Source organism: Melospiza georgiana, chromosome 2 (genome assembly GCF_028018845.1).
Source record: "Melospiza georgiana isolate bMelGeo1 chromosome 2, bMelGeo1.pri, whole genome shotgun sequence".
Lineage (NCBI taxonomy): Eukaryota > Metazoa > Chordata > Aves > Passeriformes > Passerellidae > Melospiza > Melospiza georgiana.
The window spans coordinates 113,525,337-113,589,858 of NC_080431.1; the positions used below are offsets into that span (position 1 = coordinate 113,525,337).

The window sequence follows — 64,522 nt, forward strand, 5'->3', positions numbered from 1 at the left end:
CACCACACCCACAACTCAGCACAGCATCATTTCCATGCCAGTGCTAAAGCAGAGAAAATGAGAAGACTCATCTTTTCTTTAGTTCTACAGGTATGAGAGCAACCACTCTTTCCCAGGCCTTTCCTGCCCTTTAACCCACCTCTATGAATCTTGCTCTCCTCTTGCATGAACAGCTTGCCCTTTTGGAAATGGATACCTGAATTTTGTTTCACAGAATGCTTATTCTCAGGTAGCTAATGGCTTGGTTCAGCACGACCTGGCAAATGCCCATTTGTAATGTTTACACCAGGTTATCCCAAATAGAGCTCTTCCCACCCAGTAAACATTATCAGGAACCTCAAAACAGGAGATTAGAGCAATTTAATTGACCACACATGAAATACAGAAATCTGGGTGTGAAAAGCAGTTCTTTGTTCCCTCTGCAGAGGAACCACTAATTTCTCTCTGAAATTAGAGAAAGAAAGATAGTCAAGCAGAAAGGGCCAACCAGTTTCCGGTGCCTGCCCACAACACCTCCTTCTCCAGGGCCTTCTCCTTCCTCTTGTCCCTCTCCATTCAGTTCTCACACCCTGCAGCAGCTGGAACTTGGCCATGCCATGTGCCCCAGGCCTGATCCACACATTTTTCCTGGCCAAGGGGAGTGCTGAGGTTCAGGGACAGAGCCCAGCTCCAGCCAAACCCAGTTAATCAATTCTTGTCTGCAGCATCCATTGTTCTGGATCATTCATTAGTGGGAGTGTGCAAATCTCACAGCATCAGACTAAAATACCCCCAGACAATCTCTGTCAATATTAAACATTCTGCAGGAGGTTTATCCTAGAGCACATCAAAGTTGTAAAATAATGTCCAACACAGAAAAACATTCATTTTTTTTTTAATCTACAGGAATTAACTAATTTAGAGTGGGGTTGAATCAATGATATTGGAGGCTGGTCAGACCCAGCCTGTGAGAGAATATTTTTGCTTTAGGGTGCTGCAGGTCGTGGATGGGTGGGACTCAGGAGTAAGGAATGCCCCCAGACCATTGCTGTGTTTATAGATTGTTGTCCAGTAGAAGCTTTGAAAGCACACGTTCCTAGAGACTGCCTGAGAGAGAAAAAAATCATCAGATCTTTCAAAAGACACAAATATTGCTGAATTTCTTGTGGCATTAGAAGCTGGGATATCTTTTAAAAGTAATGGTGCAATTTTGGGCTTCAATATTTTTTTATGTGATTTGGCTTTGAGCAAGAGCTGAGTTTGGGAGTTTGAATATGCTAGCATAACTGGACAGCAGGGGTAAAAAAAAGGAAACAAAGAGATAAACACCATGTCTGTTAATGTCTAAAATATTAATTTGAGCCTAAAGTCCAGGAGCGTTTTAAAGATTCAGTTTTGCTTTTCTGGTGCCAGCTAAGCAGCAAGGAAGATGCTGGTGCTTTTATTTTATATTAAAAACCTCATTATAAAGACCCATTCCTTATCTTTATCCAAAGAATTTTCTGGTCCTGGGCTGGAGGACATCTGTCACAGTTGAGAAGTGACCCATCAGGAAAGCAGATGCCCTGGCTTTTCCAGGCAGGCTGTCAGAGATGGCATGGGGCTGGGGGACAGCCTGCCCAGCAGGAGGGGAGTCACCCCAGACCCAGCTCAGCACAAGGGGAGGTCACCCCAGACCCAGCTCAGCTGCTTTCCCTGGAGAGGCTTCCCCACGTGGTTTAGGGGCAGAGTGCCCAGGACATCCCACAGACTGCCCTCCTATGAAGGGCAGTGCCCTCCTTGTTCACCCCTCAACAAATTGCATTCCTAAGGAGTCTGCTCAGGAGGGAGGGGTGGAGATGGTCGAATCCATCCCTCATGGATTAGAAATTAATCAGGAAACAGCCCCCACCAAATCAGCCTGATGAAAGTGGTGAGAGGAGCAGAGAGGATGAGGAAAGGGGAGATTCCAAAGGTGCCAGAGGAGTCACTGAGTCTTGGGGAAGAGCAGCTGTCAGGATGGGAAGGGGAGACTGCAGAGGAGCAGGGGCAGCACTCACCTCTGCTGGAGGGGTGAAAGTCCACTGCAAATCACAAATAGGCTACATAAACTAGAAAGTAGCTCTGGAAAATTCAGAGGGAGAGTCAGACAAGCTCTGAGGCTGGGGAAATAATCTAAAATATTGTCTTTCCACTCCGTACCTCAGAGAGTGAAATGCTCAACAAAAAAAAATTGCTCCTTTACTTTCCCAGAGTGCATTATTTTTCCTTTTCCTTTTAGTGCTTCTGAAAAGAAAGCACCTGACTTGAAAGAATAGGTGGCATCTTTTATTTCCTCAGAGGTATTCAGTGTTAACAGAGCTGGCATCTACTTTCCATGTCTATCCCTGGGCAAGCAGGGCAATCCCAGGATGGGATTGAGTACCAACCAATCTGGGGAATCACACAGTCCAGCCTGATCACAGAATTGTTTGGGTTAGAGGGGATCTTTACAGGCCACCTAGTCCAACCCTCTACAGTGAGAAGAGACATCTTTAATTAGACCAGGTTGCTCAGTTCCAGGTCCAACCTGACCTTGACTGTCTGGGCAACTGGTTCCAGTGTTTCACCACCCTCATCATAAGAAATTTCTTTCCTATAGCTAACCTGAATCTACCCTCTTTTAGTTTAGAACCATTTCCTCTAGTCCTATCACAACAAACCCTGCTGAAAAATCTGTCTCCAAATGTGGGAGTCAAGGACCAGAAGCTGGAGAGAAGGAGGCAGTGGAGTGACAGCCTGTTACTTTGTGACTTTTTGTTGTCACAGTTTAGGCCTAGAGATTTTCTTTACTTTTAATTGGCAGCTGGGGATTAGCACCAAGTCTTTTATTTGTGTTTGGAAGCAGGAGAACGAATTCAAGCCAGCTGTGTGGGACCGCAGGAATGGTTTTTTTCTTAGCCTGTGAAATGTCTGTAATCTTGAGGTCTTTTGCAAGGAGCTCCTACAGCCCCTGATGTTATTTCTTTAGGTTAAGCTTAGCCAGCTTATAGTTTTATCTGAATATCTACATGTAAGCCCCTGCTGTCTGAGCTGCAATGGTGGCTGTCGCAGGGGTATGCATCCTCTTCCTTTTCTCTGTCCAGATCAAACTGAGATTGTAAACTCCCTTGGGAAATGTCATGAGCTGGGCTAAATCTTTGTAGATACAGCCCTTTCTGGCATGGTTAAGAATATGAAGTCTGTCACATTCCTGCTCATTGCCATGTTTTCAACATGTCTCTGTTAAATGTCACAGAAGTGAAGGAGCTGAACATCATTATTTCAATTAACAACTCATGCAAAGGACCAGCAATTCTGTGCTACCAGTGAGCTCAGAAATTCCTCTTCTGTGCTCACAGAGTTCAATGAATTGAAACAGAAACAGACCTGGAACTCCACCTCTGGATCACTTTTCCCGGCATCTCTTCTCCTGTGCCTGGGCCACCACTTCTGTCCTGGATGCTGGAGCACCCAGAGAAGGTGCTGGTGGCTGTGGGACTTTCCTGCTCTGGTCTGTGAAGAGCTCAGGAGGTTTGGGAAAAGGAATTCCACGCCAGAGTAGGGCTAAACTCATGGCAGTAGCACTTCATGTGGTAATATCAGTGTAGGTGGACCTGTCCTCCATGCCAGTCCCATTTGTGTCCTGTCCTTGTCTCCATCGTGGTGCCTGGGCAGAGGAGTGGCAGGGTGGTCTCAGGTTTTGTGTTGCTGAATGGCTTCCGAGGTATTAAAGAATCTTTTTTCGCAGCCCCATGACTGAAGAAGTTGAGATTCCTCATCTCTGGTCCTCAAGGTTTTTTATTTCATCTAATACATTCTTTCTCTGACCTGCTGAGATCTGTCCAGCAGGTTGATTCGTGGCACACTGACTGCCCTTGGGGTGATGTTATTTTTTATACTAAAAACATGTGCTTTATTTACAATAATTTTTCAATACCTATCACCTATGTTAGACAGTCTGTCTCTACTCTAAACTAATACAGAAGTGTCACCATCACAGCAGAAGATGGAGGACAAGAAGGAGAAGAAGGACAGGACACGCCCAGATTCCTCCATCTTGCCTCTTGAACCCTCATTCTAAAACCCCAAAATTCTACTTTATTCACCCTGTGACAAATTACTATCACTCTACTCAAAGTCTTTGTAAATTGACTGATTTACAAGTCAATCCTCACACAAAGTTGGTAATTGTTTCCATGGGTTAAAATCAAAGGCACAGGTGTCTTTGACTGTGTGCCAAGGCCTCTGAACCCCCTTGCCAGGGTCTCGAGGCATCCAGGGCATTCAGAGGAATGTCCTGGGTTCTGACAGGGTGGCAGGCTTCTGTCCCCCAGCACTGAGCAAGGAGCAGGTAAGGGACAAGGAGATAAATGAGCACAGTGACAAATTCAGCATCCAGGGGTTCTGGCAGCCTCATCTTGCTGGGACACAACCTGCTGTCTGTCAGAAAAGCAGCACTTGATTTACACCACATTTTACACTGCCAATACTGTGCATTAACTGGATTTTGCATAACTTATTTGCAAACATTGTACAAATACTTAATATGTCACCCAGCCTGTGTTTTGGTGTGGAAAGAAAGAGAGGAAAAGCACTTATTACAGGAGAGTATTGGTACAAGCAGTATGTAGGGGTGGAAGGAGATCTGTATTTCTAATTGTTATAAAACACTTTGTCTGCAGAAGCTTGTTCCTGAGGGTGCCATAGGTTTTTACATAAATCATTATGCTTGGACAGAAATCATCAATAGACTACTGGAAATGCTGAAGGTTTGTGCCAGCTGTTTCAGGCCTCACTGTAGAGAAACAAGAGTAAAGAAAACAACCACTGAAAGCCCAGGATTTCTTTTCCTAGAGTGATGCCCAAAATTTCTGTGCTTTTCTCAAAGTTACCACAACTGTTGGATTTTCCATACAACTGAGATGCAAAACTGCCAATTCTTCTGCCTGTGGGATCTCAGCACCTCAGGATGAAGGTGCAGAGTGACCAAGACCACCCTTGGGGGGCTCGGGAGTCCTGGAATGTTGCCAGAAGTGTCTGGTGGCTGGACTTTGGTCCTACACAGGAGATGACACCTGTATGAGGATGGGAGGATTTCACTGGGATAAATGGTGAAGGGATAAGTTAATTAGAGTGTGAAACACAGGGTATAGGATTTCTGTACAGGGGGGTCTAGAGAAGTAAGATGGAGGAATTGGGGCGTGTCCTGTCTCCTTCTTCTTCTTCTTCTTGGCCTCCATCTTCTGTGGTGATGGTGGCACTTTGGGATTGGTCTTTACTAGAAGTGCACCGGTTAATAAGGGTAGCAGGTATTGGGGAAAAATTATAAATATTGTACACGTAACTTTAGGTATAAAGATAAGTGACCGTCCCGGGGGTTGCAGAGTGTGCCCATGGCTGACTTGCTGTGCAGACCTCTGTCGGGCTGAAAGAAAATCTTTTAGATAAACAATTAATAAACACCGAGACCGAAACAAGATCAGAAGTCTCTCCTCGTCCTTTGAAGCGCCGGGCTGTCCAAGGCCACTCTGGGCCTTTCCAGGTCACCTAAATAGCTGAGAAACCGACATCTGCCTCCACTAAAAATCCCACAGTTATGACACTTTGTCTTTAAAACTTTGGATTGCAGGTCCTTAAGATTTATGGAAATCGTGGATTGTGCTGGCTTTAAATCTTCTGCTGTCCAGAGCTGCAGAGAGGAAACTGCACCTGTAACTTCTCTAGCACAGCAAAAGAAATAGCACAAATACCTCTTTTCTTTCTATGGTTCTCCTTTGTTCCTAACAGTTTTAAGCCAATTTTTCTTTTCAACAGGGCCTGTCTGATGGTGCTTGGCTATCTGCCACCCCCAATCCTGGAAGCTGTGAGAATAAGACCATGTGTACCCCGTGATTTGGGGGTAACACTGCCCACATTTTTCCCTTCTGTCACCTGCCTGCACCTCTGGCCACCAGGCATAAACATCAGCAGATGGCTTCAGCCTTGCCCTCCTGGGCAGCTGGAGAGGGGCTGCTGAGCCATGGAGAGGTCACTTCCCAGGGGTTTCAAAATGTCAGATGGACTGGAGTGTTTGGGTAAGGAGAATGTCACACACACAGTCAGCTGGGCTACGAAAATGCTCTTGACATCACTCCCACAGCATGATGAGAAGGAGATAAGAGGATGCTGAGTCCCTCTGAGGCATCAGGTGTCTCTGATGATCACTCCCATTCTCCTCCTTCTCACCAAACCCAATGCTTGCAACTGCCATACCTCTTGGGGCAAAAAGTTGATGCTGGTTCTAGTGAGAGGAGCCATCCTTGCAGTATCTCAGCTTTATATCCCATCCTAATCTGATGGACTGTGGCCAGAGAGGCATGAAAATGCAAAGTAATGAGGGACAACTATGGCCTTTATTGATGTCAAAGGTTGAAACTGTAATAAAGTCTGGCTTTGTGTCAGTTTGATGGATTCACCAGCAGCATTTCACTCCCATCAGAGCTGCACATCACAGCAGTTTCACTCACACCAGAGCTGCACATCTGCTTCTGCAGCAGCTGCTGCCAGGGCACAGCATTGGCCATGAGCTGTCCCCAAATCATTCCTGTCCTTCCTACAGGATCAAACACATGTGTTTTAGGTTGGAAATGGGGGTGTGTATTCTATGGCCATCTGTCAGAGGTGGGGCACTTATCTTCTGTTCATTGGGCAGTTTTTTCTTTATCTCTTCCACCACCCACCCTCCCTCCTGAGGAAAGTGAAGGGAGACTTGCACACATCCTATTGATGATCTTTGTCTCGGATTTATTGATCCATCTTACATACTTTTATAGTAGTGTTAATTAAGCTCATACATATTGCAAAAACCAAGCTCATCATTGGTTAAAGATTACATGTCAACTCTCCTTTGTTGCTAATACCTGTGGATTTCTTGTTGAGACTAATACTTGTTTTTTATCCTGCTGCTGACTACATTCAAGGACTCCATGTTTTCACCATGTTTTTCTCATCATTTCATCAAGGATGCAGTGTTATTGTTTATCTCGTAAGGAAAAAGGCTGAGAACTTACTACTTACAGCTGCTTTTTACTGCTTAACCAGCTGTATATGATCACGGCCTTTTTCTATAAGCTATGTCTGAACAAAACTCTCCAACACCCTCCTTTTACCTGCAGGACATTTTGTGTTTGCAGGTGTTGAAGTTTACACAGTGATGAATCATGGAGTACTTTGAAAGAACTTTGAAAGAAGGAAATATCTTCTGTCCATGGCCACTGAGTGTCCCTGCTGATAAAATTCCATCATCCCATGGGGAGATGCTCCGCCCAGGGGAGGAGCCAAGCATTCCTACCTGGATCCAATCTGGGCCTGGCGCAGCACAGCAGCCTTTGCCCCCTGCATTGCCAGAGGAGCAGCTTTCTGCTGCCCTGCATGGCCAGAGGGAGCCCAGACCCATCTGCAGCAGCCCTGGAGCTGCAGAGGAAAACTCCCCCCTTGTGCAGGATCCCTGCTGCAGCAGAGCCACAGCTGGCACTGCAGGAGGGCTGAGCCCCCATGGGATGGGGCTGGGACACCGCCCTGACACACAGAGGGACAGGGCATGTTCTGTCTGTCAGTGGAGTTTTTTGTGTACTGTTGCATTTTTAATTTTCCTGGTAAAGATCTGTTATTCCTATTCCCCTATCTTTGCCTGAGAGCCCCTTAATTTCAAAATTATAATAATTTGTAGGGTGGGAGTTTACATTTTCCATTTCAAGGGAGGCTCCTGTCTTCCATAGCAAACACCTGTCTTTTCAAACAAAGACACTGTGCCATTAACTGTGTTTACCAAACTGCACAGGAAACCGTGTTGGCCTATTGTCACATCCCTTTGCCCAGGACTTTTCTCCTGGGAAGCTGAGAGGCCTCAGAGAAAAGGAAAACAATTCTTATCTCATTTGCTTCTCCTGTGTTTTGCTCATGTGGAATGTGTTTGGAGATTGTTTACCCACAAGTGATTGTTTCATTGGTTTCTGGTGTGAATTATTTTGACTCTTTGGCGAATCAGTGCCAAACTGTGTCAAGACTCTAGAAAGAGTCAAGAGTTCATTATCTTTTTAGCATTCTGTAAGTATCTTTTCTGTATTCTTTAGTATAGTTTAGTATTATACATAATAATTAGTATAATCTAGTGTCATAAAATAATAAATTAGCCTTCTGACAACATGGAGTCAGATTCATCATTCCTTCCTGCCATGAGGGTCCCCACAAATACAACACCCTATGGCACTGCATCATTTGGATTGCAGTTTTGAATAACCAATTCCATAACTAGATTTTAGTCCTGTCCATCTTATGCAATCTTCAGAAACCAGAAATGTTTGAGAAGATTATTTTTCCTTTGCTTGCCTGCTTTTGCAATAGGTGTTGCAGGCACCTACCTGCTATTCATGGAAAGAAAAAAAAAAAAGTTCAGCTAACTGCTACATTAACTGTACTAAAAAAAGTACATCAGCTGCTAAAAATTCATGAAATTCAGAAATTACTTTAAGAAAATTAAGTTATCAGTTAATGATTAACAGGTATTCCAGAATTTTGAGGTTTTCTATATTTATGCCACCATAGCTACAATCCTATTCAACTGAAAACATCCTTTTTTTTCCTATCTCTTTCACAGGTGCTTAAAGATACCTGCTGCCTTCTGGATGGAATGAATTGCTGCTAGATAGTCAGAAAACACGTTTATTAACTACCTAAATATTATGTTTTTTAATGCATTAGTTTATTTTTAATAGATTTTTTTCTTTACTGAATTAGCATTTTCATTTTAGAGGCTTTGCCAGCTTCTGTGTAAAGGACTGTGGAAGTAGTCTTAGCACCTGAACTGTGTTTATTCTAAATTCCTGATGAGCAGAGGCTGAGTTGTGCTTGAGCCTTAAGGATTCTGTGTGCTCATGTGTGTACACATGTGTATGAATTAAAAAAGGAAATTACATGCACACAATTCCTTTGTTAAAGGATCTGTGGATGAGAGGGAAATTTTAGCTGCAGTCATCACTGTCAAGAGCTCACTGCACTCACTCCTGTCTGAAAGATTTTATGCTTCAATTTTAGCAAGCTGATGGCAACCATCAAAATGCAGATCAGAATAGGAGCATGAGAGCTGGATCATCTCCTGAGCTGTCCACATGTCTCAAACTAAAATTCAGATGATCTTTTTTCATTTAGACAAACTTAGTGATGGGCTCAGGAGGAAATTCCCCAGAGGGAACAAATACAGTCAGCACATCTGTCTTGGGGGTGATAAAATGGGAAATTTTTCTCTTGGGATCTCAACAATTCCCTTTGCAAGTCTCAGCTATGCCAAAGAAGCACTGAAGTGCATAAAAACATAAGTAGTCCTGTCTCTTGTGCTCATGCATCTCATCACTCTACATTCTGCAGTGAACCTGGGGACAGCAGCCCTGTGTGCTGTGCAGGAACTCATCTGGTCCATGTCATTTCCTTCCCAATTATAGTTTTCTCCAAAACAAAGTTTTAATTTTTCTATATTTTTGTGTGTTTATATTGCCTACCACTGCCACACATTTACCTCGAAATGCAATTTAAGCAGAATGAATTCTGCCTGTGAAATGCACCCCACTCCCTGAACTGTAATAACTTAAATGTCTTCTCATTTGATGAATCAGGAGAGCTGCATTGTACTCAGAGCCACTCCCTGCTTACTTGGGCTGACAATAAGGGATGTACTTAGTTATGGGTGTCCTAGAAATAAATTAGTCATGTATTTTCATGTACAGGAGAAGAAGAAGATCCAGCTTTTTCTCCAGGCTTGGAGAGGAAGGCCCTGGAAGCCAGAACATCCCGTGGGTCAGCACCTGCTCTGTTAGAAAGGATCAACTCTGTCACATTTGCCTGCAACCTGCTTTGCTTGCCCTTGGCTACTACACTGTGGCTTTTTTTTTCCCCCAGCAGAAAGAAAACTCCATGAAAACAGACAAACAAACAAATAAACAAACAGATAATCAATATGTTTTACTCCTCAAGTATCTAAATTATGTGGTGTAACACATGAACAGATATTTTTCTTCTGTGGAAAATAAGATAAAAAGATCTAGTAGAGTCTTGATAGAAGAATATTTAATAAATGGGATTATTTCCCATCAGATTTGGCACTAAGAGATCTGGATGTGATCAGCACACCTCAGACATACAAGGACTTTGAGGGAATGGCAAACACACACTAGGAAAGAGGAGATATTAAAATTACAAGCATGTGTCACAAGCTGGTGGTTTAAATAGGCATAGAAAAAAACATAGAAAACATACAACAAAGTGTTCTGGGAGTGGTTCACACTAATACCCATGCCCTATTCCACAAATACACAGGAATTGTATACCTAATACTTTATTGTACCTTTGCTTATTCATTCTCTTTTCAGAAATCTCCTGTTGGTAGTCACCACATAAATATTTTCTTAGGAAAAAATTGTATCTAGGTGTTGTTTCTTTAAAAATGTATTTGAAAGCCACTGAAAAATGCAGAAGAGGTAAAATTCTCCTTTCAAAGAGCTCCATGATTCATCACTGTGTAAACTCCAACACCTGCAAACACAAAACCTCCTGCAGGTAAAACGTTCAGGCAGATAGGAAATCTCACATAGGAGGTTCCCACAGTTCAGAAAGTGTACTTTCACACTGGAGAGCAGTCACAGTGAATTGTTTATTGCTGTAGGTTCCTTCTGATAGCTATATGATGATCAAGGTAAAATTCAAATGTGCCAGAAGTCAAAATCCAAAGAGCACCAAATGAGATATTTGATTACTTAAGCACTGTACAATAATCTTAACACTGAGGCATTGCATCAGGCAAGGCAAGCACCCCCAATTGTTAGAGACTGCAGGAACTTGTCTCAGGTGGCTCTGTCATGTAGAAAAGTCCAGAAAGGGAAATCAGAGACCAGAAAAATATGAAGTGAGATCCACAGTCAGAGTTCTTGCTGATGTTGCTTTCACCTCATGTCTTGGCTGAGCAGTTCAGCCTGTGCTGCATCCCCCAGACTCTGCAGCAGGCAGAGGAGTCTCAAGCTTGCTCAGGAGGAGCAGAAAGCAGCTTTGGAGACACTGATTTCCTCCAGCCCCTGTCGAGTGCATGGCAGACACACAGGAAAAGGTGCTGTGAATCCCTCCTCTCAGACCAGACACATGCCTCCACTCCCAAACCCTGGGGTAGAAATCGTGTCACCCTGGGCTGGCTGCTGTCCCCTGTCCCTGCTGCTCCCGTGGCACTGGGTGCCCCGACTGGTGGGCAGAGGGAGAGCAGCCCTGGTGGACAGTGCTGATGGAGCCCTGCTTGTCCAGACTGGCATCAGGTGGCTTCAGTCCTGTCAACACAAAGTAAATGCATGCTCTCATGAGTGTTTTCGCCCTCAGTCCTCCTCTTACAGGTGAAGGTTGAGGTTTGAACTTGTCACAGACATCTTTTATGAAAAATCATTTCCTTAGGATTTTTCCTCCTGAGAAGCTGAGAGGCCTCAGGAACAAAATGTTAAAAATGGTTATCTGCTGCTGAGGAATGCAACTGGGGATCTGTGATTGGTCTCATGTTAGTTGTTTCTAATTAATGGCCAATCACAGTCAGTTGGCTTTGACAGAGAGTCTGAGACACAAGCCTTTGTAATTAATTCTTTTCCTATTCTATTCTTAGCTAGCCTTCTGATGAAACCTTTTCTTCTATTCTTTTAGTTTAGTTTTAATGTAATATATATAATAAAATAATAAATCAAGCTTTCTGAAACATGGAGTCAGATCCTCATCTCTTCCCTCATCCTAAGACCCCTGTGAACACTGTCACATGAATTCATAATGACACCAGTGGCTCTTAACACTGCTCACAAGATTGAGGACCACCTTTACAGTTCCTTCAGAAATGTCACCAAAAAAATTGCACTGATCACCCTGTCTCTTAAATGACTCATTAGGAGGAGAGAAACAGGGAATGTATTTTTCTAATGTATTTTTCTAACGTATTTCTCTAATGACTCAGGAGCACAAGGAACCTGCAAACCTGCCTGCTGCTGCTGCTTCCCACGCTCCCAGCTCTGTGCAGGAACAAGCAGCCTCATGAAGTGGTGACAGCAAGGACTTTGCCACCCTGTTTGGGCACCTGTGCTGGCAGCAGAAGGGCAGCCCTGCCCTGGAGCGTGTGCCAAAGGCAGTGCCCTAACACAGCTGCCTCCCTCTGCTGCAAATCTCCCTTCCATGTGTGCTGGGAGTTTTGGCTGCAGATGAATCACTGAGGCAAGGAGCAGCAGCTCAGGCTGGGAGCAGCTCTCCTACCCTCCCTCCTGCTGCCCGGCACTACAAATTCAACTTTGGTTGCTTTTCTCTGCTCCTATTTGGGATAACCCTTTGGGGCCCTGCAGACTCACCCTGCCTGCTCTCTGCAGGTGAATGCTGCAACCACTTTTATTAAATGAGAAATTATGTGTTGGCAGGTGTGACAAATGCCAATCACTGGTTTTTAAAATTTTAAAAGTTTAACAGTAATAAAATGGTTATAAAAATAACAATACAATTAGAGTAATAATAGTTTGGACAATTTGGATTAGGACAATATGAGACAACAGAAACAAAGAGTTATGGACGTCAGGGTACCTTTTTCTGGGCAGCAGGAGCCTGAAAAAGGACCCACGTTAACAGAGGATTAACCCTTAAAAGCAATAGCCTGTTGCATATTCATACACCTCATACATGATGCATAAATTCCATTCAAACTCAGGATTCAGTGTCTGGTCAGTGTCAGCTTCTTCCTCTGAATCCTGACGGTGTCCATGGCTGAGTGAGACAGGAAGAAGTTCATTTCTTCTGATAAGAGAGCAACAAATCTTTTTTCTCTGAAAGATTTAGGTGTCCTGTGACTGCTATCTTGGTGTGAGTCCTTTCTTTAAAAAAACTATCCTACATAACATAGTTTCTATTTTTACATTATGTTATAACCTAAAACTATATTTAACACACTACTTAAGAGAATTAATACAGCATAACTTTCTAACATAACACATATAATATTCATTTGAATATTTGCGAAAAGCCAATCATAAAATACACATTTTTCACACAGGGATTTCCATTTCCCTTCTGGGACTGTATGGTTTTTTAATTTTTTTTTTTTGTGGAAGCTGGTGGTGACTACTGCTACACAGAGCTCTGAGAAACTGCATGAGGTGGTGCCGATGCACTCAGTTGTTTTTCTTTTGCAGCAAGCACACTGACAGACTTGATCAGAGATTATTTTTTGTTTCAGGGAGTTTTTAAATGGTGATGCAGATTAAGACTTTTTTTCTCTGAAGCAGTCAAAAAGTTTAATGTGTTACTAAGTTGCATGAAGGAGAAATAATCAATATTATTTTAGAGAATGTTTGATATCACCAGATAACAATAGTCACTATCAAAAATACTGCCAAGACAGTATAGTTACACCAGAGCTCAATGCACTTACTAACAATTCTCAAGAATTTAACTGTAAGCAATTTATTTACAGTTCCTAATTACAAAATCTGCTAATTCATTGCTCTGGCCAATTTCTAATAATTGATTATCCAAATTTGAATGATTGTGTGAGGAAAAAGAATGCACATCCCTCTAAGTCAGTTTAGGAATGAGCACAATTTTGGGATCTGAGGTCCTCTGTTTGGATTTGCAAAAAGAAAAATAGGTAATTACCATTATTTACTTATTACAAGAATGTGATTCCTTGGGTCACACTACAAAATGTCCTGCACCTACAGGGTAACATCCAGTGAAGGATTTTAAAGAAAAGAAGGAATAGCACCTTGGAAATTACTTTTCTGTTCTTCTCAGCTCATCCACCTGGCAGAGGTAGGAATTGTGTCTGTGTGACTGATTTCTGCCTGGTGGAACTCAGGGCTGGGGTTGCTGCAGGGAGAGGAGGGCTGGCACAAGGGGTTGTTCTTGTTCAGCTCCCAAACCCCGCACTAAATTTGCTTCTCAGGAGGAGTGCTGAGGGTTTTAGGTGTTCAATGAAGCAACCAACTATCCAGGAGAGAGATGAAATTGTGCTCATGGCTTCATTCCACTGTGTCCTATACAGGATTTGCAGTGGAGAACAACTTTTACTTCTTTTTGGATGCTTCTGTAGATTCCCAGTGCTGTTTTACCTGACAGACAGTGAAAGGGCATAACAAATTTCTCTGATCTAGTTATAGCAAAGCTTTTTGATGTTTTGTTTTGGGTATTTTTTTTTTGTTATTGTTGGAGTTTGATGTCTGTAAGTGGATTATTTATTCCTGCTGGTGTTTCTACCATGCTTTTTGCTCTCCCAGACCAAATCTTCTTTGCTATTTTGATGTCTCCACTAATGATCTCCACTCATCTCCCCATATGCCTATAATGATTCTGCTTCTAAAATCCTGTCCAAACTGCAGCCAGGCTTTGTGTTCTATAACAAATCCTTGTTCTCCAAAGGTAGCATTATGTTCAGATTGTTGTTACCTCTTACACAAGCTTTGATCTAACCCCAAATGATACCAGCAATCCATGAGCTATATCCAAGCCACTCTTTTATGGAGCTGGCAATTAAGGGGACATTTAGTTAATACAACTGAAAGTTCATTTTAAAACCTGATGCATAAAAATTCTTTTATAGGGTGGTGAAGGGCACAGAGAAAACTTGATAGCAGCAATGACACTGCAGAGTAGAAATCTGCTTCAAGTGCTTTAAGCAACATGAGCAAAGTCCGGGCCTTCACACAAAGTCCCATTCACTGGCTAGGTCACACATTGTGCAACACCAACCCTTCCTCCCAAAGGACACAGGGATCCAAAACCTGAAAAAGGAGTCTGGGGAAATCAACAGGAGCTGTTAAACTAAGAATGGAACAAAGATAATTTAACATGCCCTCAGAAAGAGCAGAGGTAATTCTGGTGCACAGGGACGGCCAGAGACCTGAAATGTGCAGGCAGGGTGTTAAACCAAAGTGTTAAACCCATGCCCTGCTGAGGGGCTGAGCTCAGCAGAGGCGACACAGAAGTTTTTCCCAATTCCCAGAGCTCAGGCAGCTCTGCCTCTGTCTCTGCTGAGTGGCTGCTCTCTGCTGTCACTTGTACCCCTTTCCGGGCTTTTTATGTGACTTTTGGACAAAAATCATGCAGACCTCTGCTGGCAGCTATCTGGGCAGCATTGAAAGCACCACGTGTCCTGCCCAGCAAGGTCTTCCTCCCCCATCAAGATGGGATGAAGGAGTTCCAGAGGTTTGAGGAGTGCCTGGAGCCCTTCTTCTAGACCTCCCTAGCAGGGTCTCCCCTACTGGAGTTGAAAGTGTCAGTCAAACAAAAGTTCCTGAAAGATTTATTTAATTTAACCACATTGAAACATCTTTAACTTGAAAAGCTTCTTTATCTTGAAAACAAATACAGACATATGCATATTTTTTTAATCCTTATTACAGCAGTCAGTGACTATATTTTATCCTATAGTTATTACAATAAACTCCTTTTGAAGGCAAATGAGTCATGAAGATAAATTAGAGAGAAAGGGAAAGACTTCATCTATATTGACACTGGCATTTGAACTAATGCACATAATTAAACACAAAAAAGTAGGGAGCTAAAGAGATTAAAAATGAGTTACCAGCAACATCTTTACCTCTATTTATTTTGTTAGCAGGAGATGTATCTGCAGCTATGTTTCTTTCACATCTTCTGAAAAAAACACCCACTCCCACACAGAGAGATTGTACATTTTTAATGACAATAATTGTATTTTGTGATCATTTTGCCTTCAGAAGATGGTTGTCAAGAGGTGGTCTGAAATATATTGTTGCCACTGCAATGGAACTATGAAATTGTACAGACATCTAAAAATCATTTTTTTCTTTCAGAGAGGCTGAGTGTGGGGGAAGGCTGAGTCTGGAGAGAAAATGGGCTTGTTGCACTTCACCTGCTACTTCCTGGAGCATTGTGTTTGTGTCTTCTAACACCAGGAACAAAGCTCTCCTCACTCTGAACCAAACAGCCACTTCCCTGTGTGAGACCTGCCTGGGCACGCCTGGCTTCTGGTACCTGGAAACTTGTGCTGTATTTCACCCATTGATGAAGCCTGCCTAATGCTCATCAGTAGGATGCTCAAATTTTGAAGAAAATTGAGGCATTTTCTTAATTTAAAAGTATTTGACAATTCTGAGACGTACAAACAGGAGTGTCTGATGCTGTTAAAAGATCAATAATTGTTTTAGTTAGACTGCACAACCATGCAGAGAAGTTACTTTAAAAATTTGAGTGAGGTAGTTCTGTCTCCTTCCCAAACTATCTTCTGAATTTTTGTATCCCACATGGCTAATTCTGTGGTATTACACAATTAAATAAAGAGTAGGAAATATTTTGCAAAATTAAATTATTGATGCTATCATAGCAAAGAAGAAAACATGTACCTAATTCTTTGGTGGCTAAAAAGTACTTAAAATTTTATTCCACATTTCTGTAGAGCCAAAATATCTTTTGGTATCCTGAGGTAGCAAAACTTCATGCAGTGAGTACATAACAAGTTTCTCTGGGGGAACAGAAAGTTTCACTGCATGTAGCTGAGGGCACTGTTCTTGAGGGAACAAGTCTCAAGCTTGTGTTTTGTTTTTTCTGTTCCCAGGTGTAGAGGAGCACTTTGAAATTTGAATTAATGTTTTAGACATATTCTAGTTTATTTACCTAAGGGCACTGAAGTCATAGCAGTTGACCTTTTTTTCATGGCTTTAAGAAAACTCCTGACATGCAGCCGCCTGTTTTCTCCAGTGCAGAATCACAGGATGGGTCAGGCTGGAAGGGAACACCATGGGTTATCTGGTCCCACTTCCCACAGCACATGGCACAGGACTGTGTCCAGATGATTCTGGAATATCCCCAGTGAAGGAGACTCCAACCCTTCAGCTGGAACAATCAGTTCCAGTGCTTGGTCGCTGCACAGGACAGAAATTCTTCCTCATGTCCAGGTGAAACTTCATTCATTTTTTTCATTGCCTCCTGTCCTTGGCACCAAGAAGAGCTTGGATCTGTCTTCATGGCACCCCCTTTTCAACATTTATATCCGGAATTAAAGTTCCCAGGGCCTCACATTTCACATAATGATCCCTTCTACATCCAGAGCTGTGGAGGAGCTGAGAGCTTTTGGGATGGAGAAGGGATAAGGCGGTCCTGCATCAATCAGGTGCTGAAGAGCAGGAGCTCTGCCACTGCTGGGGCTGACTCAGAGCATCCCACTCCCCTCATCCCCTTCCATGTCCCACTGTCTTGCACTCAGGACAGGCGCTGCACCAGGAGGTTTGTGGGATGCTCTGTAAATGAGCCAGAGGGAAACACGGGTCAAGGAGAGGGTAGGCAGTGAATTTTTGTTGTCTGTGTTTATGTATCCGACGATTCCTGGTTGTGATTGTAAGGCAAAATGAACTAACTAAATGCTTACAGCCATGACTAATGATAATTTGTTTCAAGGTGCTTATTCATTGATTAGAATTCAGCACAGTGCCTGAAAAAGAGCTGGTCAGGAAGCATGAGATCACTAGCACTGTTGAAAACATGCCAATAAAAATGAACACTGATGAATAAATATGCCACAGCCATCTTTGTGTACAAACCAATTTTTCACACCAGTGAAGACTGTTCTGCAACATCAGACTGGTGATGGTTTTCAGATGGTTTTGAATACACATCTAAGGAAGAAAATTATCTTGAAAAACTAAAATTATACATCCTAGTCTATAAAAACAAAGATTAATACTCAACCATGCCATCCACAGTTTACCAATTTGATACTAACCAATTTTTGCCAACATGTTGAACAATCTGTGAATCCCCAGCTGGGATCATTCCAGTGGGTCTAGATAACTTTGTATTTAGGGGACCAGAGAGAGGTGAAGAGATTGTAGGACTATTCCCTCAGGGACTCACTGAGGACATGGTATCATGATGTTTTGCTTTCAAGACCTACTTGGCAGTGCCATGGTTTTAATGCTTTTTGAAATGCCTCCAACAGGAGAAGTTCCAAATCACAAAAGTACCTCGAGAACCCTGTGATGGAACAGGGGCAGCAAGCACAGCCTAGAGCCACAGGCAGTGGCAACTCAATGTAAGGAAAAAAAGATTCACTCTAAGGGTGGCCAGACCCTGAAACCCACAGAGCTCATGGTTTTTCCACCCTTCAGTGCATTCAAACTACACAAGCCCTGGATCTGCTTTGGGCAGAAGGCTGGGTTATCCCTTCCTTGCTCTTAGTGAATGCACATTTTCTCTCCTTCCTCTCACACAAAACCCTTGGAGACAATGAAATGCCGCTGTTTGTTTGGAGTTTGTTTCAGAGGAAAATACTCTAAAAGCCTGGAACATTTTATGGAACTTCTTTTCCCCCTATTTGTGGTGTGCAACATTGTCCAAATACCATGTGCTACATGGTATTCTATGATCTCTGTTACTGTTAAAGGCCTTGGCCAGTGAGGGGAGAAGGGGAAGAAAACCAGCATCTATAAACATCATTAGCCATATAAATTACCCTAAATTTAGCTTAGGATAGCCTAAGATGCTGTTCCAAAATAGAAAACTGTTATTAGAAAATACAGCATCACCTGCAGCTGAGTTCTGATGTTGCTCCACACCACTTGCTCTGTTGCCCCACAACAGGGCTGCCAAAAGAACTACTTTGTCTGATTTCTGGGAGAGTTTATTTTTCACATTTTTTCACATTTCAGCTTGATGCTGTCCCCACACTGCTAACCCTATAATTACCAGAATTAAAATGTGTGCAAATGCAAATTTCTGTGATGTAGGCTTTGCGAAAGGCTCTGGTGCTCCCTGGAAAGCTCATCTTTGTGCGTGCAGAGTAGAGTGCTAATCAACACAGATGATGAGTTAATGGCAAAAATTTCAGCTGACAGTAACACTGAAGATGACAAGTTCTAGGGTACTTTAGAGGAGCTCTGTTAGTATCATTAATATACAAGAATTACATGACTTTAGAGGTGGTTAAGTGGGAGTAATTATGACCTTGGTAATGGCAATCAGTCTTCCAGGGATAATGCATTCTTTACTTACAGCATTTAGGTTCTATTTACCTTTCAAAATACACTCATAAAACAAGTAAATAGCTAAAAACCTGTACAATATACATTTACAGATATTTACAATATACAATTGTATATTTACAATATACAATTACAGATAATATACTTTATTTTTGCAAAAACAATTAATTTTAATGCTAGAGATTTTCCCTATGTTTGTGTTCTAATTTTTGGATGCATTGGCAAAATAAGTAACATTGAAATCAGGAAGGAATGCAAAATATCTGTGTTTTTCACAACAATTATGACTGATTTTACTCATCATTTGGGGTATTGAGCAGATACAAAGTAACTTGATGGTATGATGTGAGAAATTTGACTTCCTCACTTCAGTAGTTGGAAAAACTGAGAGCAAAACAGTGGTAGTACAATAAAGGACTTGAAAATACTACTTACTTTTGGATACTTTTCTTCATGTTCTTTGATCAATAAATTTATCCATTTTTGCCCATTCTTGGGGCTACCCAACAATTTTTGTCATTGCTGAGACAGATATGATCTCAAGTGAAAGCTTTGTTCTTGATATTCCACTGTATTTCTCAGCAGATTTCAGTGCTTTGTTCCTGGCAAATTTGAAATTCTAAGTCTGAGACTTTTTACACCTTCACATTTATGATCATGCACATTCTGCAGGCTCAGCAAATTATTGTTACAGATCAATCACTGAGGCAGACATAAATCAACTAGAGAGATTGCTAGGAAATGGTTTCAGCAACAGAAGCTTCCTATATTCATCCTTCAGTGCTGTTCCCTTGTTTTTTATGCTGCATAACAAAGAGGGCCTATTGGTGAGCATTTCCTTCTTAATCAACTCTCCATTCTGAGTGACAGCTGATGTATTTCTAAATAAAATTTTATCTGTTTGGAATTTCCTTTAGTGTAAGGTTTGGCATCTCTTTATTTTCTGAGAATTTCTGACACATTTCAAATCTGTTTTTAAAAACATGGTCCTTGCATTTAGAAGAGGAGGATCACTCTCAATATGACACATCACCTTCTTCCTTCCCTGCTTCTTGCTTTCTCAGCAAGTCTATGGGGTTTATCCTGTTGTTCTCAAGCAAGGCTTCAGGGTTTATTTTTTTGCCAAATCCTAGATGCCTGCAGGTCTGAGCTGAGAGAGAATTATTCTGAGTGCTCTTATTGATGCCAAGGACTAAGCAGTCACATGGCTCTGACAGGCATTGCTGCCTCTGGAATATGTCAGATCCTGAGGTAACCCTTGGTAACCCCTCAGGAATTTTTTCACTCTTTACTGCAGTGGTTGAGCCAACAATTTGTATAATTCACACTTGGATATTATCTCTCATCATTAGAGCTGGTCTAGGTAGAACCATTCAGTCTTCACTGCCCTTTATCAAGACTCTTACGGCTCCTTTTAGCACCGGAGATTTGTTGGCAAGCTAATCTCTCAGCAAGTTATCTAGATGCACACAAGTTTCCTGCTGTTATCACAAAGGATGTTTTGGTTGCTCTCCTCCAGACTTGGTTCCTGAATTATGAGGGAGGTGCCCCTGAGTGAAGCTGTTTATTTGTCAGATTCCCTGTGACCTGCCCACGGCAGCCAGCCGAGCTGTGGGAGTGGGTGTCCTTATCTCCCTCGAGAAACAGAGGCTTTTTTCTCTGTTGAGCCCAGAGTGGGTGTTGGTACATTCAGTTTTCTCCTTCAGAACCCGTTCCACTCTCACAGCCTGGGTCCCTTCCGGCTGTGCTCCCTTTACCCTGGCATGGAGCAGCAGCAATCGCAGTGATAATGAGCTCTGTGTCAGCGAATGATCTCCCAGAGCAGCAGGGATCCGCTGCTCTGCCTCGCTACAGTGTCTGCAGATATTGCAACACACTTACTGAGCTCTGCACTTACACTTTGTAAATACCTGTTCTTATTGGCGAGGAAGATCCATTATTCTGTCTCCTGCACCGTTGCTTAGTGATTTATTGATGTTTCTGTATTCAGTCACTGCTGTCAGAGAACCACAGAGTGGTTTGGGTTGGAAGGGTCCTTTAAAGCTCAGCCAGTCCACTCACCTTGCAAGGAGCAGGGACATTTTCAACTGCATCTTGTTGCTGGGAGCAACCTGACCTTGGGTGTTCCCAGGGATGTGTCATCCATTAGATCTCTGAGCAACCTGTTACAGTGTTTCACCATCCTCACTGTAAAAAATTCTTCTTTATAGCAAACCTAAATCAGCTCTCTTTTAGTGTTAGCCTGTTATTCCATGTCCTATCATAACAGGCTCTGCTATAAAGTCTGTCCTCATCTTTCTCATAGTCCCCTTTTAATTACTGAAAGCCCTCAATAAGGTTTTTCCAGAGGCTTCTCTTGTCCAGCCTGAACCATCACAGCTCTTTCAGATGTTCTTCATAGAAGAGGTGCTCCAAGCATCTTTGTAGCATTCCTCTGGTTCACACCAACAGGTCTACATCTCACTCATTTGGATATCTAACAAAACCCAAAAGTCCTGTATTTTCCCTATAGAAGAGAAAACTGACTCATTTCAAAGAACACCAGCCAAAAAGTATTACAGTATTATTGCATTCACTGGTCATACCCAGGCTTGGAATTGCAGAACTGGGCAACTCTCAGAACTTATACCAATATTTAACATGAAACAGCGTTAGGATTTCTGATAATTGTGTGGACTGTATAGGTCTCCTGTGCTTATTTGGAAGGGGATGGACAGGCTCTTTATTTTTTCCACTCCACAGAAATGACATTTACACTTTGGCAATAAAACCTGCACGAGCTGTAGAACGCATGGCAAGGAATATCACAACCATCATTCCAGGGCAGTAATAGTAGCTAATTTTGACAACCAATGATTATTTCAGGTATTGTCTTTGGGAAGATACATCCGTGGAAATGTTAACCCCTTGTTCCCTGGCTCATGGATCAAGTATGACTTGATTCTAGTAAGAGGAGAGGCTTGCAGGCTGCCATAGCCTCTGGCTCCATGGATCGCCTTCTCTCCTGCAGTCACTGCGGGTCACTAGCACGGGGTTAAGGGAGCGCTGGCTGGTTCTTAGGCGGCATCCTAAATCCCACACCGGGACATTCTCCATCCCGCACCGGGCACTCAGCATCCTGCATCGCATCCCGCACCGGGCACGCTGCCGCCCGTCTGCCTCATCCCCCTGGCGTGGTGCGGCACGGAGCCGGTAGCGATGCTTGCCCCGGGATGCGGCATTCCCGGTATTCCTAGGTGTACCCGGTGTACCCGGTGTCCCTGGTGTCCCCGGTGTCCTCGGTGCCCCCGGTGTCCCCGGTATTCCCGGTGACCCCGGTGTTCCCAGTATCCCCGGTGTCCCCGGTGTCCCCGGTGTCCCCGGTGTCCCCGGTGTTCCCAGTATCCCCAGTGTCCCCGGTGTCCTCGGTGTTCCCGGGGTTCCCGAGCATTCCCCGCCCCGTCGGGTCGCACACGGAGCTCCGGGGGGGGGGGGGGGCGTGGCCAGTTGATGCCCCTCCCCCTAACCGCTTCTATTGGTGGAAGGGCGGTGGGGGCACGCCCAGGGGCGGGGCCGGGGCGGGCGGGACGGCGCTGCCGGAGCTCGGGGCTGGGACGGAGCCGCGGCCGCGACCGGAGCCGGCACAGCGGGGACAGCGGGGACAGCGGGGACAGCGCCATGGCCCAGAAATACGACGTGGTCGTGATCGGGGCCGGTATCTCAGGTGGGTCTGGGGGAATGGAGCGGTCTCCATCCCGCCGGGAGCGGCCCCGGAGCGGCGCGGGGCGGTGCGCGGGGGCGATGGAAGCGCAGGGCCGGGACCCGGGGGATTCAGGGGCGCTCGGGGAGGGACGGGGACAATGATCCGTGTCGTGATCGCACAGAGCGCTGCTCCTTGCCTTGGTTCGCTCTTGGTGCGGGTCGGCAGGGAGGCTGGAGGAAAAGTGACTTGGCAGTGCCCGCAGGTGGGAACCAGGCAGGGATACGGGGATGCGGGCTGGGACTGGTGCAGCCAGGCTGGGATTGGTGCACCCTGGCTGGGACTGATCCCCACAAAGGTGGTGTTTTGGCGTGGTTTATTCAGGTTGTCCGTGCAGCGGTGGCAGATGTTTTGTTTGGGAAACTGCTGCAGAATAAACATCTGGGAGTACCTCTGGGTTAGGTTCTGCTGCTGTGAGAAGAGCTGTTCTAGAGGCAGCCCGATTCCCCAAGTGCCGTGGAGTCCTCGCACTTCACCAGGCAACACTTCCCAAAATACTCTTCAGATCTGCTTTCACACCAGCGGCTGTATCATCACCCTTGTGCTTTCAAAACCCCGTTAATTAATTACTTTTATGTTACCTACAATGAGAATGTTGCTGTGTTGGAGAAAATTAGTGTTTAGGTTTAGGTCCCTCAGATCAATTTTGTGTTGGCAGCTTTGGCCAGATCTCAGTTTTCAGGCAGTCCTTCCTTCAGCAGTGATTCAGAAAAAGTGAGTTTTGTGACTGTGCGACTTCAGCGATATTACAGCCATTATTGGTGTGGGTAAAGTTAGGTTTTATTGGTGTTGAGGAGGAGTCAGAGGCTTTCCTTTGGTGTAATCTGCAGTGAATTCATACATAAAGTAGCAAATTGTTTATGCAATTATGTTATTTCCTCTACTAAAATAACAGTAATTGTTTAAATAATTATTTGTGAACATGTAAATAAGCAAAGAATCTCTAGCATCACTAAACAGACAGGAAGAGTGTGGATCTAGATTTCCCTACTTTTTATTTTTACCAGATGTCTGGTAATTTTCCTGCTAGAATGAGACATTTGGTCTTCATCCTTAGGGTTCCTGTAAAATGCACAGAGTGTCCTTAGGGAATTACCACCCATTCTGTGTGCAGCTGATGGTGACATCCTCTTAATGTGGATTTTAGAGCTCTGACAAGCTCTTGTTCCCTTCAGGGTGCCTTGTTCCTTCAGATCCCCAACCTGTTGCAGTGTTTCAGAAAATGCTTTCAGCATTTCTATGTCGTGTCTTGCCTCACTCGTACAAAAACACTGAGTTACTTTGTGACACCTGTGCCTTGGACCAAAGCCTGGTGTGGGGATTGAAATGGAGCCAGGCAGAAAATTTCACGGTGCTCACAGTCCCTGAAAAATTGTCGGTGGCATAAGGAAGACAAGTAAACATGTCACAGCATTCCTGGGGTACAGGAACATTTTTCATGCCAGTGGAAACCCCATGCCAGTGGCACAGACATTGGTGTCTGCCTGTTAGGAATTAGAACAGGCATCATTTTAAGAAAACAGCCATTGAGAAATGGACAATAAATGCCTTATTTAATAATTAATCCATTTTTACTGTACACTGCCTTTCATAGCTGGGGGATTAAACTCTGATCAGCCTCTGGTCTGTTTTGCTTTTCTCACAGCTTCTCTGTTACTGCCATTCCTGCACCAATATGCCTACACCTCAGTTCTGCAAGAGTTTAGACAGTGCTGCTTTCCAGTCTTAAAAACAAAAAAAAAAAGAAAAAGTAATCTGCATCTAGAGTTCTGCTTCTGGTGAAATACATAGTAAATCATGCTCCAGTATGGACAGACTTTCCCCTCCATCTCTCTGATTCCAGTGTTGACTTGCTGAAATTGAATTTGCAGTTGACTCATCTGGTGAGATTTCTGTCTCTTCTCCTTCTGTTGTATTTTAAATACTCACTACCTGGTGCATGCAGGAAGGGGTAGGAAACTCTGGGATAAACTAGTTCTTTACTACAAATGCATGAAATCTGTATGAGGTGTAAGCAAAATGCTGGTTCTGTTAGGTGTGAACTTCCCAGAAGTGATGCTGTGACTTTTAAATTATTTGTCCAGTATTTGTGAAATGAAGCTCAAACCCTGACAGGCAGCTCTGGAGTTGTCTATTCCTCAAAGCACAGCCTGGTCCTGAGAGTGAATTCTGAACAGTGAATTTCTGAACGTGTTCTGCTCATCCCTGCTCCTGCCCTCTGCATGCACACCACAGTGTGGAATTTCTGAACGTGTTCTGCTCATCCCTGCTCCTGCCCTCTGCATGCACATCACAATGTGGCCATTCCAGGGACACAGAATCCCCTCTGCCTGCACGGAGCTGCAGGCTGGGGATGGAGGCAGCTTCTGCAAAGAGTGATTTGGGACAAAAAACTGGATTTCTTCTTTTTGGAAGAAATCTCTGCTTGGGTGGCTTGTACCCCTGGGATTTTCCTGCTGTATCCCATGGAATCTCACTCAAAGTGTCCAGGCTGCATCAGCAAGTGCCTTTGCACAATGCAGAGAGGGAGGTGCAGATTTTGGGATGGATTCCTCTTTCCACTTGGGCTTGCATGTTAAAAATGTGGATAGTGGCCAGTAAAAGCCTCAGGCACATGTTTGTGTCACTCTTAATAGATAATGTCCCCTGTAATACAGTTAATATTGATTACAGCATTTTATACCCGAGCATATTAAATAAACTGGTGCCTGAAGTTAAAGACTTTCCCCATACCCACAGGGAGTTTTTATTTATATGGCTCAAATATTGCTCCCATTTTCTATTTATAGGGTTTTCTGCTGAGCTGAAGAGTGCTGTTGTGGATTGATTTTGACATGATTGATTTTACTAGATTGTGTGTCTGTTGAAACCTAGCAAGCTGATGGCACAAAATGTTGTGAGGAGGGCCTGGGTGCTCAGTCACTCCTCAGGCACTGCTCATTAATAACTGGACAGCATTAAGTGCTCAGAGAATTTTGACAGAAACCTCAGATATTCAGCTTGTCAGATGTGAGGATGACTTCTGTGACCTGTAATTTCTCAAAACTTTCTAACTGACCTTATTGGATCATATTTTCATATGGACAACAAAATGTGCCATGTTGACTCCAAGGTTACCTCCCTGCCATATTTCAAGTTGCTGCTGCAACTTCCAAAAAATAGGCATTAAAAAAGGGCCTGATTTTTCAAAATCAAAGAATATGTTTTCCCTAGACACTTAGAAATAGACAGTCAGTTTTGACCAAGATTTTCCAGCAAAAAAGAATCACAAAAAAACCACACCCTGGAAAACACACCCTGAAAATTCAAGCTTAAATAATTCCTCATTTAGAAAAAAAAAAAAAAAAAAAAGAATGTAAGAATGTAAGCAAAATATGTTAACTTTTTTTCATGGGAATATATTCATGTGCCAGCCTCACCTCATGTGGAAGCCAAGTTTATCAGAAGATTGCATGGAGAATTAATAGTGTTTGTCTACATAATGCAAACCAGAGAGGCAGCAGATATGGAGAAGTATGTCCTGAAGCAGAGAAGTCCAAAAAATTTTGTATGCAAATGTGGTTTGGAAGAAATTTCAGCACATTGTGTTACAAACATAAAACACAAGAGAAAACCAGTCATAACTGAATCTTCCACTTAAGACTATAATTCACTGGCATGGATAGTTTTTGTTTCCACAGAAAAATATGTTTGTTTTTATCTAGAAAAGAGGAGATTGCATGGTTCTACAAAATCAAAGCTGAGATTTCCCAGCCATGTGCAGGAAGCAGCACTGTTTTCTGCTGCACTTATGGAGGATTCCAAGGGCCAGAAATCATAGGAAAAGCTGGGATGTAAAAATAGCAATGATCAGCCTTTATATAGAAATAAAACATATGATATATTATTAAGACATTTTTGTTTTCCTCTCTGTGTTGGCATCTCCAGCTCCACAGTGTGTGACTGACAGCCTCACCCCTCAAGCTACCTACGCCTTGGCTTTGGGCTCTGAGTGAGAGACTGAATAATGAGCAAATGCAGATTTTCCTCCTTGCCATCCTGGCAGCACAGCTCCTGTTGTACACTGCCCTGTTTGTTTTGACAGCACGCCAAGCTGCTGGTGGGTGGTGGTGTCAGATAAACTGTCAAACACACACAGTTGTTGGTGGGAGATAGAATCAGTCTGACCTGTGTAAATCTGGAGTAGTTTTCAATAATTTTTTTCCCCCCCTGCTGTTACTTCTGTATTTACCTGGGATTTGACCTATAGGAATGCAATATTTGATTCATAAAATGTATTCTCTGATTATCACTTTGCATTTGGCCTGTGCTGGGTTCCAGCTACCTGGTTCCTTCCTTCCTTCTTTCTGGAGCCAAGCAGAAAGCTGATAATGTTGTTATTTCATAGCAGAGATTCCTAAAGACCATTTTTGGGGATGCAGAAATAAATAAGAATGTTTCTCAGAGCTCTGAGTTCCCAATGTACGCCTAGCAAGCTGACTGTCATTATGACAAAACTTTACAGCAAGAACAAAACTCCCAGAATCCCATACAAAGTGTAATGGATGCTTTATACAGTAATTGCAAATAAGCAGAAGTACCAATTTCCATTTGCCTTCTTCTTCATAATGTGCTCTTCTGGTTTGCTACTGAAGTCTTATGAGTGTTATTTGCCTCAGCAAGCAAAAGAAATAGCAAAGTAGTTACAACAGATCCCTAAAAATACCCTAACATAACAAAACCAGGCATGGGACAGGCATTATGTCTTTTCTGGAAATACTAGCACTGATGTTATTGGTATTTGTGGTGATGACATTGATCATAAATTAGCAGCAACATTTTTTGACATTCTTTTTCAGTTAAAAGTCACCATTTAGGTAACAGGAATTTATTCTGGACAACACTAACTAAAAAAATTGTCAATAGTCATAGCATGTGTGTAATTACCTTGGTTGTTTCCATTACTAGGTAGGATCAAACTTTCATTATTTTAATGTGTAATTGGAGGAAAGATGCCTCATTTCCAACCCTGTGCTTATACTCATTAACTTTTTCTGCCTTTGTTTTGGGGGAGGGCATTACTTTGGGGAAGGAAAGTTTACTGCAAGAAGCTGTGGACGTGAAAAAATCACAGTGGGTGTGTGTGGAGTGATTTTCTCCTTGGAATAGAATTCCCTCTTCCTGCCCACTGCATTTCTGCTAACACTGTCCATGAGAAAGCGTCTTTGTGTCCTTCAGAACAAGGCTTGCATCTGTAAGAAGAATTTAGACAGTGATGCCATTGAGACCAGTAAGTGGCTTGGTCTCATTTGAACGATGTACTCTGTAGTAGAAAATATTTATTCTCTTTTTGTTAAGATCTTTGCTGAATCAAGTGAATTTTTTTTTCCTAGAAGGGAAAAAATACTGATGAAAAAGAGATTAAATAGATTTACTTGAAAAGGACAAAATACATTAACTCAATCTCTCTTCAGTGCCAAGGATTCTACAAGAAGGGACATGAAAGAAAGTATGGCAAGATAAAACATGGTTTCTGACAAGCAGAAAATTTGTGATGTTACGGTATTAGGCAACACTGAATTAGAAATAAATGTAGACTTGTGATCCACACTGTGTGTTCTTGCTCTTTTCTGTGGATTTAAGATGCTCCTACTGAATTAATAGCATTGTTGGCTTGGGGTCTTTTTATATTTTCAGTGGAAATTTAAAAATCTTTAAATCCTTAGTCAGTGAAAGGAAACAATTTTTTCATTCTCAGCTTTCTGTGTGTTGTTGCCCATTAGTGGCTTCTCTGGTAAATCTGATGTAACTGGGCACATTTTAATTGTATTTTCAAACTTAAATAAATGCTACAATGTACACAAAAATTCCAGTCAAAGGGTAATCAAGGTTGCAGGAGGAGAATAAAGAGATGAGGAAGGGAGATTTTTCCCTATGGTGATGGCAGAAATGTTTTGCATCTCTCATTGACAGGTTCATTTTTACGTGCCAAAGGGATTTCTAGTTGGAAAAATGAGAGCTGATTTTAAGGTGATCATTGCCAGGTTTAATTACTCAATTGTGTTTAGAAAAAGTTAGGGTTTCCATCAATGAAACAGTAAAAATAATCGCAGCATTAGAATGCCATTACATTGGAACTTTAATAATGATATATTGCCAATTCTCTTATTTTACTGACGTGTATTAGAAAAATGAGCAAAAAAAGTCTTAAAATTATTCTCCCACTCAAGATCAGAAAAATGCAGGGATTTTACAGGAAGATTTTCCCCCTTTTGCTCAATTAAATCTTGCTAGAACACTACAGTAATGAGTTAATCATCTTTCTCACAATGTGTCTTTCCCATGTTGTCTACAGTAGGGTGGATTAATAAGGATTTTATGAAGGAATGTTCTGTATTTACAGAGCCTAGATTTTGAAAACTATAACTCTGTACTGCTAGTATATACTCTATACTGTTAGTATACAATCACTAGGACATTCCCAATGAAGTAACTTTTAAAAACTCTCACTGTTTGTGCTGTTGAAATCATCTCTGCTCACATGGTCTGTATCAACCCCAGTATTGAGGCAACTTGGAATTATTCTCATAAATCTTCACCTATAAACACTTCCCTACAAAACAGAGAACCATTTTCCTTATTACAGAACTCCTCTGGAATCAAGTTCAAGTCTCTTCAGTCCCAGTGTTGTTCACTACCTATGGAGTTGAACTTTTCTTTCCTGTGAAGTAGAGATGGGCTTTGTTGTATTAAAAAATTCAGTATAGTTCAGTGTCCTTATGTTTCAGTCATGGGGTGTGTCTTGTGGTCTGCAGGTTGGCATCAATTCATCTTAATTTCTTTTCTTTTTCTTTTTTTTTTTTTCTTTTTTTAACTGCATATCCAGTGTTTTGATGCACTTCAAAGGGCTTTACTTGTGGTAGCATTATGGCAATTTTCTGGCACGAAAGCAGCCACAGTATGATCTGTAGCACCAGCAATTCTGAGTCCTTAATAGCACTGCAGAATCAATAGGAACAGAGCTTTCCTGCCTGGCATCCTCAGAGGAGGGGAGCTGCTTGTGAGATTTCCATAGAAACCCTTGTGGAGGATGTCTGACCTTGTTTGTTCTCATTTTGCAATAAGTGAATTTCCAGAGCAGAATGAGCTGTGGTTTTGGCAGGCTCCTCCTGCCTTGCTGAGGCAAGTGCTGTATTTCTAATTCATGGAATTAGGGGATATCTGGAAGGAGTTTGTCCAGTGATTTGGGGTGGTTTCCAGCTTTATCTCAGGGCTGCACTGGGGGCAGGTGGAGGTGACACAGCCACAGGGGTGTCTGCCCAGAGTCACAGCTGCAGACACTGGAGAGTTGTCACTGCCTGGTCTGAGCGCTGAGCCCAGGGCTCCATTTGGCCTGGAATAATGTGTCTGTGAGGAATGGTTTGGATTGGAAGGGACCTTAAAGCCCATCTCATTCCACCCCTTGCCATGGGCAGGGGCATCTCCCACTAGACCAGAACTCCCAAAGCCCCATCCAGCCTGGCCTGGAGCACTTCCAGGGATGGGGCATCCACAGTTTCTTCCCTGCTCCTTTCTCATGATCATCCCTCCTCATGATCATCCTCTCTGGGATGGAGATGATGTGGAGGAAGTGGGAGGATGGCTCCATGCAGCCTGAGGGGAGCTGAGCAGGCAGGGATGAGGGAAGGAGCAGGAAGGGAGAAGGTCTCATTCCTCCTTCTCTCATTCTTACCCCATCAATCAATCAATCAATCAATCAGTCACTCTCTGGTGTCCAGTCCTGTCCAGGATACTGGAACAGCAACAAAAGTCTTGAAAACTCAAGTTATGGAGAAGTTGAAGGGTAAATATGCAGTTAATTTAGAGGTTAATAAAAACCACAGAAGCTTCATGACCTGTGGGGTGCTTCAGATGAACCTGTGGAAGGCCCTGAACCTGGTGTGCTTCACTGCCACCAGGATGGAGCTAAGGAGGTGGGTCCAACAGACAGAGATAGAGACAGACATGGAGGTGCTGTGGGTGGGTGTTGTTCCAAGCCTTCTGTTTTAAAATAAAATAGTTTCCATGCTTTAAGCAAGTAAATGTGTAGTAGCAATCTTAAATAAACATATTTTGTATTGTTTATACTTGTGAGTCATGCCCTCTCCCAGTTCCCAGTAAGGCATTTCTGTCTCAATGTATTTCTTGCTGTTTCCCAGTTTATGAAACTTCAAACCCTTTTTCTTTTTTTGGGACCAGTTTTTCAGATGACCATTGGGTTAACAGTAATGGAACTTCACCACCTGTAAGTCTGGAGAACAAGTGCAGTTTAACAGGCAAACAGATTACAGAACCTCAGTCACATACAGCATGTTCTTCACCCCTTAGCAGCCCTTCTTTATTTGGATACATCCCATAATTAAGCTGTAATCCAGTAGTGAGCTTAACTTCCAACTCGGTCCAGTGTGACCATTACTCTTCCAAAACAACTGTGGCAGGAATAGAGCTGTGGTATTCAGCATGAAATTATGGTCTTAGGCACCAAAGATTGCATTTAATTTTTTTTTTCATACCTAGGCCAGATTTCTTTTGGCTTCATGATCAATTTTTTCAAGGCATGTATATCTAAAGTAAACTTTCTTACAAAAGAATTACCCACTCATGTCTGAGTGTCCACTGGTATTTATACAGAATGCAGAATTCAACATTTTATTTTATACATGTAAGATATCCACAAAACCTGCTGTATCTCTTGAAATCTCATTTTTCTGCATATAAAAAATTATGTATTTTTAAGAAAATATTGCAGTTTGTGTTTTCAACATCATAGATTTGTGTCTTCTACGTTTATGGTGGGGAGGAAGAGAAACCATCACTGAATGGATTAACGAATTAGTTAGAAAAAAATTATTTCTAGAGTTTCATGGAGGAAAAACATTACCACTGAAACAAATTAGATCAATTTGTAATATATCCACTCCACTGAAAAATGGCTTCCAATTAAAAAAAATAGAATATTAAATAGATGGAAGAATTAAGTATACTTTGGCTCCAGCAGCAATCTGAAGAATATGGTGCAAGGGTGTAAAATTACTTTTAGATGAGTATGAAAATTATATATATATATATATATAATTTCTGCCTATGTAAGACATTTGAGCTTCCTCAGTTCTGGTTTCCAGTGAATGGTGTTCCATTTTCCCATTAAATATTCTATGTATAGCAGTTTATGGTCAATTCTGCATTGCCCTTAGAATAAAGGAGTACATTTAACTCTTCCCAGAATGATTCCTCTCCCCTGGTCTTTCCAGACATGCCTTCTTTGTAAGACTCACAAAAAGTTGATTTTAATCACATTTCAAGGTAGTGTAATAAACATGAGGGTAATATTGTTACTCCTGCCTGCAGGATATCTTGGAAGTGCTGATCAATAGGGCTGCCTTTTGTGTACCTAAGGAGGGGAAGCAACTCCCAAGAAACAATGCTTCAGTGCCAAATTGGCCTGCAGGGCAGTGGCATAATCTGATTTCACCAACTCATGATTGCTTTTTACAATTTCAGCTCCCATCTGTCAGGAGCAGAGAGGTCTTCTGTCCTATTGAATTTTCAGCTGTCTCTAGTGGCTCCATCACAAAGTCCCATAATTAGATGATTTTTGCTGAGACCATAATTCCACTTATAAAGTATCTGCATGCAGCCTGTTTGATTGTCATGGTCAAACTCCATTGCTGAAAATGAATCCTGACAGTGAAGCAGACTTTCCTCTGCGTGTGAATGAGGCCAAGGGCCAGCAGAGGAGCAGAGCTGATGTGGGAGAGGAGCATTTTTGATGTCACTGCAGCACAAATGGCCCCCAAGCTGGGTGTTGCCTTTCCATAGGCTGCACAAATGGAGAGTAGGATGTGTGTCTGCCCCTTAATAATTGAAGTTTTGCTGCTTTTAAAACGCCAAAATGCCAGTTCAAGGAGGAAGCTTCAGTCTGTGAGTGGTTATAAAATACAACTAAGCAGCAGCCACATGGTTTCTGTGGTGAGATACCATGCAAAGCTCCTAGCTTCTCTCAGGGATTTTTGAGAGCAATCCATTGAAATCTCTGACCTTGAAGCTTTAGTTCAGTTTTTGACCATGAATGTAGCTAATTGCTGCCACTGACTTTAATGCACCTTCTCTTTTTTTGCCAGGTTTGTCAGCTGCCAAATTGCTGTCAGAGGCTGGGGTCAGCGTGGTGGTCCTTGAGGCCCGGGACAGAGTGGGAGGCAGGACATTCACCATCAGGGTAAGTGCTCCATGAGGTGTGAACTCTCTTTTGTGTTGGTCTACAGTGGGACAGATGCCACTCCTGCTATTTTGACCCGGGGAACTGCAATTACTTTGATCCAGGGAACTGCAGCTTCAGCTCAATCCCTCAGAAGGTGACAGAGCAACTAATCCAAAAGCCATCAGTCAGCATGTGTTCACCAAGAAGAATCCCTGCTTGGCCTACCTGACAGCCTTCTAAGGTGCAGCGACGGGCTTAGTAGATGAGGGAATAATGAATATTGTCTACCTAGTCTTCAATAGTGTGTTGAAAAGCATCATCTGGGACCAGGAATGTCAGAGCATTTCCCCCTTGCATACTGCAACAGGCACGATAACTTAGAGGCCTGTAAGAAGCAGCCTGAGTAGGACCAGACATCATTATGGCTCAGACATATGTTTTAAAATGTCTTGAAATTGTCTGAAATAACACTCCTGCTTCTAAAAATGAAATGCATCTTGATTTCCATTAGAAAAACAAAGGAAAGAAATGAAGAGTCACTTGTGGCACAGGATAATGTAATACAGACATTACCTCTGCTTCCCACCCTGGAACTGAGGGAGGTGTAAATTATGTCAGGAGCCATTGCTGGGGAACCAGAGATAAACAGTGGTGTTCCAGCAGAAATCATTGTGTGTGAAACATGGAGCATAAACACCATCCTTCTGTGACACTGAGAGTGCCAGGCTGAAAATACTCACTATAAACAGTGTTCAAGAGTTACTGTCTTGGGAGATCAGCCTGCTGTGATAGTGTACATCCCTGAAACCTGCTGCCTTCTTCCCACTGCCCAACTGGGTGCTGAGGGGTGCATGGAGCACCTTTCATGGCAGGCATGGCTGGGGTCCCTGCCCAGACAGGCTGGAGCCAAGGGGGGAAGAGCTGGAAAGGAGATTTAATCTCCTGGAAAGCTGCAGTGCAGTGCTCAGCACCTGCAGCACCAAGTCTGAGCAGGTATCTAGAGAGAGAAAACAAGCCTTGATGCTGGAGGTGGTTTCAGCTGCAGAAATGTTTTGCAATTACAAGAAAAATAATGTGAATTTCTTGAACATCTCCAGGGGTGGTGACTCCAGCCCCTCCCTGTGCAGCCCATTTCCAGGCTCAACAACCTTTCCCATGGACAAATCCATTCAGTATGGAATAATTCTTTCTGCTTCTAGATGTTTGTATTGAGGAGCTTCCTGCACAGCTTCTGATTCTTGTATTCTTTGTTCCCAGAATGACAAAGTGAATTATGTAGATGTTGGTGGATCTTATGTGGGACCTACCCAAAACCGGATTCTGCGACTGGCAAAAGAGCTGGGGGTGGAGAACTATAAAGTGTATGTTGAGGGCCACATGTTCCAGTACAAAGGGGTAAGTGTTGCGTATTGCAAATATTGTAAGTATATTGCATTTCCATGCTGAGGTACCCAAAGGTGGCACTGAAACTTGGAAATTACTGACAGTCATCAAAAGTGTTTCATTTAAAACTTACCCACAGTAATCCAGACAGCACCTGCTTGAAGTGGTGTTATTCTGTTTTAATTTGTTGGGAGTGTGACAAATGGTTCTTTTTTTTTTTTTAGCTGTTCAAAAAATGCAGCTGACAAGAGCTGAAATACCTGGGATGCATATGGCATATTGTCTTTGAACATACCCTCCAAAGAAGTTTTGCCTGAAATTCAGGAAATACTTGTTCAGAAATAAAAGGCAAATTTAAATTTTAAAAATAATAATATTGATGGATAGTGTTGAATGAGGATACTGGACAACAGTATTATGAAACCAGCCTGGGAGTAGGATAATATATTTTGCCCATATGACTGGATTCACATGAGATCTCTCCCAGCCCTATAGAGTGGGACTGATCTCACAAAAGGGTGTTTGGAAGTTAATTATCCAATCTGAGACTCTGACCTTCCCTATCTAGCTAATGGTGCCACACAAGCCCTTCCCAAGAGTCACCAAAATGTCCCCTCTGAGGTCTGGGGCAGCCACAGGAGTCCAGGTGGCCACTCTTGAGCAAGTCCTGGTGTGGCTAAAGTGAGCAGCAATGAAACTCAGAGCAGATTTCCTGCCTTTGTTCCAGATCTTTAGCCCACTGATTTTTTTTTGCACAGGTCCTACCCAGGACCTGCTGCCAAAACCAGTGCAGGGTGAGAGCAGCAGGGAGAAGGACAAAGAAAGGCCTAAGATTCATAGGGGTGAGATGTGACTGTCTGTATCCATGACTCAAAGTTATGGATACAGACAGTCCATAACTAAAACTATTATTTTAATTTGCAAAAACCATCACTTTCAATTTCTTAAAATATATTCTTTAGTTTTGGCACTTAACAGACTCTGGCAGAACCAGACTTGAAGCCTGTATGAGTCAGAGTTGACATACTTGATACAGACAAGCCATCCTATGTGATGGCTCCTTAATTGGTTTCTTTTCTATTACCTTTCCACTTTTTTTCCCTAAGAATTAGAGCAATGTGTTCACACTGCAAAGTTTTGCCATCTGGTTCTGCAAGCACTCCTTATTGGGCAGATTGATGCCATGCTCATAAACCAGGCACATCTTAAACGATTGCTCAGCCACTCCATAATGCTAAAAAACTGACTTGTCACCCCCTCATGCAAAATTGATGTAATTCCACAGCAAGAGGGATGGGCTGGTTTGTACCAGCAGAATGTTTGTCCCACTCTAATTTAAGCTCAGGCATGAATATCTCAGCATCCTAAAAGGCACTTATCTTCTTTATGTTAAATAAAAGGCTCTAATGGGTCACATTACTTCGAGCCCTTAATCCATTTTGACACCAAAGCTGCAGCTTTTTATTGTCCCACATTGCATTATGCACGTCCCTGCTAATGACCGTGTAATTTTGTATGTTTTCTTTGAAGTGAAAGCATATTTCTAAGCAAGAGGCAGCATTATGAGCTATTCAGCTGGATCACAGGCTGTGGATCAATTCTGGATTTGTCATCACGGTCCTGCTGAGCTAATCAGGGTCTCAAGGGAGCTGTAATTGTTGGACATGGGTGACAGCAAAGGGGCTTTAAGGTATCCCAGATTTCAGCACCGGGTGAATAATAATGATGCTTTTCTTCCTGTAGGTCTCATTTCTCCCACATTCTCTTCCCATGAATTGTAGCCCTTTAATTTTCTTTTCCTAAGGTTTTGCACAGCTCTTTCTCCTTTCTTTTTCCTTGAGACATTGTGCAGCCACCGTGCCCTTTGATTTAGGGACGTGTTGTTGGACCCTCTCTTATATCCCCCTTCTAGAAGAAGTTTTTTAAGCTCCATCTGTGCAGTCCTGGCTGTTGGCTGGGCTGCTCAGTGCCCAGGGCTCTTTACCTGCCTCTCTTTTACCTGCCTGCTGCACTCTGCTGCCAGGAAGGATGCTGAGGTGCAGGAAGGGGTTTGTGCTCTCCCTGCTGCAGATGCACCCCTCACATTCCTTAAAGATGCTCCAGGAGCACAAGCACAAATCCCACAATACCACACAGTACCAAGTGGTATTTCCTAGATGGCAGAAAGTGTTAGCAAAGAGATTATTTGACATTAAAGGATCATCTCAAACAGAAATTAAATATTGAACTGAAATATGGATGTTTTCAGCTTCTTGGGCTGATGCACCATCATCCATGGGCCACCTGCAGACCTTGGAAGGTCTGATTAAATCTTCTCCCCTTGTGTCTCAGCTCTCTGGTGTTTGTCTGGTGGCTGTCCAGGAGTGTGGAGCCAGGGCCAGACAGGAAGGTCTCCTCCCAAGAGCTTTCTCCAGAGCCTGCAGGGCTGTGTGGTTTTGTCAGAGGGGAGAGGAACTTCTGAGCAATGACTAAGCACAGGTTTAGCTGCACTTGTGACATCTGTATGTAATATCCAGCACCCTTGGATTAAGAGATTTTTGGTCTTCTCTTTAACTCAACAATCAGTTCAGCTTGGCTTTTTGTGGAGATTTCCAGGATACTGCTTGGATTGAGCTGGGAGAAAGTGGGAAAATTATTTATCCGAGCAGCGGAAGCAGCCAAGAGAAAGTGAAAATCTCCAGAGGGATTTAATGAGATTCTCTTCTGTGACAGGAATTTTTCCCATATCTGTGTGGAAAAATTCCACATACTGCAAGCTTTAATAACCGAGTTGCTTCATTGGTGCAGGTTTCCTTTGTAGTTACATTTTCTTTGAAAATCCAAATATGTCACTATTGATGATTATTATAATTTTCTTTCTTTCTTTCTTTCTTTCTTTCTTTCTTTCTTTCTTTCTTTCTTTCTTTCTTTCTTTCTTTCTTTCTTTCTTTCTTTCTTTCTTTCTTTCTTTCTTTCTTTCTTTCTTTCTTTCTTTCTTCCTTCCTTCCTTCCTTCCTTCCTTCCTTCCTTCCTTCCTTCCTTCCTTCCTTCCTTCCTTCCTTCCTTCCTTCCTTCCTTCCTTCCTTCCTTCCTTCCTTCCTTCCTTCCTTCCTTCCTTCCTTCCTTCCTTCCTTCCTTCCTTCCTTCCTTCCTTCCTCCCTCCCTTCCTTCCTCCCTCCCTCCCTCCCTCCCTCCCTCCCTCCCTCCTCCTTCCTTCCTTCCTTCCTTCCTTCCTTCCTTCCTTCCTTCCTTCCTTCCTTCCTTCCTTCCTTCCTTCCTTCCTTCCTTCCTTCCTTCCTTCCTTCCTTCCTTCCTTCCTTCCTTCCTTCCTTCCTTCCTTCCTTCCTTCCTTCCTTCCTTCCTTCCTTCCTTCCTTCCTTCCTTCCTTCCTTCCTTCCTTCCTTCCTTCCTTCCTTCCTTCCTTCCTTCCTTCCTTCCTTCCTTCCTTCCTTCCTTCCTTCCTTCCTTCCTTCCTTCCTTCCTTCCTTCCTTCCTTCCTTCCTTCCTTCCTTCCTTCCTCCCTTCCTCCCTTCCTCCCTCCCTTCCTCCCTCCCTCCCTCCCTCCCTCCCTCCCTTCCTCCCTTCCTCCCTTCCTCCCTTTGCCTTTCCCTTTCCCTTCTTTCCCATCAGTTAGCATGGTTACATGCACTCCTTTAATGTCAGTCAGGAATCTTTTTTGGTGTCCTGTCCTTGTAAATCTGTAATTTAAAAACTTAAGTGTTTGTTATGAGCTCTTTCCAGCTAAATTTCTCTGTGGCTACTGTCCCATAGTTCATCAAGAATGCTTTTGGACTGAGAAAGGGCAGATGTGCTGGATTGTCCCTTCCCTGAGCTGGCAGACAGCTTTTTGTTTTAACAGAGGTCCTTGAAGCTCTGTTTTCACCTTTTTTAGTAGAAGGTCCTAAAAAGTAAAGGCACTGGCCTTGCTGTGGTATTAACCCTCTCTATAACTGCATTCCTCCAATATCTGGTAGCAGCACACACCCCATGTAATATTACTTCAAAAAGAATTATGATTTTATATAATCAAAATTATATAAAATTACTTAATAAAGAATTATGTACTCAATACATAATTAATACATACATACATACATACATGTACTTAATACATATTACTTAATAAAGTAATATGTACATATTAATATTACTTAATAAAGAATTATGATTTTCAGAGGGGATAACACTCAATAAAATATTAAAATTTCCATACAGTGCTTCAGATTAGCCCTGTAGTCTCTCTTTCCTTCCCCCTGCCTTTAGATGAAGAGCTCAGAGTGCAGTAGTGGCTCTGTGACTGAGACTCTGCCCATCAGCCCAAATTTGCTGTTCAGACAGGGGTCAGACAGCCCCAGCCCAGCACTGCTCCCAGGGCTAGACCTGCTGGAAGGAAGGATTCTCTCCTGATTCTCTCCAGGCAATCACAGCCCCTGCTCTGGGCGTGGGGGATGCTCCTCCTGTGCTTCCTGATGTGTGCCCTGCCCCTGGCACAGCAGGCAGGAGACCGACTTGCCTTTCTCTTTGTGTGGCAAAATTGTCTGCTCCTCTGGCACAATCTGAGACTTGGGGTGGTGGCACAGCTTGGGGTTAATTCCTCTAGTTTTGGCTGCAAGCCCCAGCATAGCCCTGGGCAGGGAAGGGACCTTGCAGAGCTCATCTCTCACTGCCTTTCTAACCACTGAGGGAAGGTGCTTGAGGATCTTGTTTCCTTTGGATTGGTGTGGGGTAACTAATCCAAGCAGGCAGCAGGACTCAGACCTGAGGCCTGCAGGAAACCACTTGACATGGCAGGAAATGAAAAAAAAAGAGTTAGATAAACTCTGTGGGTCAGTCAGGCAGCCATGTGTTAGCACGGGAGCTAAGCCAGTAGGTTATTTGCTTTTCAGTTAAGAAAACAGTAGTCCTGAAAATAATACATCCAGAACACTATAAACTTGTTTAAAAATGGAATATTGCAAGGCCTCCCCTGTTTGCAGTGAGCTCCTCTGTGAAACTGGCAGCCAGAGCTCTTCTGCCTAGCAGGGAGACAATATTAAAACCAAATTAATAACTTACCAGCCCAGCTCACTGGGGCTGGATTTACTCCCTGCTGTGGAGATACTTGTGCCAGAGAGAAAGCTGGAGAACTGATGTGTCTGAGGCTGTTGGGAAATGGGAATTTCTTTCCTGGAATTTGCTAGAGTTGGCTTTCCTCTGCTCCCATCTCTGATAGGTACAGCCCCACCACACAAGGGTCACTGTGTCTGGGAACTATTTCAGCCTCTCTGAATTCAGCCTTAGCCTCTTCCAGGTCTGTTAGCACTGTTGTGTTTTTCCAGCTTTTCTTGCAATTGGGCTCCAGTCTTACTGAAGTTGTGGGTTTTTTGCATGCAGAAGAGAGCAACAAGTAACACAACTTTAGACTTTTTTAGTTATCATTTGGCATTTTATATTTCTCAGGAGGTGTGTATTCCCATTGATCTCCTTGGGCTATGCCATTAACCAAATATGTTTTAAGCTGAGCAAGCTAAGGATAGGAGAGCTGTTTGCAAGGTACATCACTCTGTACAAGCACAGTCATCAGAAGGACTTTTGGAAAGAGATTTTCACTGAAAAATGTAAAACTGGGAGCTTTTTCCCACTACTCCTGATTAGAACAGGCTTATCTTTTCCCTTTGCCCCCCTGCAGTATCAACAGGACATAAGGGCAGGGATAATTTCTCCTCACCCTGATTTGGGTGGCCTGGCAGCATTGCACCCCATCTCTGCTGAAGGGCAGAATTTTTGGGGTTAAATCATGTCAAGGAAGGAATGTCAAACACAGGTGGGTGGCACCTGCGTTCCCAACCAGAAAAAAAAGACTAGCAATAAATGAATTTTGAGAAGCAGTGTTTGATGATCTTTTAGAAGAGCAAAATGTTGTGCAATAAGAATAAAATTGTTATTTGTGTGTTACTGCTTGGTATCAGTATTTCCTAGTTTGATACAGCTTTAGTTCATGACAGTAAAAGCTGTAGGATGCAGTATATCCCTTTGCATGCACTATTTGGCCCTCTTTTTTTGTGGCTGAACAGTGCTGCAGCCTGGCACTGAGAAATTATCCTCAAGGGAAAGGAGGAGCCTGTGTCTTTGGAGGATTCCCTGCTGGGAGCTCACAGGAGCATTTACTCTGCTCTTGCCACGGCAGAAGTGCTTTGCGTGCAGGTGTGCACCTGGAAAAGCCTCCCCCTGCCACCTTCCTTCAGTGTAAGCCTGAAAAAGAACAAGATAGGCATAAAAGAGAGAAAAAATATCTGGTACGTGGCATTCACAGTCTCTGAAAAAACCCCTTTGCCCAGGGTTTTTCTCCTGGGAAGCTGAGAAGCCTCAGAGAAAAGGAAAACAATTCTTATCTCATTTGCTTCTCCTGTGTTGTGCTCACGTGTGGAATGTGTTTGGAGATTGTTTACCCACAGGTGATTGTTTCATTGGATTCTGTGTGAGTTGTTTTCACTCTTTGGCCAGTCAGGGCCAAGCTGTGTTGAGACTCTGGAAAGAGTCATGAGTTTTCATCATTATCTTTTCAGCATTTAGTACGTGTCCTGTCTGTATTCTTTAGTATAGTATAGTATTCTTTAATATAATATAGTATCATAAAGTAATAAATTAGCCTTCTGAGAACATGGAGTCAGATGCATCATTCCTCCCTGCCATGGGGATCCCTGCAAAGACAATAGTGGTCCACAAGACTGAGATTACATACCCAGAAATCCAGAGGTAACCAACCACCTCCTGGTGACTTGAAAGTACAACATTTGTTGGAAATTTAAAAAAAAAAAAAAAAAAAAACCACAACAACAAAAAAACACCAAAAAAATTGAAATTGGGAATCTCAGGCTGAACTAATTGCTGAGATCACCAGCTGGTGCTTTGCTTGCTGTGGTCCCTCACCCACATACATTTGCCTCCCTTACTGTACCTATCCCGGGGCTGACAAAAGTTCACCAAAGTGTAGGAATTTCAGTATTTTACTGCTTTTGGCAAGTCTGAAAGCTCACTATGATCACTGAGTTTTCCTTTGCATCCTTTATCTTTGTTATGATCTTTGCAGAGAAAGATGTTCTGCAGAATATCAGATATCAGAAACCCAAATGTATTTACACACAAATACACAATTATCAGCGGGGAAGATCAACCCATTCTCTCTCAGCAAGTGTGGGGAAGGTGTGTTTGGCTCCTGCTTTGTGTCCTCTGTCCCTGGGTCCCCATTTTTTGCATTTGAATCACTGCAGCCTCTCTCTTGATCTGTGATTCTCACCTGCCAGGTGTGATGGGCTCCATGGCACTGAAAAGCAGGTTGCAAATTGCTTCAGCACCACAGCTCCTGCCTGTCAGAGTCAGAGTGTTCCCTGCATCCTCACACCAACTTCTGGCACAGCTGGAAGGGCAGAGGACAGAGAGGTCTGATGAGAAATTCACCACTGACTTACCTGGGGGAAGGTTCAAAGCAAATTAATGAAATATTACCTCCCGTCCTGTTTCAGATTAAAGTTATCACAAAGAAGCAGCTGCTGTTAGATTGTTTCTCTTATCATTATATCACAGGATTATCTGAAACAGTTTCAGATAATAACAGTTTCAGCCACTGCTGCAACTCTGTGTCACACACATTTTAAATACTGACACCACTTTTGCAAGTGTACAATATTTTTCTTCCTGCAGCCAAAAAACTTCCTGTTCACACTTTTTTTTATTGGCTAGGTTTCTTCCATGGAATAATAAAGAGATATGTTTGTTTTTAAAGTGAGGTGTACCAGAAAGGTGCTTAAATAGTTAGAAATGCACTCAATTTTAGACACAAATTTCCGGATGCACATTTCAGCAGCAGGCAAATAGAAGATTCATTTAAATGTAATAATGAAGGATGCTTAGGAACAATAATGAAGAATGCCAAAACTTCCTGTGCAGACTTGTTTTTTTATAGGCTAGGTTTCTTCCATGGAACAATAAGGAGGTATGTTTGCTTTTAAAGTGAGTTGTACCATGAAGGTGCTTAAATGGTTTGAAATGCATTCAATTTTTGACCCACACAAATTACAGGATGCACATTTCAGCAGCAGTCAAATAGAAGATTCATTAATAATAATGAATAATAATGAAGGATGCTTAGGAACAAGGAATATTACTCAAACTCATGATTTGAGTATCCTTAGCCCAGAATTTGACAACCTGCTCAGACCAAATGTACCCCTCCCCACCCCTTCAGAACAAATAGATAAAGATATTATTTAAATAGACATATAGAAAAAGGTATTATTGTCCTATTTAATGCCAGTCCAGCTGGTTTTATCCCTCCTGTTTAGCAACATGCATTCCATTGCTTGCATTCATATGCATGATTAAAAAAAAAAGGAAAAACCCAGCCAGGTCTTTTGGGCAAAAAAGGCCAAATGTGATGACTCTGAGAATTTTGTGTTCTTGAGTAATAAAGATCTGCTCTGTTGTATTTCAGCTGTTTGTGGTTTTATGTGCATTTCAGGGAAAGTCACGAAATTTCAATGACATTTGCCCTTCAACATGGAATCCCTTGGTTTTCCTGGATTACAATAACTTCTGGAGAACCGTGGACAAGATGGGAGAAGAGGTAGGCTGTCAAAATTCAGTGTTTCCTACAATGCTCCGTGAATAAATCGAGTTTGGTTTTGTTTTGTTTCTGGCAGGGTTTCTTATTGCTTCTTTAATGTATTAAAAAAAAAAAAAACAAACCAAAAACAAAACCAAAAAAAACAACAACAGAACAAAACAGAAAGGAAGCATCCATCAGAAAGATTTCTGTATTGCCCAGGAGCTGTCAGAAATAATAGGTTTTCCTCACTGAGAGTGGGGTGGACTTGTAAAGACCCCTTCTAACCCAAATTATTCTATGATTCTGTGAGAGGAGACAAAAAGATCTGGAGGTGTCTGAGATATCTGAAAAAATGAGGTTGAACTCATTTTTAAGTGTAAGTATTTTCTCATGACAGAAAAAGTATTCCATGAGCTGGGAGATTAGAAGGGGTATTTTCCCCTTCCCTCATGACAGCATTTTGAGTAAAGATGATTTTTTTGGTTTTGTAGCTGCCTAAGCTGGGCTCCAGTTTGACTCCACTGTAACTTTATATTTAAAGTTCAAAATATAAGCAGTACAACTGCAGCCCCGGAGCATTATACTCTCTTTCAAATATTCATCAGTTTCCACAGAATATAGCAACAAACCAAGGCCTTTACCTTATCAGAATCTTCAAGCATAACTCACTGTACTCTTGCAAATTCCACTGGTTTTATGCGGTTTTGCAGGATCAAAATTATGTATTATAGTACAATTTTTTGTCAGTAGTACATTTTTTAAAGATTTAGAGATATGGTGGTATCCTCCACATCATGTTACTTACATGCAAAGAATTATTATTACGAATTTAACTGCCTAAAATATTTCAAAAATATCTAGACATTTTTTTCTTACTCTGCAATTAGCAGAGAGACATAGGGGCCTTTGGAAATTCATGTTGCAACTGACTGGAAAAAGAACTTTCCCCTCAATTTCTAGAGGACACCAAGGCAACTAAATTGTAATTGCTTCTGGACAGCTAAAGGCCAGATGAGTCCCAACACAAGGATATGGGGATCACTGGTCAGCCAAAGACAGATTTGATGGTCGTGGTACAATTCCTGCCCAAAGGTGTGAATGGAAACTATTCCATTTAGTGAATTTGTTCCAAATTTATATCCATGTGCAGGGGGAAAAAAAGTAACTTCTGGCCAACAAATCAATTAAGTCTGTGCTACTATCTAGCACACCAGGCAATGGTGAAGTACTGAATCATTCCTTGGATATTTCACCTCTGCCTCCAGATTCCTGTTGATGCACCATGGGATGCTCCACATGCTGAAGAATGGGACAAAATGACCATGAAAGAGCTGATAAATAAGATTTGCTGGACCAAGTATGTAAATCTTTACCTGCTTTGAAATTCCAGCTGCGGAATGATTGTGGCTTTTTGGGCAGGGTCTGTGGTACAGCTGAGGACAGATTGTTTGAGATGGGCTTTGGTTGGCTGGCAGGTGGCATCAGAGGTGCTGGGGGGGCCTGGGGTTTGCTTCAGCAGGTCCCTGTACACAGCAGGGGTGGTGAGGGCTCTTCCCACCATCCTTCCCCTTCCAACCATTGGATCATTGAACTCCGGCCAGCTCTCCTGTGGCTCTCTGCCTTACAGTGGAGTTTCCCATGAGACACTGACATTCAGAGCCTTGAGGAGGATGGAATCTGTCCTTCCAAATTCCAGGGCTGCAATTCTGCTGTTTGCTGTACTCCTCTCAGGATCTTCAACTCCACAATCTCATGGCCACTGCGGCCAAGGCTGCCCTTCACCTTTGCATCATCACACAGATCCTCCTTCTGTTGGATCTGTTACTCTGTGAGTAATAGATCCAGCAGAATATCCACAAGAGTTGGTAGGAAGAGGGCTCAAGGTCTTGTATCATCTATAAAATGACCAGTGTGGGAACCCAGGGCACAGGGAATATTTCTCTGTCTGCTCTGGGGTGCCCTGACCCCCAGGGCAGCACTGACTGTGACCCTCATTCATGGAGAAAGTTTCCCAGACTTCAAGATAGTTTAGAATCCACAAATGTGTGAAAGAGATTATAGAGAGCAGTGTAGGTGTATCACTTGGTGAGAAATTGAGGTTTTGGGGTTTTTGGTATGTTAGGGATGGAAGCAAGATGGAGGGCACAGGGTGTTGCCCTGGGTTTCTTCTTCATGCTTCTTCTTCCTCCTTCTCCATGGGTTTGGGTGGCATTTTGTAATTGGGCAGAAAAGTCCCCATTGCAGCTCTGTGGGATCAGTTATTGGGTTAAAAGGGAAAATAATCCAGGTGTCAGTTCTTAATTGGAGAGTTTAGTCTTAAAAGATCTTGTAACAAGAGATTGTTGGCCATTTTGTGCCTTCTAATGAAAAGCTGCCAAACTCACAGTAGTGAGACTGTTTTACTGATAGGAAATAATAAACACGTGAGTCTGAACTTGAACTATTGTCTGAAGTGTCTTCAATCCAGACCCAGAGAAACCCACGAGTGGCACCCCCACAGACCAGTGTGTCTTCTGTGAGGGACTGCACTGTACACATAGAAAAAGGAAAAATGTTCAATACATTGAGGTGATGACAACTGGAAATTTCTTACTTTCCTTTCTCTTTTCAATAATTTCTCTTTATAAAGCAAAGAGGAGTGTGCTCTTATGAGCACTTGTGGCCCCACTTGCTGTGCCAGCCCCTGTGCTGTTCTCTAACATCTCCTCCCTCCTATTCAGTGTCTTTTATTGGTGTGGCTGTGCTCTGTTTGCCCTTTCATTCTGGCTGCAGTTTACTGCTGTGCCTGCAGCTTCCTGACCAAAACTCTCCATTTGAAATTCGTTTTTATGGCTTAGGTCTTGCTCCAGCTCCATGGGATATGCTGTACAGCCATTTGGACTTGCTCAGGCTCCCTGTGGCATTGCAGTTTTCTTTGCAATTAGTTTTAAGAGCCTTTTGCCTGCAGACTTGGTTACTTTGAACTGCTGTTGCAAGTGCACTGACGCTTCCTCTTCAGTTTTTACTGCTGCTTTTAGCCATGGGGCTGGTGGAGCATGAGCAGGGCTGGGTTTGTAGTGATCCCTCCTTTAACAGACTTCTCTGCTGGGCAGCTTCTACTGCCAATGTTGTCAGTAAAACATTCAGTTTTAATGGATGTGCTCGGCTGCAGTGCATTCAAAAACTGAGTGAAAACCCATTTTAGATCTTTAAGCCAAGCCACATGTTTCTACACACAGTTTAAAAACAGTGCTTAAACAGAAAAACTCTTCCACAGCATTTTCTGTGTGACTCAGAGACAAGATTACAAAAGATTTGTTGTGTCACAGATAATCTACTGATCCTGGAGACTTTTTTCACATCTCTTAGACCTGAACCTGCTGCAGCTGTTTAATGTCTTGGTGCCTCTCAGGATTGTCACAGCAGGTTATTGTGTGCAGGCTGTTTTCACATCCTGGCTAGTGAAACAGGGGTGAATGGAGTTCATACTTTGGAAATGAGGTTATAAAAGTTTATAAGTTACATATTTTAGCCCAGATAACTTGCAAAGTTCCTTCTTTTATCAGAGGATTATAAATTCATGTTGCTTCATGAAGCTTCATTGAAGTCAAAGTCCTTTTACCTTCTTTGCAAAATTATCTCAATTTCCTTACAAATCTGGGGCCACAAATGCAAGAAATGTGAATAGCCAGATCCTCTGTTGCTGCTGCTGTTTCTCTGTGTATTTCAGAGGATGAACTGTGGTAGACAGGTGACCCTTTCCTTATTTTTATGGCAATGATTGCCAATTTGGTTTCTCTGTCTGGATTATTTGCCAAGTTTGATTCTTGATTTCTCAAAGGATCAGTGCAGCAGTGTTACATGGCACATGGGGAATGTCCAGGCTGTGTGGCTGCTCAGTCCCTCAGGAGCCATCAGACCCCAGAGCTGATGTGCCCAATGAGCTCCCCATGAGAAACGCAGAAAATTTTCACTAACAGATTACAAAAAATGTTCTTCTGCTGAGAAAAATATTTATTCTGATGAAATGAATGGCAGCTGGGAAACTATTTAATGGAGATGAAATCAGCGGGATTTCAAACTAAATAAGTAAATACTTTGGGAGGCAAGGAGGTGCTGGTAGAAACCCAGTTAAACAGACGTGCTATAGACTGAAAAATTAAACAAATATTAACCAACTTGACTTTTCTGACTTTGTGAAAGCAGCCCTTGTTTAGTAAGACAAATAAAACCCTGAAATCAGTCAGGAATTAATATTTTCTCACAGTCTTTTCCTGGTGCTGTGTCTCACAGAGCTGTCAGAGACTTCGCCACGGTCTTTGTGAACGTCAACGTCACGTCCGAGCCCCACGAGGTCTCTGCCCTCTGGTTCCTGTGGTATGTGAGGCAGTGTGGGGGCACATTCAGGATTTTCTCTATCACCAATGGGGGCCAGGTACAAAATGTCTCATTTCCTTCCTCCTCTCTTGAAACTGTAACGAGCAAGTGCAGCGTTGTACCCATCAAAACCCTGAAATTAATGAAAAGATGAGCACATGTGGCACCAGAGAGAAATGTGTTCTCATGGGGTGATACAGCCCTGTCAACTATCCCTGTTTAATGAAGGATTTTATTAGCTAGGATGTGGAATAGATTGGGACTATTTAAACAATTGGGGGCTTTCTGCATTCACTTCAGCACAGTACTGTTGTTGCAGTTGTGTTGCTTTTTTTGCCAATTTATTTTCTATGGGTTGTTTGGCACATTTGAATGATTACAAGAGTTCATAACAAGTGAACTTCAGAGTGAAATGTGGATGGGTTTTTGGTGTTGAAGACTCTAATGACAAGAGCTGGAAGTGAATAGCAAAAGGCCCTTCCTCCTTGGGTGAGCTCACATGGCAGCAGTTTCCATCAACATCTGTCCATTGTAAGAATAACCACGTGTCAGGAAGGATGTAAGTAGTGCTGATGCTGTCCTGTGGTAGGAGGCAGACCTGGCTAAGAGCCTTCCTCCTCAGGAGCCCCTCAGCCATCTTTGCTGTCCCACATCAGCAGCTGCTGGATGCTGCAGCAAGAGTTAAAAATAAAATTAATTCCAAGATACTCATAAATGAAACTTGTGGAGAAGGGGAAGCCACCTGGGAAGAGCTTTACTTTTCTTTGTAGTTGGATGGGAAAAGCTGTCTTTGTTCCTATCATGCTTCCTTCTTCCCTCACCCCAATCAATTTTAGTTGGGCAAAAGCACTAAGGTTTCTGGCTTAATGGCCCTTCCAAGTCTTATAAAACCTGTTTGGGCAGCCATTTCAGTCTTTCAGCACAAAACTTTATGGATCCTTTCCTCTCTGCCAGCATCTCACATGTAAAAGGGAGCTGCTTTACCTCCTGCAGGTGGCTGGTAGATAAAAGAGGTTTTAGTGCTTCCCCTGGCCCTCTGCATGGACATTACACATTATGTGTGTCACAGATTGTGTTTTTTTCCCTGGCAGAACTGTCTTTGTGTCTTCCCAGAGAAGACACAGGGAGAAAGCTCATTACCTGGGGACCAGACTCGGTTAAAGATCAGTCTTGCTTCTGGGCTGGCACAGTATTTCACTGTACAGTTGGTTTCTTTGTCACATTGAGGGTTTCAATTGCACCATGGTGGGTAAAATACTCAGAACCCATTTGAATGAAGTGATATGTTTATTTTTGCTAGAAAGACTGCACTATATGTGCAGGTTCTCTAGGCTTAAAGAGTCTTTAAGCCAGGTCATTAGGGAAGCCATTGCAAAAGTGATTTAGTCAGTAATCCCCACTGAGGCTCAGGTTTATGCCCTCGCTCTTCTGGAAGTCTGGGTGTCTTTAAGCACCATTTGGACTTGGAGATTTGGCCTGCAATTTCGTGATGGTGAGCAGAAGTCATATTCAATGTCATTCTGATTAATGTTGATTTTATTTTTGTCTGTGTTTCTTTCCTCTTTGTTGTTTTAGGAGAGGAAGTTTAAAGGGGGTTCCGGTCAGATATCGGAGAAAATAATGGAACGCCTGAAAGGCAGAGTTAAACTGGAGAGACCTGTGATCAGTATTGATCAGACAGGTGATAATGTCCTTGTGGAGACTCTGAACCATGAGATATATGAGGTAATTCAATCAGAATAAAAGTAGAGTATGCATTTAGTAGGGGAATATATCTGCTGTATCTCTTGGCCAGCTGTAATCAGGAAATGCCCATTTGTGTGTGTCTGTTTCTTGGACTATGCTGACACTCCATGGAACCTGCTTTACAGATTTATTTACGACTGGCTCTCTTCTTGGTGTTCTGCTACTTGGTTTCTGTCATTACTCTGACTTCTCTGCCTTAAATTTCTTTTTCTATTTCTTTATATATTTTTACATTTTAGTTCTGCATTGAGACCACTTCAAACGAAGGAAAAAAAACCCTTCCTGTTTGTGTCTAAGTTTGTGGTTCACAGCACAGAAAAAAAAAAAAAAACAAAAGAAAGAAAAACACATTTCAAACACCTTTAGTAAGATTTTGGCTCTGTACTGGGTGCTTTGAAATGCTCCATCAGCACATGTTGACCCACAGGGCACCCATGGGGCAGCAGCAGCCCCATCAGCCTGAGAGCAGCAGTGTTGGGATAAAGTGTCAGCCTCCAGAGTCCTGCACTGCTCCAGTCAGACCCAGGGCCTGTGAGAGGGATGGAGCACATTCAGGAAAGCTGGAATCACCATTAGTATTCCTTGTCCTGAAGTAACATCCTATGAATGTGCAATTCTTTTAGCATCTTATAATTTGGACAAATGTGGGTTATGTTTTCCTGGAGATGATAAGGGCAGTTTTACCCACGTGGTGTCTCTTGTCTCATTTCCCCACCTGTCTCCAGCCAAGTTTCAACTCAGGTCTGTTTTTTCCACTCTGTGTTTCTGAAATGGCAGAATTACTTTTGTCTTTTGGAAATCTGTGTGTGGGAAAGCCACCTGGCAGGGTCAGGAGTGGGAAAGCTGTTAGCAGCTATTAAGAGTGACTTTCAAACCTGTCCTGTGGGATGAGCTCGTGGGGAGGCAGCGCCTTGTGCTGACTTTGTTCTTCATTTCAGAGCAAGTATGTGATCAGTGCCATCCCTCCAATCCTGACAACAAAGATTCACTACAAACCAGAGCTGCCACCAAACAGAAACCAGTTAATTCAGCGTTTGCCTATGGGCAGTGTCATAAAAACCATGATGTACTACAAGGAAGCCTTCTGGAGGAGGAAGGGTAGGTGGGGAAGGACTTAGGAGCTCTGTGCAAATTTTGAAATTTTGCTGTCTAACAATCAGGGAATAAATCCAAGGGAAGGTTAAATGTTCAAAACCCCAAAATCAAACATACAGAAAAGTGAAGATTAAAGCTCCTTAGAAAGCAGAAATCTTTCTCTGAGCTTGAGTGCATGTCTAGTCCCAAAGATGAGTCCAGACCCAACCAGGATCCCAAATCTCACAGCAGTTGGCTGAGGTGGGATGACCAAGAGAACAAGCAGTGTTTCCCTGGGAAACCTTGCTGAAACCTGCAGAGCACAGAAGCATCAGCTTCCCTGCAGCATCAACTCCCTTCTTCTCCTGCCAGGGACAGTTAGGTCAGCCAAAGAGAATTTACAGCAGGTGACAAGCAGAGCTTAAGGTGTAAGCAAGACCTTTCCCTGATTTTAATCTTTTGTTCTGCAGACTTGATATCTCAGAGGACTGGGAAAAGTAGGTTAGCTTTTTGTTTAGCTCTAGATATTTTTCCATTCAGTAATATTTTTTTTTTCTATTCTGTAATTTTTTTTTTCCTCAGCTTTAACTGATACTATTTTCAGAACTATTTATATGAACAGATTAATTCTCCATTATTCCTAACTATATTAAGAGTGGTAAAAATACTTCTTAATCAAAGAAATATAATTTTTGCATGTTTCAGAGCATAACCTGGCCATTGAGGTTAGGCAGGAATATAGTCAAGCATTGTCATCTAGATGGGATTTTTTGCATGTTCATCTGAAACATGTCCTGATGTGATCCTAGATTAGACAGCCCATGCATCTGCTGCATTACTGTTATGGAACACCATTCCTAACAATCTTATTACCAGCAAAATCAAAATAGTGGAGATTTGAGCCTGCAGTGACCAGATGTAATTACACTGGATTTTGTTTTGGTCAAAGTTACTCATGGAATGAATCACCATAATTCTGACTAGATCAATTTATTTTTAATGTTTATTCTCCCCAAAATAGAAAGCCAAAGGGACTTGCAGCAATCCACAGAAATTCCTTGTTAGCTAACAATGGAATTTTAAAGATTTTTACAAGTCTTTTTACATAATTTCCCAGAGTCAGAGAGAAGAGAGAAACTGTTACAGAGACACTTAAGACATGTGGGTCCTATTGGTAATAACAGAATTACTGCACAATTCCGTTTATGGATAATTTTCCCTGATCATTCCTAGCACAAACAGTGATCACCAACAAGTTTTTCTAACAATCATCTTGGGGTTTCTTTCCCCTTAGGTTATTGTGGTTCCTTCGTCATTGAGGATGAAGAGTCTCCAATTGGAATAACCATAGATGACACAAAACCTGATGGAACTTTCCCTGCCATTATGGGGTAAAAGCTGCTGGGCCACACTCACAGATGTGTATTTTCTTTTGTAAGAGTTAGTGGGAGCAGGAGGGAGAGGGGAAATGACCAGGTTACATCAGTGTTTCCCACTTCCACAGTTTGCACCGATGGAGGAGAGCACTTCTGCCAAGCCTCTTGTGCCTCTCTAAAAGTCCATATAAATTTTTGGTTAAGGTTCTGCCACAAACAGCCTAATACAAGGATGTGGTTGGGAAACACTTGCTGAATTCAGCTGTAGTAATTTTTAAGCATTCAGGTCACATTTGGTTCTTTTTGCTATGGAGTAGATTTAGAAATAAATCCCTGCCTTACCTATCTGTTTGAGGCTGTATTTGGCTTATGTTGGGCTTTTATGTTTAGTGCCTGGTTCAAAATGACAATGCATTTGTCCAAGAAATCCTCATTTTTTCCTCTCCCCACTTAGCTGAGGCAGGACAAGGAACATCAGCTGCTGGAGCAGGGAGGCAGCTGTGCAGTGAAAAAAAAATCAAGATTCTGTAGAAACTGACAAGTAAAAATGGTACAGTTTGGACAAACAGGTGGGAAAATACATGACAGCATTGACTGGCTTTTAAAATAGCTGAAACCAAATGAACAAACAATCTTTACAAGTGTTTCCACCATAATCTGAGGTGACACTGCCAAAAAAAGCCAATATAAATGTCAGGCAAGTGCTCCTTAAGTGTCTGGCAGGAAAAGCTCACCCCTTCTGCTGAGCTGTGCATGTTTATGGGCATGTTCAGGGCTTGAAAGCTTCCATGGCCTGAGAGCAGCAGACCTCCTCCAAACCCCACAGGGCAAACAGTTTCCAGCTTTCTTTCTCCTCATGGATTTCTGTGACTTTCTAAAAGAGTGTAGGAGCATCCTTCATCCCCTGGATATCTCCACTAGGCCAGATGAACTAATTGTCAAATCTGTTTCCTCCAAGATGGATAAACATCAATCCTGGTTCTTGCAGGAGTGATCCATGGCACTGTGCAGAGCCTGTCAGAGCAGCAGGCTGCCATCACTTACACAAGTGATACAGGCAGCTGCCTGCTGGACTTCAAAAGCTTAATAAAGCTCAGAATTTCAGTCCTTCTGGATCATACCTAGACAGGGAATGCACACCCTCCCTTTCAATTAACTCTGCAGGTTACCCTGCATGGGCTTTTTCCCCTGTGTGACCTGTAATTATTTGATATTGAGGTATGATGCCAAACATGCAGCTCATTGCACACCAGTAAAATGCTTTGCCAATTTCTTTTTAGAGTCATTTCAGGCCTGCAAATCGGCTGAGGTGATGTTCATATTCCTTATTTTTGTTTTCAGTTTCATCCTTAGCAGAAAGGCTGTCAAGCTGGCCCATCTCAGCAAGGAAGAGAGGTAAGAGTTCAGAAGCTGTGGATATTCAGAAACAAATTGTTTCTCTGGGATGCTTCCCCACAGGGATGTGTGTAAATATGTGTGTGAATGTGCACATTTATACATGCTCAGTGCAACTACCAACGCTGGAAATTGGGGCAGAAATTGAGATTTTAGCATAAACAGGCTGAGACGCTAAAGCTAATATTCTAACAGTTATGGATATTTCTAAATTTCCATGTCCTGCCCACTCTTCTATGCTATGATTTACCAGTTGTGGGTATCTGTGTGAATGGAGAAGATTTTTCCAACCATATTCCCAGACTACATCTCCACTGAATGATGCTTTAACCCAGGGATACAGCAGTGCTGATATGTCTCCTTTTGGGTCTCCTTCAGATTCAGACTGGGTGATAAAATTTTTAAATTTCTGTGTTTATAAAAGTATGGTTTCCCCATTAGTCAGTGAAATGAACCATTGTGAAGTGAAAATTCACTTTCTAAATGTGAATTTTGGTACAGTGCAAGTGAAAGAGGAGCTCTGCTTAGGAATGTGAGCAGCATTCTTCAGCTCATATTTTATTCCCAGCTAGAGTAAATCTGTAGGGATTTAATTGATTTATATTGCTTTTCTTCTGGTCTTACACCAGCAAACACGAGGATGAATTGGCTCTGCATCCTAAAATAGCTGTACAAAGATTTATTTTCTTAGAGCTCATGGCCAAAATCAACCTTCATTTCCCATTCCCTGGGTCCATTTTTGACGTAACTTTCAGGCATCAGCATTTGAAATATGTATGTTAAGATAAGAACTTGAAATCTGACTTAAAAACAAAGCCTAACCCAACTTTCTTTCCCATGTGTTGCAGTAAATTTGGGTTTTTTATAAGAAAGATGAGAGTGGAAAGGTTTCCCCTCGCACACCCTCCTTTTTTTTTCTGACTCTGATTTTGTTTTCATACAGGAAAAGGAAGATCAGTGAGGCATATGCCAGGGCACTGGGGATGAGAGAGGCTTTACATGTAAGGAATTAATGCCTGGTTTTTCTCTGTTGTACAATATTGTTGCTCCTTTGTTCTGGATGATGAGGGCAAAGTTCCTGGCACCTAAAATGTGTACCTAAAATTGCATGTTGGGCCATTCAACAAGGGGAGGACAGGACTGAATACAAGAAGAAAAGAGCTGCCAGTCTCGCCCTGCACAAGAAAAGAGAAGGCAGTGCATGTTTTAATTTGGCCTGTCATGTGCCTGTGGGAGACTGGTGTTTCTGCAAAAGCACAAAAATTTGTTTTGTGCAGATGGATAGCATTAGCCAGATGACATGGCACTCCTTTGGCAGGTATTCTTAGCCTGTTTTCCCCCTCTTCAAAAGAAATATGTTCTTTATTTCCAGTTCCTCTGTCAGTGTTTGACTGTTTTCTCTGTTGAAACTCACAGCCTGTGCATTATGAGGAGAAGGACTGGACCATGGAGCAATATTCAGGGGGCTGCTACACAGCCTACTTCCCACCAGGCATCATGCACTCCTATGGAAGGTAAAACAGAGTGCTTTGCTTCCTAATTCACATTTCTTAGCTCATGTACAATGCTATACTTTATGCAACACACCCATGGCATATTTACAGTATTAGGGGAACTTCAACCCTCTTTGCACTCCCCACTCCCCAGCTAATGAGGATGTTGCTATTTGCTTTACTAAGAGCAGAGTTTCTCTTGTGGCTTTTAAGGAGATGAAGCACAGTCACAAAACTAAAATCCACAAAACTTTTCCCCTCTGGATTATTTCCAGTAGTTTTTGCTATGCAGTGTTTGCAGTGGATCCCTCTAGAGACCCCCAGGCCCTTGAGGACACACATCTTGGACAGATGAAGAGTCTTCACTGACTGCATAGGTGGAGCATCAGGTTCAGGAGAAGCCCAGAAGCTCCTCAACATGTCCAGCATGGGGTTAGACCCTGCCTGAGCTGAGATCATGTAGAGAGGAGTTGTCCCATGTACAGTCATTTATCTCCTGTCATTTATCCAAACACCCAGGCAGTGATGGGTGAGGTGTCTGGCCTGGGGAAGCTGCTGTCAAGCATACAGGGAAAACCTAATGGGGGATTAGATGGGAACCCTTACACCAGGCAAATTCCCAGTGGGACAATTACCTGCAGATGGGTTGGCTGGAATGCTTGTGCAGGACTGCAGGGCTGAGGGACTGCCTTTATGAACCTGTGGGGGGAAATGCAGCTCCCTGAGTGCCAAGCAGCCTCAGAAACAGGCTGATATTGGTGATCTAGCACTACAGGAACATCATCCACATCCCACTGTAACAGCAGGATAACAGCAAAGCTGCCATGCAGAAAACAGCAGTCTATCAGCTGCACTGCATTGCTGTTAGGATTATCCCTTATCCCAGCACTAAACTGAGGCCTGTATAACTTTGTAAGGAAACTGGGAACACTGATTTATGCCTAAGGTTTTTCTCTCTGTCAGATCTTGGGTTTTGTGTGCAGAAGCAAGCAGCTGGTCCTGCAAGGACAGCTGATCACACTTCAGCCCAGGTCTGCAGGGATTCTGGACAGCTGGAGCCGCACACTCCATCAAAGCCATAACTTGCTTTTAGAAGGACCCCAACCCTCCTGTCACTTGTCCCCTGACATTTTCCATTGTTTTGAAGGATCATTCGCCAGCCTGTGGACAGGATCTACTTTGCTGGCACGGAGACGGCGACGCAGTGGAGCGGATACATGGAGGGAGCCGTGCAGGCAGGAGAGAGAGCAGCCAGAGAGGTACTCACCCTGCCCTGCTCCCAGCATCTCCATCAAAAGGCTGCAAAGGATTGAGTACTGCTGGGAGAGTCTGATTTAGTGCAAAGGCTCCTAGAATTGACAGGGAGAGATCCCAGAAAACAACGTGACCCAAATATTTTTAATTTTTTTTAACTTACTTAATTGGTTATCAAATAAAGTGAAGCCAAGAATCTCAACAAAATCAGAATATTACTGAACTGGAGATTGAAAATAAAGCTTATGCCATGTACTGCCTGTCTAGAGGAAAAACCCTCCAACCTGATGCTGCTTGTACATACTCTGTCTCAGTTTCTAACAAATTAATCACTGCATGTTTTAAAACTCATCTAAGTCGTTTCAAATGCTCACAGCTATTTCCTGTGCAGAAATCTGAAAATCTGAACATTGTTCTTGTTTTTGATCTATCCCTTCTGCTTCTCCTTTTGCAAGACAGTCCTGTTAGCTGAGCCTTATGAAATTGTAATGTGCAGCTCTGATAATGTCTAAATCTCCTCACAACGACACACATTGGGCTGGGTTTCCAGTCACAGTGAAATCCCTTTACAACAGTCTGGAGGGAGGGGAAAAAAGCATTAAAGGGTGCACATTGCAGTTACAGCTGCATGGCAAAGCCACAGAGTTGTTATTTAAAGGAAAATCAGTCTTTTACTTCCATTTGACAGAATGTCAAATTTGCCTTATAATCCTTATTATTTGCTTCATTTCAAGTCACCTAATTTCTCTTTTCTCCATGCCTGTGAGCAGTAGTTACAAACACAGTGAGCTGCCTTCTGGAGGCATTCATTTCCTCCCCCCAAAATCCCCATAATTGTTACAATCAGTTTATTCTCAAGAAAAATCCTTGATGAGCTTTGTACTGCCTGAATAGGCGAGGGAGGGCTCCATAATTCTCTGCTGTGAGAACCTCAGGGTTGCATCTCTCCTGTTTCCATATCCCAGAAGCATCACTACTAAAAGGTTTTGTGTCCCCAGTGCATGGCTGTAGCCTCGCCTTGGTATTTCTCAAACTGCCTTGAGAAAAAGCTTTTTTACTTTTACTCAGAAAAAAAAAACACCAAAAAACCAAAAAAACCCTAAACCTAAGAACCCCCCACAAAAATATTTAGAGAAGCTCTAGTAGAAATCACTGTACATTTTGTGGTTCAAGAGACTTTCAGCTAGTCATAGTTACATCTTTTATCAATGTCACTTGCTCTGACTTTGTCTGTTTCTCCAACACTGGAAGTATTGTGGGTTATAATTTTTTCACATGGTACAAATAATTTATTAATTTTTTCTTCTAGGTACTCCACAGTATGGGGAAGATCTCCAAGAGTGAAATTTGGATGCCAGAGCCAGAGTCAAAGGTGAGCCAGAGCATCACTGTCACCCAGTCAGGCACACAGCCCTCAGTCAGGTGTGTCCCTGTTTCAGTGATTCCTGTGCACCCTCCTCCCAGGCAAGCCTTTAGTCACCTCCCATGCTGATGGCATTAATTTCTGTGACTTGTCAAAGAAATACTGTTACCCCTCTCTGAAGGGTGGATGACTAAGAGCCAAGCACACTGATCTCAGAGCCTGGGACTGAAAAATGCAGCCTAATTCTGCCATGGTTTAAAGCCAAATAAAACCTCATTCCAGCCACAAGTAACTCCATCTTCACTGTCCTGTGGCTGTCCTGGATGACAGAACACACATCTCACAGCCATGACTCTTCTCCCTGGTATTTCATGTTCAAATATTTCCAGCTATTTCACCTGGGCAACACCTGTGACCTCCCCAGCCTCACGGGGGGCGTTTGCCACCTCAGGGTGAGGGGACACCCTATGGAATCACCATCTCCTCTCTCCCCCAGGATGTCCCAGCCCGGCCATTCCCCAGGAGCTTCTGGGAGAGGACCCTGCCCTCGGCGCCGGGGCTGCTGTGCCTGCTGAGCTGCTCCCTGTGTGTCACCTCTGCGGCTGCTGCAGTGCTCTGGGTCTGTAAAAAGGGACTTCCTGGCCGGAACTAGCGGGGACAGGGGCAGCTGCACACCCCCTCTCCTCCCCTCGCACCACATGAGTGTTATTTTGGAGAAAAGTGGCATGGACGGCTGGAAAGAGCAAGAAGTTATTCTCCTTGTGATTTTTTTCTTTTTAGTCCCATAATTAATGCATCGAATCTACTGCAGTTAAACCGTGGGGGCGTTTTTCAAACTTGTCCATTTGGTTTTGGTTGGACATTATAATATCAATGATATATTCCTAATACAGGAAGGCAAAATGCAGATCACACCTTTTCTGAGTTGCAAAGAGGTCTCAGAGAACGCTTTTGTTTCCACTCAGTGTTTTATTTTTCGCCACACAAGACAGTCAATGCCCTCATGCATTCACCTCAGAACATCCGAGGTTGTTCCCATACCATCCCTGCTGCACAGAAGAGATTAGCATGCCAATCAGTCTCAGAATTGCCAAATTAATTTTCAAATGCGTTTGATTAATTATTAATCATCTCAACGTGAAGCTTAACCCCGAGCTGGATGAAAGGAGGTAATTATCACAAGGCACAGCACTGAGCAGGGAGAGAGGAGGCATGGCTGGACTTCATCCTGCCCACTGCCAAGGAAACATCTGTGCACATCTGCTCTGCAGGGTGCCTGCCCTGAGAGCATCCATCCAGCCCAGCGTTGTGCTGCCACAGCACAGTGAAATGAATTAGCAAAGTTAAATTCCTCCCACTTGCAGCAGGTGCTGGCTGTTGTTTTCCAAATGGCAGCAGCTTCCTGATTCCCTGTCCATTTACTGCCCCTCATTTTGCTGCTAATCCATAGCCCCTTCTAATAAGGAGAACTGTATTTGAGGCTCGAATTACTGCCTTGTAAATTACAGTAATTGGAAGCATCTGCCTGTTCTGCTCTTATTATGTACATGATACACTTAAAATAATCACTTTAGTGTTTGACTGAAGTCTGGAATGTATGTTTCACAATGTGCCATCATTATGTGGTCTTTTTGCCATGACTTTTGAGCGTTGTACGTGTCCATGAGCTCAGCTGTGGGTGAAATGTGCCTTTCAATAGTCCTGAAACCTTGATCTTCTTATAAACTTTTCTTCAGATTCTGTCTTGCTTGGTTTTTTGTGAGTTACCTGAATTGCTGAGGGCTCCCTGCTGAATATGCTCTCCCCAGCTCCAGCCACTGCTGAGCAGGAATTCCTGTGCACAAGGAGTACCCTGGGCATGCAGCCCAGGCAGGGAGGCAGCCCAGGCTGCTGATGAGCCTTTTGTGGTGTGAAACAGTTCTACACTGCCACACACTTTCCCCAGGAGGACATTTCCACCACCTGAAAAACACTGCCTGTACCTGTTAAAAAATAATTTATCCATAGGTGTATTTGTAGCAATTAGAGCCAATCATTTTCAGGCTTGACATCAGAACTTCTGTGTGCACGTGTAAAAGGGACCCCAAATCATCTGCAATAAACCCATGAGCTAACACTATCCAGCTTCACTTTTCACCTTTTCCACACACATTTCTATTGAAATTAGTTTGGGGTTTGAAATACCAGTGCAATTCAGCTGAATTAATCTCAGACTGTTAAACAGGGCCAGGTACAAGGTTGCCCCTTCCCAGGGAAGGGCACATCTCACTGCTGTGGGATTGGCAGGCAGCAAGTGGAATGAGTGAGATTGATTAAAATTGGCATTTCTGAAGCTCCAGCAGCTCCCAGGCACCAGGCTGCTGCAGAGAAAGGGCAACATTTGTCAGAGATTATAGACCAGTTCCCATCCTGTTTTAATGCCCTTTCTGACAATCAGACCAATTTCCCTGTTTAAACATTAAACATTTAGCTTAAATATTAAACAGCCAGGCATCTTTCTTAAACCAATTTTGAAACAGAATGGGACTGAGTCTATCACCACTGACAACTCCCCAAGTGAGCTGCTGCTGGCATTAAAGCTGGGAGCATCAAGCACTAGGGAAACATTTCTTGCTTTTGGGAGTCAAGCAGAGCCCTCACCCAGGCTGGGGAATGGGAAAGCCTTTGGACACCTTCCCAAGTCAGGGGTGCTCAGTGCCCCCATTTTTTAAGGAAGAGCTTTGCACTCCTTTGGCAGAAGTGGGAAATGTTCTGTTCTCTTTGAATGCAGAGTGAGATGGGAGAGGCTGGGGTCCACACCAAATCCTTCAGCACCAGAGTGGGAACTAAATTGCATTGACACCTCTAGGAAATGGGAAAGCCTGAGGTGAAAGGGCTGCTGGAAGTAAAACAAAGACCAGAGCAAGAAGGAGCAGCAGAGAGAGATAAAAACCCCTTAATGCTCCACAGTAGCAGTGAAATAAGAAGCACCACTGAGCACAGTCCAAAATCAGCAAGTGGGGATGATATATGTGGGAAGATCTGCCTCTTTTTAATCAAGCTGCTGGGTTTGCTCACATATAGCACAGCAGCTTTGCCCAAGCCCTGGGGATGGAAAAACTCTCCTGTGAGACTCTCCCTTCTCCTTTCTAGCCCACTCCCCTTGGCTGCAGCTCCTGCTTTCAAAGGGTGACATGGTTGGTCCCCCATGGCTGCCATCAACCAGCCCATGGGGACAGGGACCATGAAACAGGATGGTTCAGCAGGGGCTGGATGGGCAGGAGGTGCAGGAGCAGAGCCACTGTTTGATTTTTAGCACCATCAGCCTAGCAAGGCTTTAATTCACTCATTACCTGCCCAGCCCACAACGTCCTGGCATGGGAACAGACAACCCAAACCCCTCTGGTTGAAAACCACTGTGTGACAGGTCTGGGAAGGGGCCATCACCCCAAGGAAGCAGCACCAGGTTGCAGGGGCTCGTGTTTTGGAGCAGTGAATGTGGATGTCCCCCAGGGACACAGTGGCCCTCCAGTCATGCTCCTTGTGTGGGACACAGGGGAGGACTGACCAGACACACCCAGGTTGCTAAAAAGGTACACCCAGCCTCAAAATGGTGAGGGATGGGATGCTCAGAGAACTGGGGCATGCCCCTTTCCTGGAATTGTTCAAGGTTTCCTTGGATGGAGCCCCAAGCAGCTTGTTCTTATCAAAGGGAATTGGAATGGGATGATCTTTAAGATCCCTTCCAACTAAAAATATTCTATTACTATGTGAAAATGCATTCTGGGGAAGCAAGAGGTTGCTGCCTTCACTTGGCCTCTCTGCTAGTCCTTCACCAGCAATACTTTTCAATTCACATTTGATTCAGCCCCAGGTTTGTACTTGATCTCTTTTCCCAGGACCAAAGATACCCCCCAACTACTGGCAGAATTAGCATTATGCATTTGAACAAAAATACCAGCCAGGGTGATGTGCCAGCACAGTCTGACGCATTTCAGCATCCAGTTTCCCACCAGTGGGTTCCCATGTCCCACTGACCACGTTCTGATGCCCAACAGCAAGGGCTTTCCTCAGCCAGGAACCATGCTGGGTCAAGCTGGGGACTGGTTTTATGCACAGAGTTCAGCTCCCAGCTCCAGAAAAACAAACAAAAAACAAACAAACAGAGTCCTCCACTGTGAAACATGGCTGTAGTCAGCTCTTCCTTGTGGGCTGTTTCTCCCCTGCAACAGTTGCTTTTCACACACACACAGAGAAAGGAAATTTCATCTTGGTGAAAATCCAGGAGGGGAAATCAAATGTGCTCTTTGTGAGTGAACTGTAACTTTTTCTTTTCCCACTCAGCTCCTGTACTTGGCAATAAATGCTTTGGGCTCCAGCTGCAGTTCCTATTCTGCTCTTTATTTGTAGTGCTTGGCTTTCCAGGTTCTGTTTCCTGTTCCTTGCTCTCTTTGCTTTGGGGTTTTTTGACTCATCTTTGTCACTCTAGGACACGAAACAGAAAGACACAGATGCTGGATTTTCCAAGGCAAAAAAGAGTGAAGCTTAAATCTGACTCCAACATTTATAGATTTCCAAAAGTGACAGTGGATTGGAGGGTGACAGTGCCACCTCTCCAATGACACTGGACAAACCAACAGTCCATCAAATTTCTCCTCCTTCATAAAAGAATGCAAAACAATAAGTTACTTACATAAAGTGTGTGAGAAAGTTTTTTATAAGAATGTAAACATCAGAAGGCTTAGAAAAACTTAAACAGGGTGACACATCTAATATAACAGAGACAGAATAACCCAGGACACATAGAAGGAGCTGGAAAAAAATTTCCCAAGTGAGAGCCCATTACACATGAGAGGAGAAGGAAGCTTTGGCAGGGTGCTGGCACCTTGCTGGGTGCCAGAGGAGATCAGCAGTGCCTTCAAGCCACACATCTGTTCCTCCAGAGTCCCAGGGATGTGGTGCTCCCTGCTCTATAATGAACAGATCAGATAGGGGCATGAATTTGCACTGTCTCTAACCTTACCAAGCACAAGAAAATATATGATAGATGCCCTTTGCCATCTGTATCTTCCCACAGTTCTTCTTTATGAAATATGCCTGCCTCTCACAGTACAGGAGGGCAGCTGCCACTTGAGATGAGGTTGAAAATGAAGCAAAGGACATAATTATTGCTTGTGTTGGAATTTGGACTTTCATGACCAGATCACTCACTTGAAAACTCCTTGGATTAATGCCTGATCCCCATCATTTTCATCAAAACCTTGGTTAAATCCAGGGCACCTGGCTGAATTCCAAAGGGCAGAGGCTGGCATTTGAGGAGGAGTTCTGTCAGCAGACACCAGCTGCAGACAGCATGGCCAGCTCAGCAGCATGGCACAGGCTGAAACAAAGGCTGTCATCTTCTGGGCTACTCATAGCAGTATTTTATCACCTCACAAAAAAAATATGTGTCAGAAGCTTCACACTGTGGTTTGCAGAAAGGTCTCTGGGGGCATTTCTGCATTTCTGGCCTGGTGTTCACCCTTCCTGTTGAACTCTGGAAGAGAAGCACACTAAAGGGAAATGATGCAAGTCCCCAGCTTTAAAAATAAGTTCTGACCCATCTCCAAGCTCTGATGTGCCACACTGGAGGAAGCAGAGGCTCCATCCCTGCAGCCTCTGCCTCCTGGCCCTGGCCAGTCCTTAGCAGAAATCAGGGCAGTGAAATGGCTGAGGCACCAAGCCCCTGCCAGCTCTGCAAAACTTCCTGCAAAGGGCAACTCGAGTCCTGTCTCCTGCTGGGCAGCACAAAGGAGCTGGAAGAAAAGTGTGAGCACAGATCCTAAATGCTCCTGGGCATTCCCCTTCTCAGAAAAGGGAGTTTTTGTGGGGGCAATTTGCTTTGCAGGGATGGATAGAGGTGCTGGCACTCTGAAAAATTGCTCTGGCCACACTCCATCTCATAAAGAATTATTGGGAAATAATATAGTTTCTAATTTAGTTAAATAGTCTTGTTCCACTTTGGACTGAATTGGCAAGTGGAGGCTGGAGTAATGTCTTCCCTTGATTTTGATGAAGTACAAGTATGCATTTCAATTGTTTAAGATAATGACTGCACATCCCAATGGGACACCTCCCTGCCTCAGACCTGAAATAGAAGTTTCTACATCTGAAATTATAATGTAATTTCTGCTAAATGCAACACTGCTGTGCAAAGTGTTTTCTTACAGCTTGGAGCATATGCAAATTGGGCACAGCCTGAGGGCGGACAAGGATGCCTCAGTGCATTATTGATAGGTTTCCTTTTCCCTGCTTCCTGCCAGCCAAGCACCAGAGCACATTGGAGTGCAGAGTTAAATCCCAGTAGGCAGAGGGGCAAACAGAGCCACTTGACAAACCAAATCATCCAAAGGCTTGTGTTTCTGCTGGGTACCACTTCCTCAAGCGCTTCTTGGAGTCTCTGCTGCTGCAGGGACTCAGAGACCTTCCCCATGTCAAAGAAATTGCTAACATTCCATGACATTATACCCTTGGGAAGATGAGGCTGCTCTGTGTTTGCTCAGCCCCTTTCTGCTGTAGGTCATTGTCAGGACCCAGGACATTCCTCTGGCTGCCCTGGCAGGGGGCTCAGAGACCTTGGCACGCAATCAAAAACACTTCTGCTTCGACTTAAGCCCATGGAAACAATTACCAACTTTGTGTGAAGATTTACAAGCCACAAGAGTTTGAGTAGAATGATAGTCAAGCTACCACAGGGTGAAAAAGGGGAATTTTGGGGTTTTTAGAATGGGGGTTCAAGAGACAAGATGGAGGAATCTGGGCGTGTCTTGTCATTCTTGCTCTTCTTCTTGGCCTCCACCTTCTGCTGTGATGGTGACACTTCTGGATTGGTTTAGAGTAGAGACAAACTGACTAATATAGGTGATAGGTATTGGAAAATCGTAGTAAATAAATACACATAATTCTTAGTATGAACAGGTAACACAACCTAAGGGTGGTCAGTGTGCCACAACCCAACCTGCCAGACAGATCTGAGTGGGTCAGAGAAAGAATGTGATAGACAAGAAAAAATAAACAACCTTGAGATCCAGAGCCCTGGAATCTTGACTTCTTCTTAGATTGTGGGGCTGAGAAAAAAAAGCCTCATTAATACCTTGGGAGCCATTCTAACCACAGAAACCTGAGAGGTCGGATGAATGGATCACCTGGATTTGGATGAGGCTTTTTCTCCCCCACAAAGCTGCAGGGATGGTGGGAAGGAGTCTACAGAGCCTGTAGATGTCACAGTAAATGGAGCTGGATGGAAATGGCTTATTATGTTAGGGCTGTCCTGCTAAGAAAGGATTAGAAACATTGCTATCAGAAAACTCACTGTACACGCAGCAAAAATCCATCCCTGGAAGAAAGCTAATACCTTTTGCTTCTAAATTAGAAACAGCATCTCACCTTCTGTCAAAACACAGGGTGAGACCAGCTTGGACTCAAAACTTGGTTTGCCTCTTTCAGCAGTGCCAGGAGGAGTGGAGAACTGGGATGAGCCAGCCTGGCACTGGGTCAGTCCCAGAGGATGAAGCAGTGTGTGTT

At 43.2% G+C, this 64,522-nt stretch overlaps 1 protein-coding gene across 1 annotated transcript; it reads left to right on the plus strand.

The window, feature by feature from the left end:
• The first annotated feature begins 22,631 nt into the window (after positions 1–22,631).
• On the plus strand, positions 22,632–58,720 carry LOC131080476 (amine oxidase [flavin-containing] A-like). Its single transcript, XM_058018754.1, has 15 exons — positions 22,632–22,725; positions 32,901–32,995; positions 34,235–34,372; positions 42,837–42,941; positions 44,189–44,280; positions 47,196–47,337; positions 48,855–49,004; positions 49,964–50,123; positions 51,394–51,490; positions 52,817–52,870; positions 53,814–53,871; positions 54,287–54,384; positions 55,511–55,622; positions 56,927–56,989; positions 57,477–58,720. The coding sequence occupies exons 1-15, from the start codon at positions 22,680–22,682 to the stop codon at positions 57,630–57,632; spliced, it is 1,566 nt and encodes a 521-aa protein (XP_057874737.1). The 5' UTR covers positions 22,632–22,679; the 3' UTR covers positions 57,633–58,720.
• Positions 58,721–64,522: the final 5,802 nt, after the last annotated feature.

Excerpts from the sequence above, each read along its gene's own strand:
- LOC131080476 (XM_058018754.1), top strand. The coding sequence starts at position 22,680 with ATGGCCCAGAAATACGACGTGGTCGTGATCGGGGCCGGTATCTCAG. Across the intron at positions 34,373-42,836 it reads ACATGTTCCAGTACAAAGGG|GGAAAGTCACGAAATTTCAA; the intron begins GTAAGTGTTGCG and ends TGTGCATTTCAG. Across the intron at positions 52,871-53,813 it reads CATCTCAGCAAGGAAGAGAG|GAAAAGGAAGATCAGTGAGG; the intron begins GTAAGAGTTCAG and ends GTTTTCATACAG.